Raw genomic sequence first — 60948 nt, 5'->3', positions numbered from 1 at the left:
CACAAAGAAAACAGAGCGATGCACTCCATTGTGTTAAGAGAGAGCCGCTCTTCCTGTTTATCCCGAAACCATCGCACCATAATGACATAAGCGTGCTCCGGCACGAATGCTGAAACCCTATATGTGAGTGCAGGGCAGAGGGGGAGTGGGGAGGGGGGACAATCGTACTCGGGCCTGGTTCATAGCAACCGTGCCTAGTGTGAGTACACCCTAAGTAACCTGATTGGATCCCCATATAGGAATCTACATCCAATCCCCTTGAGGCATATTGCAGGGTCATATCTGATTGGTTGGGGATTCATTTTTTGTGTCTTACAAGAATTATTCATGGTAGCTCCGTCGAGGCCGAGCGTTTTTAATTCACTGTTTCCACTGTGTTGTTCTATACTGTCCCCAAGGCATTAACGCCATGTCGAGAGACTGTTCTCGAGAGGGAACATCTCCGGTTACTGTCGTAACCTCAGTTCCCTGAGAGACGGGAACGAGACATGGCGTAGGCTGCCGTGTTCACAGCTCTGATCTGTTGTACTGTCAGTTCATTCGAAAGATTCTGAGTTTATGCCGCCAATATGGCACATTATATAACTTCACTGGCATTGTCCAATAAGATTTCAGGTAGGTTAGGAAGGAAGGGAGTCCCCAAGGTGTTAACGCCATGTCTCGTTCCTGTCTCTCAGGGAACCGAGATTACGATAGTAACCGGAGACATTTAAAGAGACTAGAGAGGTGTAGAAATGAATTAATATTTGGTATGCTATTGATTTTAATAATTATTTTTATGTTTCATCAATTTTTTTTTTTTTCAGATAAATGTCAGTTCCTTCCCAGTTAACCACATGCATCCCAAGCACAACCCGTTGGAAATAAAGTAGAAATTAAGGTAGTTGAGTGAAAGCATCGTCATTTGTTTAATTTATGCTTTGAGAAAGGTTATTGAGGTATTGGCAAGAAGATAATATATCCATCATCCAGTTGACCACATAAACATGCTTTATTTCAACATCCAAAATAATTAAAAACATCTCGAAATACTATACATGTACAAAATAAGTACAGATCCTTTGTTGGAACCATTGGAGGGTCTATTTCTTCTGTGGTTTTTCTTTTTTGCAACCTCAATTTAAGTTTTTGTAAGAAACCTTCCACTGAAAACAAATCAAACAAACGAAAACAAAAATAAAAAAGAGATGTGCATTGCATTTTGAAAGTGGAAATAAAATCTGGAAACGGGGGGAGCGGCATGTACAGACAAAAATAAGACTTCTCTAGAAACTTAGGTTGGGGAAATGGAAATGAGAAGAACTGGCAATCAGTCCACCCACTTAACCCTTATCAGATTAAGTGCATATGTACAGTAACCAACCTATCCAGCTGTTTTATTCTACTTATCTGCTGACACTTTGATAAGAGCAATTGCATCACATTGACATCAAGACATTCTGTTGACATTTAGCACCAAAACGGCCCTGCAAGTGTTTTCTGGCAAATACAAACATACCACAGACAGGACCAGGAGAGGAAGTAGCACCTTTTCATACCTGTTACTAATAGTTTACTTTGCTTGAATAAAAAAACTGCCCGCGTTTCCCCCCCAAAAATCTTTTTTGTCCTGAGGTAGCCTTTATATCAAGATGACGTTGTACCATTGAGCTAACACTGTTCCCTGTGTGATTTTTTTTCTCACTTTTGCTTAGAAGGAACAAGACACTTGGCTGTCATTTGTCATATTTATTCAACACCAGAGAATGGTACATAAGCATTTGCTTGTTTTTCATTGTCCTTTTGAAGTGGTCAAAAAACGGCACAAAAAGTCACCAGGTGGTAGTATTTCTTTGGACTCCAGGGGGCGGGGCGTTTTACAAGTATATATTATTTTCTTGTTGTCAGCTGACGCAAAGGATTCTCACTAAGTGTCCATGATAGTGTTGCTGGCTGGTCCTCAATTTTGGTTTACGAACGTTTCACAAGATGGGAATCGCAACATGCACCATCCTCAAGGATTCAGGTTTAAGCACATGGACCGATTGCAGCCAAATAAGACTTCGGGCTTTTTTTTATAACCAGGAAAAGATTTGATGACTGCTAGAAAAAAAACAGCAAAGTCATGTCCAGATTTTTCTTTTTACAAGAAGCAGACTGGGCCGATTTCTACGCCGAATTCCTGATCGGGAGCACCAATGTCCATAGGAGCGATATCAATGATTGGCAGACGAGATGTTTTCGTTGTCTTGTAGTCGATGACTGTCTTGCCCCATGTGCCAGTGTGTGACTGCGGAGAAAAACAAACAAAAGAGAAATTAATCATGATGAGATTGTAATAGAGGAGTGCTGCTGTATATTCGTTGGCCAAAACCAGGGAATTAGCACATTAGCACTTCCGGTTCCATCGTCCCAAAATCAATCATGTTCATTTAATAAACTGTGTACATTTGTGAAGATTATCAAGATGAGCAAAATTTGGAAGAATTTTATATATTGTGGGAACCAGGGTGATGCAAACTTCTGGACTAGCCTCCAGAAATGCATCACTCCTGCAGAGAGGAAAGAGATACAAATATGGGAGATGGTGATAAAGCAACTTTAGAGATGGTGTTGCTCACCGTGCAGCCATCCTCGCTGACTCTGTATGTGAAGCGGCTGTTGCCCTCCGCTCTGATCTCAATGTCGTTGGAGCCCTGCAGGAGCAGAGCCTTCTTCAGGTTGCCTGTGGCCTCTTCCATGTAGGCGATGCTGTTCTTGCAGTGGTAGGTGATATTCTGAGTAGCCTCATTAGACATCAGGCGCATGAAGGTCAGTTGGATGTTAACATCCTCTGGATCAGAGCCCTCGCTGCCATACTGGAACTATACAGAAGACACATGGAGCATTACTACCTGTGTTCATCAGCAACAAATCTGGACATATTTTTAATTCCTCAAATATATTTTGCATTATAAATCCTAAAAAATTTATTAATTCCTATAAGGTCTTGACATACCTGGAAGCCATTAGGCATGGACTCTCCGAACCAAACGTGCTTCTTCTCTCTGATGTTCTTGCTAGTGTACCAGTTCTTCATGGGAATGGTGTTCTGAGATGGGCTGACGCAGGTCTCACCAGTCTCCATGTTGCAGAAGACCTTGACGGCATCCAGAGGAGAGCCCTGGTTGGGATCCACCCAGTAGAAACCTTGCAGGAAACAGTTTCAAGTGAGCCTCTAAATGCACATTAAGTACAATATATCTACATTTGATCTACAGCAGGTTTCTGGAGCTAAGTTCAAGCCATGCTTACCGCTCTTCCAGTCAGAATGGCACATCCTGAGGTCACGGCACATGCGGGCAGGGTTGGCCTGGGTTCCTTCGGGGCTACGGATGTTCTCAATCTTCTGGCTCAGAGATTTCAGGGTGGTATCCACCTCAGCATCACGGTCACGAACGCTAGCGTCATCAGCTCTGTAGCCTCCACGCAGAGGATCTGGACCCTTCTCGGGCTGGGGCATGGCGAAGAAGGGCTCACCGATGCCTGCAGGTCCAGGAGGACCAGGAGGTCCAGGAAGACCAGGAGCACCCTTGTTAAGAGAAAAAAAATCACATGAGTACTTCCAATTGGATGTTATTGAAAACAGAGACCAATAAAAAGCTTGAAAACTATAATTTGGAAGTAAAATTGTAATTATTTCAGACTTACAGCAGGTCCCATTTCTCCAGAGCGACCACGGGGACCAGGAGGTCCAATGGGGCCAGGGATACCATTCATACCGTCTTTACCAGGAGAGCCATTGGAGCCAGAAGGTCCCTATCAGCAGAAGGAAACTGTTTAAAATGCATGCGTGCAGAATCTTGTCCTGTGGTTTCTCATTTGAGTTTCCAGAACAAAACACTGCAATTTAACATATGGCTTCAGAAGTATTACTTTAGAACTACTTTAATTGTGTTTTCGGAGCTTGACAATCACCATCTAGTATTGCTGTTTGTAAACGAGCAGCATGGACATTCTGCCAAACATCTACTTTAGTTTTTCACCATATTACGAAAAGTTCTATACATATAAATTAGACTTTATATAAAATCTATAATCCATGTGCTACTTACACGAGGTCCAGCAGGGCCAGAGGGTCCGGCGGGTCCTTGGTCACCAGGGGATCCCTAAAAACATTCAGAAAGCATCAAAAACAGGGGTCAATTTTCACCATAGCTTGAGGAACCCCCTTTTTGATTTTCAGATTAAGTGTGACATAACGCTCACTTACAGGAGGTCCAGGAACTCCAGCCATTCCAGTGAAGCCACGGTGTCCCTTCATGCCTCTCTCTCCAGCCTCACCAGCTTCACCCTTGTCTCCACGAGGACCGGCTGGACCCTGCATGCACAGAGATAACAATGATCAGCCTTGTGATCAACAGCTAAAGCAAAAGAAGTTGAAAAACTGATAAAAATGTGAAAGTCATACTTGGGCTCCACGAGCACCAGCAGGGCCAGAAGGACCAGCAGGACCAGCGGGACCCTTGTGAAGAAAAACAGGACAATATTAAACATCCACTGGGCCAAACTCATGGCATCAGATAATTCAGCATAATATATATATCCGTTTTGAACATTAGAGTGGGACATTTTTTAATTAACTAAATCTAAAACAATACAAAATGTCATTATTTGAAATCAAATAAAGCATTAAAAACATGCTTTTTTAGCTTGTTGATAATAATTCTCATTTTACTTTAGTTTCAGTACTAAAGTACATAAAAAGACAAAAACAAAGTTACCAAAACTTAGTATGACAGTATAGAAATTATACTTAAATATGGCTCATATGGCGCCCCCTGTTGGCAGGGATGTTTTACATTTATTGGTTTATTTATGTTTATTTAAAAATGCAAACCAAGACTTTTGATTTGAATCAATCTAGTCATTTTTTAGAAATATTTTGCATATAAAAACTTACAGCCTCTCCACGATCACCATTCTTGCCGGAAGGACCCATGGGGCCAGGGGCTCCAGGAGCACCAGGGGACCCTGGAGGACCAGAGTTGCCAGACTCACCACGGTCTCCCTATAGAAAACAGGGATTTCAGAGAAGTATTCTTTAACACTGGAAGCACTTTCACATATACCGTTGACATATTTAGAGGATATGCATTCATGCAGGTACGGTTAGGTTTAAGACTGGGTTAAGGGGAAATTATAAACTATTCACATGAAATTACATGCAGGTATTTTTCTGTAGAATGTGTGTAATTGCACTCACCTTTGGTCCAGGTGGACCATCACGGCCAGGAGCACCATCATGTCCAGGGTTACCCTGCAGAGATGAGTGACATATCAAAAAATGACTCCATCATACTGCACAGAATAAAGCCAGTTTGGTAGCCAATTTTGGTTTAACAAAACTCTTAAAACCAGTAAAGTTTGCTTACCTCACGTCCAGCCTCACCAGGAGCTCCACCCAGTCCAGGGGGTCCCATGGGTCCGGGAGGTCCACGTTCACCTAAAGGCCCAGTGGGTCCCTGCTTTCCTGGCTCTCCCTGAAGTGATGCACAGGTGAATGAGTATTGTGAAGAAGGGCAACTGAAGTCAAAATTAAAAGGCATTCAAAATTACATCTGATGCATTTTAGAGTAAAATAGTACATCCCATGTGTAGTCCTAACATTCCTGGCATTGCATATATCAATAGCATCACCTTGCATCATATTTGCTAAATGAAAGCCAAGATTTTTTTCCCACTAATTTTGAAATGTAAAGTTATTTGACATAAAATGTGTTCAGATTGTAAGATTGTGAATTAAATGAATACTTATTTTTCTGATTAAATCTGAAACTATTGACATTTGAGTGCTTTCATTTTGATATAAATGTAATTTGAAAAAAAACAAAACAACAATAACTCATTTTTATTGATATTTTTAAACTTGGCATAAAATTAGATTCAATTAGGCCTTATTTTTTAGATGTTTTTTCAAGATGCATGGCTGTGTTATTGTTGCCTCTTTGGTGATTGTAAATGCATAAATATAGTGAGCAATGTGTGAAAACTAAAGCGTAACGTCAAAAGGGTTTGGTGATGCTAGCCGAATATTTTAATGAACACCATGAAGACAAACGTGTTTCCTCCTAACACACTATCTGGAATGCACAATAAGAAAATAAACAGTTTCTGATTGTATGATGAATTCAACATAGATTTCAATGTTTTTAAACAACTGATATGATTAAACCACTTACAGAAGGTCCAGGGAGACCGCCGAAACCTCTCTCTCCTCTTTGTCCGGGAAGACCAACGATACCACGGGATCCAATAACACCAGGAGGACCCGGAAGACCAGCTGGACCCTACAGACCAGACAACAGAGCAAAGTGGATACTCATTTACAACTGAGAATCACAGACTTACACAAGTCATTTTTAAGCTGCATGAAAATATGTTTGTGGCATGATTACTTACAGCAGGACCGTCGGGACCGGTGCTACCCTTCTCTCCAGAGGGTCCTGGGGATCCGGCGGCACCAGCCTCTCCAGGGCGACCAGCGGGTCCTCTCTCACCACGAGCACCTCTTTGTCCTTCTTTACCAGTAGCACCAGCGGGGCCTGGGGGTCCAGCAGCACCCTGAGAGAAAACAGAAGATAGGCAACAAAATTATATGTGTTTAGACTCATGCAGTCCCTGAGTTTCAACTTAATATTTCAATATCATAACAATGCAGTTGCATGTTCAAGGTTTTCATGTGTTGGTTAATGGTCACATGACATGTAAACATGTCAAACATTCAATATTTTGTCGACCTGGTTTTGAATGTAGATTACTTACAGAAGGACCCGGGGGTCCGACTCTACCAGCAGCACCAGGGAAACCAGTAGCACCCTATTAACAAACAGAGACACTATGAAACACTGCAATATCATATTGGAGAACGTACATACTGTACATTGGCACCAAGAAGCATTACAAATACAAAATCTCAAATTACTAAAACATTTCATTTCATAGAAAAAGCATGCTAGGAATTAAATAATGAACTCCAGCTGTAATAAATAAATACCTTTTTCTATTTATTTATTTATTTATTTATTTAAGAGCTATTGCACAATTAATTTTCAGAGGTTTAATATTTTATGCAATAATTGTCCAAATATGTTTTAAAGTCTTTGAATAAAGTCCAGAATAGTAAACTAAAAATAAAACCATTAAAAAAAAAATTCTTTACTTAAAAAATAAAAAGTACATTAAACTTATTTTATTTCATCTACCTTCCAAAGCAGATTTTATTTAGCTTAACTCGCTGTGCTAAAATAACAAAAACTGAAATAGAAATGAATACAAAATAAACAGGCAAATAAAAAAAAGGCTTATAAAAATGACAAATCACATCAAAACTAAGATTTAAATGAAAATGGAAAATCATGGATTAAAACTAAAGACAAACATCTCAATGATACTAAAATAAGCCCGATTTTAAACAACTTGATAGTGAAAGTATGGATACCATGGTCATGGCCTTGCATTGTGTCTAATTTCTTTATTCATATATTTGTTGTAGGTTATTGATTGAGTATTGATTCTTACAGGAGGTCCAGCACCACCACGAGCACCCTTAGCTCCAGTAGCACCAGCAGGTCCCTGTCCAAGACAGCAATAGAAAATAAGTCTATGATATTCATATGTTCAAATTCAGCAGAGTTGAGGGTGTGTTGATGTTTGCACCTGTGGGCCAGCGGCTCCGACGGGGCCAGGAGCTCCAGGAGCTCCAGCATCACCCTTGGGTCCGTGGGCACCAGTCTCTCCTTTAGCACCAGGTTGTCCGTTGGCACCCTGCATTAGAAACAGAGAAACTTCAGCTCAGTGGTTTTAAACACCACATGATGGGAACTGATTGATTAATGTGGGATGAGTTTGTTATACTCACAGGAGGTCCGGCAAAACCAGCAGGTCCAGGTGGACCGACCTCACCACGCTCGCCCTGAGAAGACACGACACAGACACGGACTTGAATTAAATCACTCACTTTTAATTCAGATGCAATCTTCCAAATCAAACACAATAATGGCACACTGTAAAACAATGATACTAAAATACTATTTTAGTTTTTCTACTTCAAAGTTTTACTATGTGCCACTTATATTTAGTCATTTAACAGACACTTTTATCCAAAACGACTTACGAATGAAGACTTCTTTGTAATTATTTGTGAAACGTACTAGCAATTTTTGTGTGGAAACTGATTTTTTCAAAAACATACTGTGTTAAGTCCTCCTAATTCAAAATGTCATGTTTATTCAGTGTTATTTTGCTTTTTTTTGTAAGTACATGTGAAATTTACTAGTAATTTCGGTAACACTTTATTTCATGCATATTACTAGAATATCAGCCATTTATTAGAAGTAATTAATCACATATTAATGTCTTTTTCTACATCCATAATTACCACAATTTCTGATTGGAAATGAATTTAAGTTCAGTTTTTTAACTTCAGATAGTGTCACTTGCAATTACTAGTGTTACTAGCAATTTTGGACTGAAGATGTATTAAATGAGAAGTTTCTTGTGAAATCTACAAGTGATTTTTGGTTGAAAACTGACAAAAAAAGAACTATAGAATTTCATGTTTAATTCAGCATATTTGTGCTGATTTTTTGTAAATGTGTTTATAATTTTAGGCCTTTATGTCCATGTTTCATGAGGTTTTTCTGAATGATCCGGATAACTTACAGGGGAACCACGAGGACCAGTCAATCCTGGAGGTCCAACAAGACCAGCCTCTCCCTAAAACACAATCAAATACAAAGCTGATTTACTATCATTCTTTCAGTGACAACAGTAATTAATGTTATTAAATTCTACATAAAAGAGGGTTCACAAAGCATTTTTATTTCAGAACATGATGACTGAAAATGAGCTGAAAATATTTACAGTTTACTATATATTAAGCTTAACTATCTTTCACTTTTTACCTTCTCACCAGCAGCACCAGGAGGTCCAGCAAGTCCAATAGGGCCAGTCATTCCACGCAGACCATCCTTACCAGCAGCTCCATCAGGGCCCTTGGCTCCAGCATCACCCTAATAAAGACAGACGGCAACATACAGCAGGATATGACATCATCAGCACTACAGTTCCATTTGGTTTTATCTGTATTTTTAAAACTACTTGAAAACAATATAATTTGAATGAAATAAAAGCTCACTTTCACTTTTACAATCACTCTCATGATTGTTTCTTAACATACTCGTATATTTTTACTAAACAGAATCATTTTTTAACAATCATTTGTCATGCTTAATGAACATTTATTTAGATGTGTTGACTAACATCCTTAAAATACTTTAAAGTTGTCCAAATGAAGTTCTCAAAAATTAAGTTTTGATATATTTATGGTAGTAAATATACTAAATATCTTTATGCAACATGATCTTTACTTAATATCCTAATGAATTTTAGCATAAAATGTCACATTATTTCACATATTTCAAAGACAATAGAAGTAATTATGAAATGAGATATAAAGATGTCCTACTTAACTGTGTCAAAAAAGCAACTTACTGCATTTAATATACATTTAAACTGTAATGCATTTTACTTAATTGTAAATAATATGCAGTTAAGTGTCTGAAAACATTACATTCAGTTCACGCGTATATATTCTCCGTAACAAGTACTCTTTTGTTTAAGTCTTTTTAAAAGCATGCTGAAGTCTTTTTCACAAGGGCATGCTTGCATGGAAAATGAGGTTGTTAGGATATGACATTATTGACTCAAGATGCATTAAAAGCAAGTCTAATTGTGTGTTGTTCTGAGTCTCACTCTGTCTCCTCTGGCTCCAGGCATGCCGCCAGCACCGCGCTCTCCAGGCATACCCTGCATTCCTGCGGGACCAACACCACCAGGGGCTCCAGCCGCTCCAGGCTCTCCCTAAACACACACGGACACAGAGTTGGATTATTTCTCAAATCACACTATTCTGAGTCCTAATGATACAGAAGAAAGGATTCTTACCTTAGCACCATCATTACCAGCAGAACCAGGAGATCCACGAGGTCCAGTAGGGCCAGCGGGTCCAGGACCACCACGCTCACCGGGGAAACCTCTGTCACCCTGTGTGAGACATTTACAAACATCAACCCAACTGACTAACAGGAAGCAGGTTTAATTTAATTTAATTTAATTTAATTTAATTTAATTTAATTTAATTTAATTTAATTTAATTTAATTTAATTTAATTTAATTTGCCTGAATTGTGCATAATTTGCATTAAAAAAAAGACTTTAATAAATAAACCAACCCCTCCCTTTTTGATGTCTTGAATTAGTCGGAGAACAAATAATAAGTAGTTTTAAACTTTAAAAAAAAATACAGATTTTTAAATGTATTTCATCAGTACATGCATAACAAAAATGTAAAAAAATAAAATAAAATAAAGGGTTTTGGTTCTTTTTTTTGTGCTAATTATACAAATCATCCAATCATTTCATTGCTTAATATAATCTTGTAATTTTCCTACAAAATGTACACATGCAAAGTTTTTATTTTTTAAACAAGGTTTGCAAGAATTTTATCTTGATATTGATTAAACCATAACTATGTGTGGAACGTGAAAAAAGTATATTAAAATTAATATATCATTCATAAATGTATTTTTTTTTTTTTTAAAGAAATTAACATTTTACGTTTTACGTTTTAACTATAAAACTACACAATGATACTGATGGATTTTTTTTTTTTTTTTTTTTTTTGCAGTATGAGCATTTTTAGAATAAAAACTAATAAGATTATTCTTAATGGGTGCATTATAACTTGGGGAGCTTTTAAAGATTGTTTGAGATGTGGCACATCTGTGGGCTTTCTTTATTAAGCAGGAGATACTCACTCTTGGGCCAGATGGACCGTGAGGACCAGCTTCACCAGGAGCACCCTGTGGACCGCCGAACATAATAAATAACACTGAACGAAAAACTGCTCTGTTATTTTGATAAAAGAAATAAAGTATTAAGGGCAATTTTGCATAACATACTGTACATCATATTGTGCTTACAATATGTTTGTTTACTTTAATTAATGTAGACAGAATACATAATAGAAAAGCTAACACAGTTATGACCACACGTACCTGGTCACCAGGTTTGCCAGCCTCACCAGTGGCACCCTGTGATCCTGGCAGACCCTGTGAGAGAATAACCAATGATAATCAGCCACTAATCTTAAATACACTCAAATCTGGAGGATGTGGATATAGATCATTAAAAACCTACCTGGAATCCAGGAGAACCGGCAGGTCCCTGTTCTCCCTTCTCTCCAGATGGGCCCTAAGAGACGACAGACCCGGAAAAATCAGAGCAGAAACAGCAACAGCTCACACTGACACGGCAGAATCATATCATATCAAACTTTCAGACGTTTAAGCAGACGTACAGCAGGTCCAGGAGCACCAGGAGCACCAACATCACCATCCTTGCCAGGAGCGCCCTATAGAAATACACAGAAACCAATGCATCTGCTCAGATGTGCAATTGTCTGGAGGCTACACTGTTTTTAAAGAGTTTAAATGAGAGACCAAGTGTTTAAAGAAATGCTCAAGGTTGCATAAATCTCAGAAATCACTTTAAATTTGTGTAAATCAGTACGTACCAAAGCACCAGGAGGTCCAGCAACACCCCTCTCACCAGCTTTACCAGCCTCACCCTAAGAGGAACACATCTGTGTTAGAAATTATATTAAATAGCATGCAAACTGATATTCATAAAGCAATTTTTCAAGAGAACTATACATTGGAAACTCATAAAGCCTGACATATGAAATAAGAGTCCGAAAAATCATTTTGAAAATGTAACAGTTTATTGGACTTTTATCTGAAAAAGTCTGCAAAAAGTTTTTTTTAATAATTTTTTTTGAGTATCATATTTGATGCATTAGGCATTTAGTATGATACAGTGATAATACAGAAGAAAAGAAACACAGATTTTTATTCAGAAGCCCAAACTGAATAAAAATATGCATTTTGGTGCAGATGCTGATATTTATATTTATATGACCAAAAATATGAAATTATGACTCCTTGTATTGTAAATCAACGAGATCTTTAAAACAGTATAACTGACTACTTACATAAAATGATATAAATATCAACTGTTACTCTATAGCTGCCAATAATATGTCTTAGTAAGATGATGTTAAATGCTTAGTTTTATCCTCAAAACATATAAAGAAATGCAGTGCAATGATGATTGAGAGATAAAAACAAAAACTTTCCTCAAAAGCCTGGTGATCATATTTGATACTCACATTTAACATGATTTTTCTTAAAAATGATGCATTGATTATTAAGGGAACTGCAGTCTTTTAAATCTTAAATATTACCAACAACATAAAAGTTATTCTTATGTTCACTTTATAAAAATCAGTACAATGAAATGTGTATCACAATTATACTAAAATGCATTTAACTTGTGATGAAAGGCATTTAAATATACGACTGGGAGTAACTTACATCAGCTCCCTTTGGACCAGGGAATCCCATCACACCAGGTGCACCACGGGATCCAGCAGGTCCAGGGGGTCCGGGACGCCCATCTTGTCCAGGTGCACCCTATGGGTTAAAGACATTCATGCACACATTACTTTAATATGAGATTTTATATCTTCTATGAGTCTTATATTGAATACAAACAAAAAACAAAGCAGTGAATAAAGAAATAAAAAAAGCTTACAGAAGGTCCAGCTTTGCCATCAGGTCCAGGGCTTCCAGGGGCACCAGTCATACCCTACAACAGGCATCAAGAAGGTAAAAACACAGCCTCTTTACACTACTAACATGATTCTACTAACCATTAATCAATGTCTCACCTTAGATCCAGGCAATCCTGCCTCTCCTGGGCGACCGGCCTCTCCAGTGGCTCCTTGAGCTCCCATTGGTCCGTTAGCTCCGCGTTCACCAGGAGCACCCTGAAATGTGATTTAAATGACCATCTTTAGTTATTCAGCAACAGAAATCCTCTGCAGGACCCTGGACAGCTCCTTCTCAGTGTAGTAAATGGCATTACTGTGAGCCGTCAGGACTAGATTAAGATTCATACTCTAGAAAACTCTTTGAAATCATGCAGATTAGTCTGTGGTTTAATATTAAAAGATATATATGGGTTAAACTACACTATAAGAAGAACATTTGTATCCAGTTGTATACAGCTGTATCCTTTGGAACTATGTAAACCAGGTCCATTAAAAATATAACATCTCACGTAATAATTTTTTATTTATTTTTTTACCTTTAATCAGTTAGTTGCCACATATAATACTGGTCAAATGTTTGAAATCATTAAGATTTATTATTATGGTTTTAAAAGGGCTGCATTAAAAAAAACAAAAAAAAAACAAACAAACAAAAAAAAATTTAATATTGTGAAATATTATCACTGATTTCTATTTAAATATATTTTGGCTTATACATGCATATATATTTTTGATTAATATTTTGATGCTTAATGTTCTTTTTTTCAGGATATCCACATTAATCGCTGAATAAAAGAGGTTTTATTTAAAATAGAAAGACTATAAATGTCTTTAATCACTTTAATGCATATTTGCTCAATAAAAGTATTTATTTATTTGGTAATGTTTCATGCTTTCCACAAAAAAAGCAGCACAACTGTTTTCAAAATGGATTAAAATAAGGAAATCAGCAAAATTAGAGTGATGTTTGACGGCTCAAGACTGGAGTAATAGCAGCTCAAATTGCTGCATTGAAATCAAAGGAATACATTATATTTTAACATATAATAAAATAGAAAAAAGCTAAATAATATTTCACAGTATTACTGTTTTTACTGTGAAATGAATGCACTCTCAATGATTGCAAACTTATGACTGATTTTCAAGTTACCAGACAGAACATGCACTAGACTGTTGAGAGACTGAGTACAGTTTGAGTAAATGTATGTCCTTGATTTGTCAGGTGCTGGATCAGTAATCTTACCCCAGGTCCGGGAGCTCCATCAGCACCAGGAAGACCACGGTTACCAGGGGCACCCTTTTGAAAGAAAAAGACAAGATATGAGAGACAAACAAACAAAAAAAGCATGCCTGAATTGAAATGAAGAGGTACGTTGCACCTACACGGCCTCCGGGGGGTCCGACAGGTCCAGCACCACCGGGCTCACCACGAGCTCCTCTCTTTCCTTCCTCACCAGCAGGTCCGGCGAGACCTTGAGGTCCAACTGGGCCCTAGGACAGAGCACAGCAACTATTACTATTACAGGGGAGGTTTCTGTGAATATTAGGATAGTATCATTGCTTCAAAGAAACTTACAGGTTCTCCCTTAGGACCAGCATCTCCCTTAGGGCCTTGGGGACCTGGATCACCCTGGAAATAGAGCATAAAATATCTAAACTCAGCCCTTTATTTTTCAGTCTTTAGTCTCTTTTATATCTAATGCAACTTCAAGGGATAGGTTTACCCAAAAACTAAAATCTTGTCATTTTTATTAACCCTCATGTGGTTCCAAACCATTATGCATTTTTTTTCTTCTATGTAACAAAAAATAAAATTTCTGAATAATGTTGGAAAGCAAAAAGTTCCTTTTATTTATCACTTTCACTGTATTTTGTGTATTATTGTGTGTGTGTTTTACAAGACACACGACAGGGTGAGTGAATAATGAGTGGATTTTAATTTTGGGATGATCTACCCCTTTAAAGTACATTTGTAAAACAGGAAAGAGGCTTGCTTAAGTGCACAGAGAGGATTATTTCTGAATTACTGCATCATCAGACCTTTATCAGATCTAAGTCACACCTAATACAAATCTCAATTTCAATTAAACTAAAGGTTGCTAAAATTTCATTCTTATAGCTTTGATATAAAGCTACACTTTTCATGCATGCATAATAAAATGCAGTGTACATACATTGTTTCCTTTGGGGCCAGGAGCACCAGAAGATCCAGCGGGTCCAGCAGGTCCACGCGAACCTGGGAAACCAGGAGCACCAGAAATACCAGCAGCACCCTACAACACATCATTGCAATCTAATTAAATCAGAGTCTGATGTGTGTGAAACAGAGGGAAACAGCATAAATAATTGCAAGATAACACATATATATATATATATATATATAAATACTCACAGGAGATCCTTTGCCACCAGGAGAACCATCAGAACCAGGAGCTCCCTGTGCAATGAGAAAAAGATGATATGTTATTCATCACAATTAATGTTAATGATATCTTCATGTCATGCGGTCTATTTTTAGTAGAGAATATAGTTAGGATCTACAGCTTCTCTAATTATAACGATACCTTAAATGCACCACTATTGTGTTTCTGCTCTGCATGCACAGGCACAAATGTAGCTCAGTTAAAATCATTCTAACAGCTGTGTAATCAGAGACGGTGTTTTGTGATGTGAGCACTCACAGCAGGACCGGCGGCACCAGCAGGTCCAGGGTTACCAGGCTCACCACGGGCTCCCTGAGGTCCCTCTGAACCACGGCCCCCAGCAGGGCCAGTCTCTCCCTACAGAAGACAAGAAGAAATCAGGGTCTGTCAGTTTATTTATAGAGGGCTGACACCAGCTGGTATTTATAGAATCAATCAATTAACCGTTGTCTGCATGTTTTTAGGAAAAAGTAGAGCTTTTCAGCTGTTGGTAGCTGCAACAATACATTTATAATTTATAATAAAGTGTTTGTACCTTAGCACCAGCACCACCAGGGAAACCAGGAGGACCAGCAGGACCAGTGGATCCCTAATATAAGAGAACGAAACACGTTATAATGGATGAAAACAGTGAATAAGACCCATCCTGCTCCGATCAAACACTGTAACATGTGTAGCAATAGTGTTCATTTTGTCAGCCATTCTTAGTCTTTTAAATTAGTCTTAGTCCTGGTTTTAAATGCACTTTTTAGTTATTATCGTATTTACGCAACGTTGTCCTATTTTGGCTTATTCAAGATTTAGTCGACTAAATGTCTGAGCATCTGAGTCTACTTTTAGTCAATTAAAAATTATGTTAATTATTTATTTTATTGTTTGCTTAAAATTATAACTGGACAGATCGTTGTCATTTGAGAAATGTATTTTTACTTTCCAGGTACTGCACAAATCAATAGAACGTGGACTCACACACATGGTTTATCTGACCTCATCTAGTTTACTGATTATAGACTATTTGATATATAAATTAATATCAGATAATTAGATATGCACTCTCTCTGTCTACATTACAAAAACAGGCAGAAACAAAAAAACAAAACAACGTTTTAACAGTAAAATTCCTAATAGTAATTCCAATAATCCCACACTGTAATATCGTTTCTCTATTAAAACAACAGTGGATGAGTAAATGCATTTATTAAGCATCCACTATCGCATCTCATAACAGAACACAGACTCACTGAATGACTCTTTCATTTAAGATGAACATCTCACATGGAGATCACTAAACTTCAGCTAATGCTCCTGGTTGCCAGATTGCAAAATAACATGCAAAAAAACAGGCAGAAAATTTATCCTTTTGCGGATTTGAACTCTTGATATCTGGCAACCTCACACATGAACGCTTGTCTTGTAGTAAAGCAGTCCGCAATAATCTTTTGTCTCCTTTTTTTCAACGAAAATACATTTCTGTATAGTCTTTATCATTATTTTTTACATTTTCACTGATATTGCATGTTGATATTGTCAGTCTATTAATCTTATTGTCGCCTCGTCATTGTCTCGTCTAAAAAAAAAAGCTTGTTAATTTAGTTTTTCGTTAACCATGTAGCAATTTGTTGTAGTATAAGAAACTAAAGCATCATTAATGTCACAGTGTAGAAATAATCCTCACGATTAATAATAACTGAAACTGCGTTAGAAAAACTTCATGCATTCAACTTTCACTTAAAACAACTTCACATTTGACTAAACTCAAAAACGCAGCTCAAACACTTTAAAACAACTACTTTTTGAATCATCTCAACTTCTTGATTTCTGAATCTAAAATGAGCATCAAATAGTGTTGTGTGTCAAGATACATACTTGAAAAGAAAGTTTTGAATTTGTTATGATGGTTATAGTAAATGAGTGGTGTATTAGCAGAATATTGATCTAAGGAAACTTACGGGAGGTCCGGCAGCGCCAGGGTTGCCATCACTACCACGAGCACCCTGCAGAAAAACAAAAAAGATTGCTATCACCCAGCTATATAAACCAGTGATGACACTGAATGACCGTCTTAAAGCCTGCAGGAAGATTTGCCTTTGAACAAGCCAACAACTACAATATTTGAGCATTTTATCCTCATGCCTGCAGAACTTTGTCACTTATGATGTTTGCACATGCCATATTTCAATTAGGACTGTGATGCATTCTCATTTTCACATTTATAAATGTTTTCTCTTGGTGAATCAATAAGAGCTGGGTTGTGTTGTATAAGGTAAATGAGTCTTGAAAACGAGGGTTGAAAGCAAAATAGAGAAAGGTTTTCTAGTTTTCACAAGATGAAGCAGAGGAGAAGGTTAGAGACAACAAGGCATGGATGGATGTGACTCTTACAGCAGGGCCAGGAGGACCAGGGCGACCTCTCTCACCGGGCAAACCACGAGCACCCTAAAAAAGTAGATGGGGACAAATGAGAAGAATGACATCATTTTTGAAGAACTTCTTATGGATGCCATCCCGAATCACTCACCATGGCTCCAGGAGTACCACTCTCACCATGAACACCAGGCTCTCCCTGTGAACACAGAGATAATATGTGTGAAGTCATTCTGTTAATAATGATATCTGTACATATGAAAACAGACAAAATAAAGGGAAATGAAATCTCTCACCTTAGGCCCAGCAGGTCCAGTGTCTCCCTTAGCTCCATCCAGACCAGAGAAACCCTGAGAGAGGTAACAGGAAACAATAAAGAATAAAGAATAAATATCTCCAGATGTTGTTTCCAAGCAGTATTGCACACAGAATGAAACACATAGGTGGCCAAAATTAATGAATGAATAGATAAAAACATGTAATAAAATGCAAAATAAAATATGAAAATAATTGTAAATATATATTGCAAAAAAAAAAAAAAAAAAAATATATATATATATATATATATATATATATATATATATATATATATATATAAAAACAATTTACAATATTACAGTTTTTTTTAAATAACATTAATTAATAAATAGATTAAAAATGGTATATGGAATACAAATTTAAAATTTAAAATTAGAAACATCAAATTATTTAAAAAACCATATTAAAATTCAATTAAAAATCTATTAAATATATATATTCATAAAATATATTAACATAAATATGAATAATTTCATAATTTATAAATACAGTAAAAAGGATCAGTTATTTGCTGTCGTGCTTACTCTGTGTCCCTTGATGCCGGGGAGTCCAGGGGTTCCTGGGAATCCACGAGCACCCTGTGAAATACGCAAGAGAATATCATTATGATGATTGTTTTCATCTCTTTCCACCCATTTGGATTATTTGACTGATATGTAATAGTAAATAATGAGTGTTTCAAATCTTTTGGTTACAGTCAGTGCATCACATATTATTTTACTCTAGTTTATGACTTAATAAGTGGCCTACTATGTCTGCAATTTGGCAGCTATTTGTGTGTATCAATGAGAAATCCAAGCACCTGAGGGCCGGCGGGTCCGCGCTCACCAGGACGACCGGCTTTGCCAGCTTCACCCTGAAGAGAAGAGCAGCAGAAAGATAAGAAGGCTTGAAGAAGAAGACAATAAAAAAATGCATTACTCTGACAGTCTGAAAACTCACATCCTCTCCATTCTTTCCGGGAGGACCGGCAGGACCGCGAGAACCCATTGGACCCTGCAAGCAAAACAAAAAAAATCACAAACTGCTTTTTTTTGACATAGCATATTTAATAATTTCATTTGTTCCATACTGACACTATATTTTTAAACGAAAAGGAAGCAGAAGATACTCACAGGAGAACCAGGCTCACCAGGCTCGCCCGGGGGGCCAGTGAATCCCTGAGGACCCTGTGAAACAATACAGATGAACACAGTTATATATCACACACTGCATGCATAATAAGCCACGCTAGGTTTATAGTGCATGAAGAATAACTCTCTAGAAAGAAGACTGATTTATTTGTTCTAACAAATCTAACACATTTTGTGGTTTTAGGTAAAACACTAGAAATAGACGTACAGATGAACCTGCAGGTCCAGGGGGGCCACGGGGACCCATGGGGCCCTAAAAGTGAGATAAAATACAGACATTAAAAACCAGAATAAAACAAATATAGCACTCCATATATACTATATCATGCATGTTGTTGCAATTTAAAAATAGTGCAAACGGAGTTAAAAAAGCATGAAATCTATGAAAGCACGTTAAATATTTGAACTCGTTTTTGAAAGATAGATCCAGTGTGCTGTATCACAGATATAATGCAGGAAAAGGCATAATAAAAGTCAATTATGATGAATATCGAGACTGTGAACTGCTGAATAAAAGTGAGGGATCACTAATGCCAGATTACATGATTTATTATGTTTCACAAAATACATTTCTGTATATTCTGTGAGAGTTCATGACTGAAAAGAGAAGGAAGTAAGAGCAGGAAAAGAGCGGCTGTCTTACTGGTGGTCCGGGGACAGGAGGGCCGCTGGATTTCTCACTGCCATAAGCCATTTGGGAAAGGAAAGACTGTAAGGGATGACAAGAACGAAAGAGTGAGGATTTGAGGTTTGTTTTCCTGTGATGATCTCCATTGATTCATTTACTATTGAACAACTAAAGTATAGTTTTCTTTTTAATGCATAAATATGTGAATATGATCAACTCTTAGCTAACACACTTTGCACGTGCTGTGAAATCACCCAAGCGACATGTCACGTATATGTTAGTTTTGTGGAAACCTTAAAACACTTAAAAATGCTTTTATAGAGTGCACAGACTGCTTTCATTCCAGGAAACCCACAATCCTCAGTGACAGGAGCTGTTCACATAAACTGGTACTGAACTACCGAAAAACAGAAGCTTCATACAACTCCTTAAAATAAAATAAAATAAAATAAAATAAAATAAAATAAAATAAAATAAAATAAAAATTAAATTAAATTAAATTAAATTAAATTAAATTAAATTAAATTAAATTATTTATTTTTTTAGAATGCCAAAGAAAATAATCTATGTACATATCATAAAGACTATAAAAAGATTTGTTTTTTAATATGGGACAGCATGGCAAGATTCTCTCAAACTTAATCTTAGTGACACCACAAATTATAAATTATAAGATCAAAATTGTGTTGCTTACTCCACTACCGAAGTCAGGGGTTCCAGGAGGACCAGGGGGTCCAGGGAGTCCGTTCTCTCCGGGAGTACCATCTCTGCCGGGAGGCCCTGGAGGACCCTGCCAAAATAGTGGAGATCCATCAGAGGCATAACATCACATCAGCAGAGCTGCACTACTTTGCTAAATCTAGTTCAATGCACCTGTAGTGTGTAACACATGAAGATCCGTTTCAATGCAATCTGCTAAAATGCAATGTTTTGGTACATAATATATTACAAATGAAAGTCTAATATGTGTGATGCCATATTTTTCAAAAAAGCCTAAATCTGCAACTTCTCTAATGTTATGCATAAGGTCAAAGGGGTCAAAGGTCAGTGGGACAATTAGAGGTCAGCAGGTTAAAAGCCTCCAATGCCCCATAAATCACTCTAATTATTTCCATTTGCAACAGATTTTCATATCGACACACATTTATTGTCACCTACTGATTTTATAGTCTTGAAAACAAATGTGCAATTGGTCTTTTTTAGTTGTACTGAACAAACCCAGAAGATACAAAAGTAGATAAATATAAATACGTTACAATGAAACGATAAGCAGCTTGCTCCAAAACAAATATTGTACTCACTGGGTCTCCGACTGGACCAACAGGACCCTAAAAATGGAAAAATGATAAATATTAGGACACTTTACATTGGTGTACGTTGTGAATATATTAATTATGTGTGTAATCTATATTTAGATATGGTGTGACAAAAGTATTCAAAAAAGTAAATGAAATAACTAATAAATAACTCAAGTTTTATATATATATATATGGATATATAATATATATGCACACATTAATGTGCATGTGTATAAACACATATAAACACACACACCCACACAAATTCTAAATTTATAAAATTTAATTATAAAAAAAGCCAAATTAATTCCCACTAACGTCAGTAACTGGAGGCACAGGAGGATATGGAGCTTCAGTCACAACATCTGTGGAATAAAAGGTCAGAGGACTGATTCAGAACCATGAAAATATAAAAATATTATAAGATTAACAAACATTTTTACTTCCATTGGTGCTCAAAAGATCAGCAGTTAATGTGCGTTCAGAAAGTTTCATTATTCATATTTGAATGCACATCAAATTTATAATCAGAAAGTGCAATTAAGTGTAAAAGAGAAAAAACTATTTTAGTAAAACAAAAAGTGTAATTAGCCAAAAAGCAATAAAACACATCAAGCAAAAACATCCTTCATGTCCCATGTAAAAGCCTCAGTGGTGACACAGGATCCACATGTCTGTGACGTGATGGCAGGCCAATGAAAGATACTTCCCAGAGCATGTGCTTAAGGGTTCGCACACTTGAGGGCGACAGAGCTAGTGTGACCAGGAGGTGTACAGTATGACTGAAGCAAAGGTGGAGGAGAGCGTACCGTCGGGGCAGATGGGGCAGCATTCTCCCTCGGGAATCTCTGGATTGGCACACTCTGTTATATCTTCGCAGATCACCTCGTCGCACATAACCGTTCCGCTGTCGCAGACGCAGATTTGGCAGGGCTCAGGTTTCCATACATCCCTGTCGTTGTAATTCTGACCTTCCAATGTACAGCTACCGAATGAGACTGTAAGAACAACACAGACATGAATTAGCACAGTAAAGTCAATCACATCTGTCAGTGAACTAGGTGGTGAGGCCCACAGTGATTTTGACAATTCACCTTAAAAGTTTAAACACACAGAAATCCTAAACATGAACTAAATAGTCAAATATGTAGCTAACTAAACTTAATTCATTTAAAATAGGCTGCTAACTAAATACAGGCTTAACTCTAAGGCAAGGTGCTCTATTACTAAAAAAAAAAAGAACAAAAAAGTACATTTAAATCTAAAAACATACACATCTGTGTAACTTTCACAGAGCAATGATGCAGAAAGCCTCTGAACTAAACAGCAAAGATGATTGTCATCCAATATAATCATGCATACTGACGTATTAATTATGTACTTAGTTTAATAAAAAATTTAGAAATAGGATGTAAATGAAGCTGAAATGGCCTAATGGGGCATGGTGCACAGTGATGATGAGTATGAAGGAAAGGCCTGCATCCATGTTTCAAACCCACGCAGTATAACATCCACCGCTTGGTGGCGCCAAAAGCTTGCAAAAAAAATCACGCCCCGACCATTCGCAAAGTAAACGAGTTTTGTAATTCTAAACCGCTAATTTGTAATTCTGTTGTTACATTTAAGCAGCCATGCGGGATAAAACTCTGTTTACGGATGCTAGTCTATTGATATAATCCAAAAATAAGCGTTGATATCCAGTCTTCGTACGATTAAAAAGTATGGCAGAACATGAATACACATGAAAATGCTAGGATATTTGATATTAAAAGCTCTCTCGTTCTCTCTCTCTCTCTCTCTCTCTCTCTCTCTCTCTTTCATCCGCGCCGCATCCTTCGCTTCAGGACGTCAAAAAGCGCGCGGGAGCGAGAGCGAGAGCGCGCGCTGAGCATGTAACAGCAAGCGCGCGCGTCAAACACAATTCCGCGTGCATCAAGATGGAAAAAATACAATTTCTGGAAGACAAACAATGCTGGTGAGAATCAAAAGGTAGTTTTTCCTCCTCAATACATTCCCAGAAAGTGTTAAAGCGCAGGTCACTTGTAAGCAAGACAGCTGAAAGCTCCCCTCTTTGTGTTCTCCATCAAGTTCTTCAAGCATCTGTGCAAAAGCAGGAGTAAAAATCATATACTCACTATCATCCTCTCCTTGTCCTCTCACCACAAGGACCGCCGCGGCGAGCAGCAGCCCTAACCGAATATCCACAAAGCTGAACATGTCTAAATATTAGACATGTAGACTCTTTGAGGCAAGTGGAATCCTGTTTTGTCCTCAGTCATACACGTAGGGTCCGGTCTGTGTGACTCCAATCCAGACCCTTGAAGAAACTCCCTACTGCCTAAACAAATGTTTGACCCTGGCTTTTATATGGCAAGGTTTTGGGGAGGTGCTGAGTGCACAAGATATCTGCTACATGTTCAAGTCAAAGCGAGTCCCTCCTTCAGCCAAGACGAAGGGCCGCCTTAAAACATGTCAAACTATTTGGAGTCCTCATTACAACGTGGACATTTTACAACATGGAGAAGTGTGTCAGGGGTTCTGGAGATTGTGATTGTATTTTCTGAATCTCTGGATGTCTAGATTCAGCGTGTTGAACTTCCACTCGGATAAGTTGGACCCTCTTGGTGGATGTGAACATTTCATTGCTTTTTACTGTTTTAGTTGCCAAATGATGCTCATATTCTGCCGTTTCTTTGAACTGAGTTAATGCAATCAGCATTCATGCTATGTCTGAACAGAGTTATGTTTTAAGGGAGATTTATGGATGGAAAATGGAATGAAGCATTGGTTTCATTCTTTCTCTAAAAGTTCAAACATGAACGTTCATGCATCATTTACTCTTTACCCTCATGTCATTCCAAACCTTTCTGTGGAAACACAAAAGAAATAGATGTTTTGACCCTGCTGTCCTTTAAAATGTCTTTATTTGCATTGCACAAATAAGATAAGTGAGCCAATGATGAGAGAAATGAATAATCTCTTAAACATGACTATTTCTTCTGTGAAAAATGCACACAAAACACAATGAAAATCAACTCGTTTTAGACTCGAACATCCTCCAAAGTTTCGTATTTTGCATTTAACAGATAAGAAGCAAGTCACTGGGAGAGAAAATATTGACAAAACTTAAATTTCGGGGGGTGAGATATCCCTTAAACATGACCGTATAGGCCCAGCTGGACCTTTCTGGTTTTAATATTATTAGCCACATCATTTAAAGTGGAAAATATATTTTCATATTAATCCATTAGAGAACTTGCTCCTGCAATGATCTCAGAAAGATGATAACTAAAAGCTTAATATTTTATTCATTTAAAGAATACCCATATTATAAATGAACTATATATATATATATTTTTTTTAAATAACAAACAGAAATACTAAAACTAAAATGAAAATGAAAACAAAGGCATCCCTTAACAGCAGTACACAAACACTGCAGCTAGTGCCACACTTGTGGTATAAAGTGATAAATGTGAAATGTTTCAGCCATAGACAGAACAACAACATAACATTAATATTTGTGCAAATGCCTGAACATATGATCAAAGCCAAATCAGAGAAACTGAGAGAAAGAGAGAAAGAGAGACAGAAGAACATCTGGCTTCATATCAAACCATACTCACTGCGCTGTGGACACGTTGCAGCTTCAAGCGCCATGGCCCTGTCTGACCTCCTTTCTCTTTATGTTTTAACATTTATTGCATGCTCACTATCACATTTTTAAATTGCAATATGAATGATAAGTGCAACGTGTAAAGATTTTGCTAATAATAACAAAAGATGAACATAAAAAAAAAAAGTGATTCTATGTGGATTGATTTGAAATCAGTTCAACGGATTTAGTAGATGCTTGGGTTAAACAAAACAGCAGGTCTGTTTAATTATAGCTTTTAACTATATTTATACACGCCTGAGGATTGTCTTCAAATGCCCCAGGATGTGCAACTGCTCACACGTTAGCAGAGACTTCTATCATCTTTTATTATGTGGCTGGATATAGCAGAGTAGATGGATCCCATCCCAGGAAAACCATGTGGTGATGCTGGTTTTATACGGCCAGAAAGAATCTGAAATCTTGCCTTATCAAAGCTTAGTGTAAAAAACTCTTTGATATTACCACCAGTCTAAAACAGAAATAAGCTAAAAAAAAAAAAATCAGTATGGAATTGCTATTTTAGCTACTAATGTCATCACCGAGTGTCTGTATGAGTGTTAAAGTCTCTTGTGGATGTGAGGAGGCTGTTATCGATGAAGAGCATCTCAAATCAGACACTTATTGTCCAAATGACCTACTATATCCAAGACAAAGGAACTGTTTACATATAAACAAATCAACATTTTGAATGATCACTATCAAATATTATTGCTATTAATTTAAAATACATGTGCCATGATGATCATCATTATTATTTAATTCTAATCATTCCCCAGTCATTCCATCCCTATACAGCAACACACAATCACTTTTCCCCTTCAAACGTTATTAACGGACATTCGCAGTGGAAAGGGTTTTTTCTCATTGAGAGATGGGAAGACGGTGCAGATTGGGCAGGGCGAGGTTTAAATAGAAGTGGTAATTTTCAGTGTTTTTGTTTTAGAGGAGTTGCAGTAATATGCGCCTCTGTGGCAAGTGTCTGGCAGAAATCAGATCGGCGGTCGGGATGGAGTTATACGAGGCCAGCACAGCCTTCTCTGAACCAGGTGTCCGAACCATTCCTCTCCAATGCGTTTTGCAAATTTCACAGTTCCCCTTCATTTACCAGAGACCAAACAAGATGCCACAGCACTGCTTAAAAGCCATTCAAACGCTGATCACATCCAGCCATAACACACTTTTAGATCGAATTTAAAGTACAAGCACATAAAACAAGCAAACAGCTTGCAGTAACACTATACAGACAGCCAGGGCCATAGCTGTTTGAAATGCTTTAATTTGTATGTTTGTTCTATTTATTTATTTGTGCTATTTACACAATGTTTAAGTTTTTTTTCAAGTTTGTAGGTGTCCAGGTACAGAAACCGAATAATTAAACATAAAATAGCACTGTCTTCACTGTAAAAAATTAAATATACAGTCAAACCAAAATGTATTCAGACACCTTCAACATTTCTCATAGTATCACAGTTCATTTGCTATTGTTTAGAAAACTGTAATATGACAAGAACTCAAGTGTTAAAGTGTCAGAACAAACTCATCTTGATAATGTCAGATAACTTTGATAGAAAGTAATGGATTAAAATCAACCAAAACTTCAGACAACCGTTAGTGTGACAATATTTACACAACTATCAATACTTTGTTGACCAATCACTAAGCTGTGATTAATTGTGTTCAGTCTGTGGTGTGAAAAGGTTGCATTAGCAATTCAGGAAAAACACGTAAGCAAAACATGGTGAGGTCAAATGTCTGAATCATTTTTGGTCCCAATTTTTATTTATTTTTTCAACAGGGACACTGTAAAATATACATAAACCTTAAAAAGGAGAGATGCATTATACCAGGTTGTAGCACTTCTGCTAATTTCCACCTGTAGTCCCTGGGCAGGCTGATGAAAAATAGATGTGTTAATGTTAATAATACATTTACCCCAAAACAGCATTAAAATTACCACACCCTTCATTCATTCCTCAGCATTCATTTACAAATACACTCTCACACACATCAATTGCAATACATTATGTGAACATATTTGTTTTTAGAAAAATACATTTTTTGGCCCGATGTGAAAAAGTGTTAAAATGTACACATGTGGTCAACTCTGTTGGCAAAGTATTCCACTGTCTGATGGCCACACTTGAGAAAGCTGAGTTGCCAAATGCTATTTACACTGAGGAATTTATGTAGTGAGTATGTTTGTTAATCAATTTCACTAGTAGTCCACTGTGTGAATTTTTTGGGGGTCATTATATGTCACAGTTAGCTTTATTTTGCTATACTCACTACATCAATGAATTATAGTGTCCTGCACCTACTAGTAAAAAATGAAATAAACAATGCATGCACTTGTGTGCACTTTGAATGGGTTAAACGCAGAGCACGAGTTCTGAGAAAGGGTCACCATACTTGGCTGGATGTCATGTCACTTTCACCCATGGGCTCCTATAATCATCACCACCTTTCCCCGTATTAGCATCTGCAAAAAACTACACCAGCCAATAGACAGTGAAATCTGCAACACGTTTATTTGTCTCAGATTGAACTAGGCTCACACATGGTTGAAATCATCAAGGCTTTCTCCAGTTTGCTACTGACTGCCTCCTATTAAATTGTGGAAGAAAAAAAACATTGTGTAGCAGTCTTCCAGCTTCACATTCTAACACATTTTTATAAATTACTGAGAAATAAATATCTACTGATAATAAAATACTAAAAGTGAAAATGTTTCTGCTGTATATCTGCAATACTGTCATCATATAACATCACATTGTCATCACATGCAATATCACATGAAGCATGTGATCACAGAAGCACTGACATCCAAAACAACAGCATAATTGGAAGTGTAACTTAATTTTACACACAATATTGCCAGTTTTTAATGTCAGTAATGAATTTTAAACCAATCACTATAAATAGGGTACCAGGCTGAGGGTGCATTTACACAACATTTTCAACTACAATAAAAAAAACTATTATTATGTATTCTAGCCATTAATTTGCACAACAATTACTTTTTTCAAACAATGACAGGTTTTAAAGTGCAACTTTTTGAACATGATCCCATTATCATCTCGGTGTAATATATTAAAACTTAAATTTGTGAAAACGCTGATGTCATATGCATGCATATTATGTGTTCAGCATGTACACAGGCGTGTAGCGTATCTTTACAAAGTTACAAAGGTACTAAATAATGGCCTGACATGCATGATACAGCATTTTTATTCGTTTTCATGGATCCATGAGAAAGGTACTGTACTGACAAATTTGTCGTCTGTACACAAAACTGTGCAAAATAATAATAATAATAATAATAATAATACACTTGTCATGGAAATGTATTCTAAATTTTAAGAAATAAATGACCAATGAATGATTTTCAAACAGGTTTCCTAGACACTTTCCCTTTTCCGCCATTGGTCAGACAAATAGTCAAGCTCCGCCCCCAAACCTACACCATTAGCTTCTGTGTGTACCTGATAAGAACAGTCAATTAATAGAGTAAATGTTTTAGTAAAATGACGTCCTGGACGTGACATATGTTCTGATTGGAAGAGGTATTTCTGGATAGTGTTTAGTAAACTGTGAGATAGTGGGGATACCTCAGCCGTTCTCTTTTACAAGCACAGTCATGAAACGCATGAAACACATGTTTCTACTTGCTGCAGTCGAATCGCTGTGAGAGACCATCCACTCCTAACCCTGAATCCTTTCTTCAAGCTGTCCATCAGTCTTTGTTTCATCTTTACTTTCCCTCACTTTGCTGTTGCTAATGTCCAGTCAATCACACTGTAAGGGTCTCTGATAGATCTAAACATTTGAGTGCACTGCAAGAGCATAGTTTAACAGTTGCACAGTTGTTTAGAAAATTTCTGCTGGATTTATTTGGATAATTAAGAATACCTTGAGTTCTAAATCAACTTGGATTTTTTTAGGCATTGAATGAACATTTAAGTTGAACTCAGGATTCACAATATGAGATTCAACACCGCATAGCTTAAAATTTGAGTTAAAAACGTGGACTCCATAATCAGACGTCTCCGTTGGTGATGCTAGAGCGTTAGTTTGAGTCTGACTAATGCTTTCCTGATACGTGTCCAACTTTTGTATGAAAATTTTTTACCCCAGACTGAAGCATTCCAGAAGCTCTGCACATTATTCTCACATGCTGCATACTTACGAAAAACTTGGCGTGGCCTCTGCTACAAAATTAATTGACTGTTTTGCTAGAGAAACTCATTTTACAAGCTTGTGAAAAGAAGCACACTTAGCATACTTTCTGAGTACACTTAAAAGAATATACTTAAAAGAATATAGACTACTTGTGTGAACTGGTGTTGTACAACTAACTGCATGTTATAAACAATTAAATCTAAATATAGTTTACATTTATATTAAATCCCATTATTTGAACTTAAGAGTGTTTTTGACTCACTTACATAGGACATTGTAAAAAGTTATGTCATGTTATGCTGAGTTATGTTTTTCACTGTGCATCTTTATATGTACTATAATTTCACAATTACTTCTATTGAAATAGGGTTAAAGTGTGCTGCTGAATGTAATAACACATTCATGGTAAACTAAAACATACTTTACTATAATTTATTAAATTGTGCATGTCATTAAATATATGCAATTGCATAATTGTAATGATAAAGTTGCAATTTAGTGCATTTAATAAAAATTAAAAACACCCTACAGTTCAAATTCTTATCAAGTATCTACAATCTACATGTACTTACTATAATAATAATATTTAATTATGCATAATTACATGCAAGTGTCACGGTAGGAAATCCAGTGTTTCCTCCGTGTCATGTTTTGTTATTGTTTTTGTACTTACGTTGTCTCCATGTGCTCGTTTAGTTGATTGTCATCACCTGGGTGTTGATTGTCTCGCTCCAGCTGATCGTCATCATACCTCTGCTACTTATACTCACCTCGCTCTCTCTCTGTTGTCAGATCCTCTCTTATGTCTCCATGCACTAGCTGGATTATCGTCTTCCGTGTTTGTGTGCTGGTTTGGATTCGTGTTGTCGTCCGCGTGTCAGTGTTCCGGTCTGTTCCTGGTTCCAACCATTGACCACCTTCACCTGCACCGCTGACTTCACCATCCCGCTCTTCTCACGCCACCGTAGACCTTCCTTGCCATTGCCAACACTCTGGACACTCTTTATCAATAAACTACATCTGATTGCCTGCAATTGCTTCCTCCCCTTTTATCTGTCGTTACAGTAGGATCTGACCATCATGGAAGCAGCAGGCGATCGCTCCCCATCTCATCTCGAAGAATTTCTGCAACGAGCTGTGGGTCGTATGGATCGCCAAGACAAGGCGATAGATGAGATGGGTCGAGCCTTCCAAGCAATGGTGACGAAGGTGTCCGAGCTCGTTCTCCAGACGCAACAACAACAACAATCGTCACCCGCTGCGCCTCCCACGCCACCCACACCGCCGATCGTCTCCGGGGGGATTTCCCAGCCCGAACCACGCCTCCCCATCCCGGAGAAATATGCGGGTGAGCCAGAGTTCTGTCGATCTTTTCTGTCTCATTGTTCTCTGCACTTCGCCCTGCAGCCCCGCACGTTCTACACCGAGGAAATGAAGGTGGCATTCGTCTTATCTCTACTTACGGGAAGGGCTGCCCTCTGGGGGACGGCGGTGTGGGAGAACCAAGACAGCTGCTGTGCCTCGTTCCACGCACTTTCGGAAGAGATGAGACGGGTCTTCGACCGCTCCGCCGCCGGGAGGGAAGCGGCTTGGCTTCTCACGGACCTACGTCAGGGGGAAAGGTCCGTTTCCGATTATTCTATTGAGTTCCGCACCCTGGCGGCGGAGTGTAAGTGGAACGAGGAGGCGCAGTGGGATCACTTCCTGCATGGGTTGGCTGACCGCATCCAACAGGAGATCCGCGCCGTCGAGCTCCCCACTTCTCTCAACAGTCTGATTGACCTAACCATCAGAGTGGAGAATCGACTCGATCAAGCCACCAGACGGAGGGGGAGAGCAGTTCTCGCGAACAGACCGGAGGCTCAGTATCAGCGCTCAGATGTTGCGGTCAGCCCACCGGGAGATCTTGAACCCATGCAGGTGGGGCGAGCTCGGCTCTCCCGGGAGGAGAGGATCAGGCGGAGATCCCTGGGACTATGTTTATACTGCGGCAGTCAAGAACATCACATCCAGCGTTGTCCGGTAAAAGACCAAGCCCGATAGTAAGACGGAGGCTACTATCGGGTGGGATCTCTGCCAGAAAGACCTCTTCTACATCGACACTCCTTCCGGTGAGTCTACGGTGGTCCACCCACGCACTCGAGCATCACGCCTTGTTGGATTCTGGGGCAGAGGGTAATTTCATGGACTTCCAGTTCGCTAGTAAGCTTAACATTCCTCTCACCTCCCTCAAACACCCCATTGCACCCTTTGCTCTCAATGGACACAGACTACCAGTCATCACTCAGACCACCTTACCTGTTTCCCTCACCACATCTGGCAATCATACTGAGGAGATATCATTCTACATTACGGACTCACCTTCATCCCCCATCGTTCTCGGTCACACCTGGCTTCAGAAACACAACCCCAGCATCAATTGGCGCCTTGGATCTGTGGTTAGCTGGAGCGAGGAATGTCATTTGTCTTGTCTTTTGTCTGCTGGTGTTAATGTTTCTGAGTCTGTGTTTCAGGGGGAAGCAGTGGATTTGGCTAGCGTGCCCGCGGAGTACCACGACCTGAAGGAGGTGTTCAGTAAGTCTCGTGCTGATTCTCTTCCTCCTCATCGTCCCTATGACTGTGCGATAGAGTTATTGCCAGGTACTTCTCCGCCTAAGGGCAAGTTATATTCTTTGTCTGTTCCAGAGACGGCGGCCATGGAGAAATATATATCCAGTTCTCTAGCAACGGGGTTTATCCGCCCTTCCTCTTCTCCAGCGGGGGCGGGGTTCTTTTTTGTGGGAAAGAAGGACGGATCCTTGCGACCTTGCATTGACTACCGAGGGCTGAACAACATAACGGTAAAGAATACCTATCCTTTGCCGCTTATGTCTTCAGCTTTTGAGAGGTTGCAGGGAGCGTCCGTTTTCACTAAATTGGACTTACGTAATGCTTATCATTTGGTCCGCATCAGGGAGGGGGATGAGTGGAAGACTGCCTTTAACACCCCTAGAGGCCATTTTGAGTACTGCGTTATGCCGTTCGGGCTAACCAACTCGCCGGCAGTCTTTCAAGCACTCGTTAATGACGTGTTGCGAGACATGGTCGATCTGTTCATATATGTTTACCTGGATGACATATTGATCTTTTCTTCGTCTCTCCAGGAACACGTGCAACACGTACGACGAGTGCTTCTGCGGTTGCTAGAGAATGGATTGTTTGTCAAGGCGGAGAAATGCGTTTTTCATGCACAGTCTGTTTCTTTTCTAGGACACATCATTTCGACTGAGGGTGTTCGCATGGATCCTGAGAAGGTTAAGGCTGTGGTAAATTGGCCATCCCCAGAGTCTCGCAAGGCCCTGCAGAGATTTCTGGGGTTCGCCAATTTTTACCGGCGTTTCATTCGCAATTTCAGCCAACTAGCCGCTCCTCTGACCGCCTTGACCTCCCCTAGTTTGACGTTCAGGTGGTCAGACGCAGCTGAGGCTGCGTTTGCCAAACTGAAAAGCTGCTTTGTTTCAGCTCCCATTCTCGTCACCCCTGATCGCTCACGTCAATTCATAGTGGAGGTCGACGTGTCAGAGGTGGGGGTAGGAGCAGTGTTATCCCAACGCGCATCCTCAGACGGAAAGGTGCATCCGTGCGCGTATTATTCTCACCGTTTATCTCCTGCAGAAGTTAATTATGACATTGGCAATCGAGAGTTGTTGGCAGTCAAACTTGCACTGGAAGAATGGCGTCACTGGCTTGAAGGGTCGGGTGTACCTTTCATTGTATGGACGGACCATAAGAATCTCGAATACATTAGAACCGCCAAAAGACTTAACTCCAGGCAGGCTCGGTGGGCATTGTTTTTCGGTCGTTTCGATTTTACACTTTCTTACCGGCCGGGTTCCAAAAACATCAAACCCGATGCTTTATCCCGTCTTTTTGAGCGTTCCGATCGTACTGCTACTCCCGAGCCCATTTTACCGGGGACCATCATTATCTCCGCGCTCAGGTGGGAGGTCGAATCGAAGGTGTTGACCGCCTTAGAAGGGGTAACGCCCCCGGCTCGTTGCCCACCGAACCGATTGTTTGTGCCGGAGAGGTTACGGTCAGACGTTCTCCAGTGGGGTCATTGTTCCAGTGTTGCTTGTCACCCAGGGGTTAGTAGAACTAGATTTCTGGTCAAGCAACGATTTTGGTGGCCTGGTATGGCTCGTGACGTCCACGATTTCGTCTTGGCTTGTTCAGTTTGCGCTATTGGTAAGACTTCCAATCGACCTCCAGATGGGTTACTCTTACCGCTGTCTGTCCCTTCAAGACCCTGGTCCCACATTTCGCTAGATTTTATCACCGCCCTCCCGCCCTCTAAAGGCAATACGGTGATTTTAACCGTAGTGGACCGGTTCTCGAAGGCGACTCATTTTATTCCCTTGCCCAAATTACCTTCAGCCAAGGAAACAGCGGTAGCTGTCATTGACCACGTCTTCCGCATACATGGCCTCCCGACAGACGTGGTTTCTGACAGGGGTCCCCAATTTGTGTCCAAATTTTGGCGAGAGTTTTGTAAATTGTTAGGAGCGACTGTTAGTCTTTCTTCCGGGTTCCATCCCCAGAGCAATGGTCAAACCGAACGAGCCAATCAGGATGTCGAGAGGGTTTTGCGATGTTTGGTTTCCAATAATCCTTCGTCCTGGTGTCAGCAACTCTCAGTTGTGGAGTACGCACACAATTCTTTGCCAGTGTCATCTACGGGCATGTCTCCATTTAAGTGTAGTTTAGGGTACCAACCACCTAATTTTGTCAGTACGGAATCCGAGGTTTCGGTCCCCTCCGCACACGCATTAGTCCAGAGGTGTCACCGCACCTGGACCAGAGCTCGCAGAGCTCTGCTCCAGGCTAGGTCGCGCACCAAGGCTAAGGCCGATCGCCACCGGTCGAAGCCTCCCCGTTACGTCGTCGGTCAAAGAGTGTGGCTTTCTACCCAGAATATTCCTATGCGGTCCGTTTCTAACAAACTTGCTCCCAAATTTATTGGCCCGTTTTCTATTACCAAGATTATTAATCCGGTTACCGTGCGTCTTAGCCTTCCTCCGGCGTACAGGAGGATTCATCCCGTGTTCCACGTCTCCAAAATTAAATCGGTGATTTCTTCCCGTCTTAATCCGCCTGCTCCGGTTCCCCCCCCCGCCTCGTCTCGTTAATGGGGAAACCACCTATTTGGTTAATCGTATTCTGGACTCTAGACGGAGGGGACGCGGTTTTCAGTACTTGGTGGATTGGGAAGGTTACGGTCCGGAGGAGAGGAGCTGGGTTCCTGCTCGGGACATATTGGATCACCACCTTATAGATGATTACAATCTACAGGTAAAGCAGGCTGGGAACGTCAGGTGACGTCCTAGGGGAGAGGGTACTGTCACGGTAGGAAATCCAGTGTTTCCTCCGTGTCATGTTTTGTTATTGTTTTTGTACTTACGTTGTCTCCATGTGCTCGTTTAGTTGATTGTCATCACCTGGGTGTTGATTGTCTCGCTCCAGCTGATCGTCATCATACCTCTGCTACTTATACTCACCTCGCTCTCTCTCTGTTGTCAGATCCTCTCTTATGTCTCCATGCACTAGCTGGATTATCGTCTTCCGTGTTTGTGTGCTGGTTTGGATTCGTGTTGTCGTCCGCGTGTCAGTGTTCCGGTCTGTTCCTGGTTCCAACCATTGACCACCTTCACCTGCACCGCTGACTTCACCATCCCGCTCTTCTCACGCCACCGTAGACCTTCCTTGCCATTGCCAACACTCTGGACACTCTTTATCAATAAACTACATCTGATTGCCTGCAATTGCTTCCTCCCCTTTTATCTGTCGTTACAGCAAGTAACCCTAATCCTAACCCTATAGTAAGTTCATGTACGGTACTTAAATGTAAAATTACATCGTAAAAAAGACACCTTAAAATAAAGTGTAACCAAAACAACTTTTAAGATTTTAAGTACACTACAAGTGTACATTCAAGTGCACTTCATTCTCACAAGAGTAACTCTGTTGAAACACGAAAAGCTCTCAATGAGCAACTATTTTTACACTTTAAAACACTTCTTACACAATCTTAATCAGTATTTTTGCCTCATTTTTTTTCAGTCGTTCACTAATGTCAACAAGACCATGTACCCTGATCCGCCCCCTCTGTTTTCTCCTCCTGTTCTCCACCCCTTCACTCCCCAAGAAGTGATTTGTATCCTCAGGCCATCATTGTGAGGTAGACAGGCTAAAGAGATCAGATTCCAACAGGTCGGATGTACATTGATTGCTTTAGCCTTAGATTCTCCAGCTTAAACTGTTTGGACAGTCTTAGTACTAATAGTTGGTGGTTTTATGGAAATCTAGTGCCAAATTTGAAATGCATTCAGACTCTGAAGACTTGGACTGATAAAAAGAAGTTAATCTTAGACAATCACCTGAAGGCAAACTCTACATGCTGCAAATAGCTCCTTCAACAAGTGTCTTCATGCTGCGTCCTTGAGTTCATTGCACTGTTGCTTTAAAGTATTCCTTTCAATATGCAATAAGCTATGCATTGAATAAAAAAAAAAAAAAAAAAAAAAAAAAAGGTGATTACAGGGTGGAAGGCCTTTTTCTGATTGCTTGGCAGTCTTGCACTTTGGAAAGCTGGAATCATTGTGATATGTAGTCATTTTGTAATCATACGGCTTTCACTCCCTCTGTCTTTAAACAGACTGGAAGCCCAACGCAGCCCCTTCATTTCAACTCACAGGCCGGTATTTTACTGTCTCTGATTTAGCGGTGGAATTTCAATGAAGCAGTTAAACACAAAAGCACCTCTTGCATTGCGTAAATGTTATTCTTTCTGCATTTGAGAGTCTTATCCATTGTTAAAGCTGGCAGGAAGCTTATAGTTAATGAAAGGCTGTGTGAAATTAATTCAAAACTGGCCCACGAAAACCCATTGACCTCATTACCAGGTCACTGTGCTCTTTTCTCAAACCACGTCACCAGCAGAAGAATTGTGAAAAAAAGTGCAAGGAGGAGGAGGAGAAAACAGACCTCATGGATCGTGTCCCATGGACCTCCTCCGACCCAACCCAAACTTGGAGCACCAAACTACAGATCATGAAGATGTTTACTCATTTTGTTGAGACGTCTAGCATTGCATTATAAATGCACAAAAATCTATATTGTAAAGTATTGAGTAAATAATTTCATGACAACTTTTGTCAGAAGACTTACAAACATTTTACTTTGCCAATTCTGACTTTTCTTGCAATTGTGAGTTTGCATTTTGCAATTCTGTTTTTTTTTTTTCTCTCAGAATTCCGAGATATAAACTTAAGTCATATCGCCTGTCAATCAAAAAAAGTCAGAATTGTGAGATCATATCACACAAACCAGACAGGAGAGTATTAGAGGAATAGTTCACCCAAAAATTTAAATTTAATGTTTATCTGGTGACCCCCAGGGAATCCAAGATGTAGGTGAATTTGTTTCTTCAGTAGAACACAAACTAAAATTTAAAAGTGAATGGGAATCACGGATTTGACAAAAACAAAAACAAATTAAACCATGAAGCTTGTGACGATACATTGATCGGTCTGTGAAAGAAACAGTATTTTACTTCTGATTTTTATAGCAATGTCCTAACTGTCCTGAGCACATTTTCAATAGCTTGTACCTGAAGTGTCTTCTTCTTCTTCTTGCTTTACAGTGGATCACAGACTTATCTCTATAAGTGAATTATCACCACCTATCTCTCAAATAGACCATTTGAAGACATGTCACACGCTGGCTGAAGAAGATGAGGCAAATGTGCTCAGGACAGTTCAGGCACTGTAGTGTATCAAAGGTAAAAAACAATATAAATACTGTTCAGTTTCTTGCACAGACTGATCGTTTTGTGTCTTTAAAACATTGATGTATCAACACGAGCTGCAGGGTTTAATTTGGTTTTGTTTGTGTATGTTTTTTGGACTCTCTGAGCCATGATTCCCATTCACTTACATTATACGACTGACAGACTGCAACAGTTTGAGCTAAAAAATCTTGGTTTGTGTTCTACTGAAGAAACAAAGTCACCTACATCTTGGATGCCCTGGGGTTAAGCAGATAAACATCAAACTTTCATTTTTGGACGAACTATCCCTTTAATATTGGTGGACTTAAACTTTAAAATGGTGCGTTGAAACAAAGTTGCATCTTTGCGAAGAATCAATTCTGACTTCTTTTCTCTGAATTGTGAGATATAAACTTGCATTTGTGAGAAAACAAAAACTCAGGGTAACATTTCATTTAAGGGATCACTTCTCACTATTAACTAGCATGCATATTACTAGCATACTGGCTGTTTATTAGTGTTTATAAAGCACATATTAATGTCTTATTCAGCATATTTTAGATCCCTTAATCCACCCCATATCTAAACTTAACAACTACCTCAAAATTAATCAGCAGCAAATAATGAGTTTACTGAGCAGAAAAGTCATAGTTAATAGTTAGAATTGGAGCTCTGTTTACAGCGACTTTATACATCTCTTTATTGTAAACTTTGATTTAATTGAATGCATCCTGACTGAACTGAAATATGAATTTCTTGTACTGACCCGAAAGTTTTGAACGTTAGCGCATGACACAGTTTTTCTCTCACAGTCCATCGTATTCTCATTAATGGCTGGGTTTAGTCTCTGTAGACACACATATTAAGTCTTGTTCTCCTCCTCCAAGTTCAATTCCTCCTACATCCCTAGTCAGAGAGAGAAAAGACAAGAAAGAAACAGAATGGAAAATATGACTGAATTTTTCCCAGACTACAGATAATGTGCAAACGGCAGCTGGAACTCATGACACAACCTTCTGAAGGGAAAAGACACAGAGAGTCTGAGACTTCGGAAATAAAAACAGTTCAAACAGACCCAAAATACAAAGAAAACAGAATGCCGAAAAGCTTGCAGTTACTAAATGTGGTGATTATTAGATGTGCTGGATGTCCTAACACATAATGTTTGGAAAATGCTTCAGCCAGTATTATACACTACATCAGGCTGAACACAGATGTGTTTTTTCAACACTGTGGAGCTCAGGGTTATTCTTCAGTCTCTTCCAGACACCAGTTCCAGCCTCTTTGGCAGACATTTTCAACTCTGAAAAATAGCTTTTCCACTTCTTCTCTTGTTCCTCACTCCCTGGCTTTGCTGTCGTGTTTGGTTCTGTATCTTTTAGCATTAACTTCTTTTAAGCATGAAACAATTGGAGGCTACACACTGTTTTCTGTGTGCATTGTAACTCAACTGGTAAAGCTTGGTGATAAATGAAAGTCCTATCAGAGGAGAAGGTATATGAAGACACATTACACTTCCATGTCTTTCTTTTTTAAATTGGGCCACGTGTGTAAACATCCGCTGCGAGTCAGGGATATAGGAGAAATAAACATTTCATGTACGTTGAGGAGATTTGGCTGTAGATTTTCCCAGTTCAAATCCCTCCCTGTTAAAAAAGGGGATGAGCAATTCAAGCTTGAGTACGTCAGCAAGAACTGCTCCAACACATCGCAATATCAGACATCTCTTCCAAAAGAAGTTTTGACTTAAATAATAATAAATTTATTTATATATATATATATATATATATATATATATATATATATATATATATATATATATATATATATATATAAATGTATTTAAGGTAATTCCAACCACTGAAGGCAAAAAAGAAAAAGTTAAAAAAAACTTTCATTAAATATAATATAATATAATATAATATAATATAATATAATATAATATAATATAATATAATATAATATAATATAATATAATATAATATAATTAAAAAAACGTTCATTAAATATATACTATTGAAATATGTTGGAGACATGTTGAGATGTAACAGATATAAATATGATATATAATTAATCTATTATTAAAAGTTATTTATTTATTCATATTATTTTTAATTTTGTTGATAATTGCAATAATCCCTATAGACATTTCAATTTAATCCCATCCACTGAATGCAAAAATGCAGAAAAAAATATAATATATATAGAAATTTTAAATATAAATATATTAAATGTAAAATATGTAGTTGCACCAGATATAATATGATAAAATAAAAATTTGAATGTTTTCTATAATTTTGTTTCTAGACGTAAGGACTATTTTGGACTAATTACAAGATAAGTGGCAAGATAACACTTATGCATTTCATAAAAATTCAGCTTAAAGAGTATAGAGCCTTGCGCTAGCAACACGTGTCATGGGTTCAATTGCTATGCATGAATTGATCTAAGGTATTTAAATGCATCATTGCAATGTAAATTGTTTTGAGTAAAAGCATGTGTTGAATGCATAAGATATAATTGCAAACATTTAAATGGTATCATTCATGTTTTCATTTATATTTTTGTGTTGGACTCCAATTGATTCACTTTCTTAAAGGTTCTGATAATCTGTATAAAAGCATCAACTAAATGAATCAGAGGTAACTAATAATTGGCAGACAAATGTAAATGTCATCATCACACCAGCAGTGGCGTTCCTGAAATCTTCTCTGCCAAGAAGAATCCCCACCCCCCTCTTTTTTTGTTATTTCTGAGTTAAGAAGAGTTGAGAGAGAGCTGAGTTAGTCTCAAGCAGTGAGATGTGTGGGGAAAATGAGCTCAGCGCTGCGTCTGGAAAGCTCATCTTCCCTGACATTACAGCACAAGCGCTCTTAAACACTGCTGCAGGCTGGAGCACATGCAAAAAGAGTCACAGAGATGTGGGGGTGAAAACAAAGGACGAGAAAAGTCCCGTCAGAAATTGTGGCAAATTTCACAAACAATTACAAAGACAGCAAGTAACTAAGAACAGTAGTAAGTAGTAGTACAGCTTGGAAAAATCTGTTTTAATATGTATTTTGTATGTGCACAGAATAAAGAGACTTCGCTTGGCACACAGATGCAGGCGTCTCATGAATCATCTGGAAAATCCTGAACAGGAAGAGAAGCAGAAAATGTGTGTGAGTCAGACGTCGCAAAGCTCCACCACAGACAGACTGCAGCCCATCACCCACAAATCTCATAAGAAACAGGGTCACACAGCTCTGAATGCTGGAAGCCAACGTGTCGAACAGATGTGATGAAGTTTAGGTTAGTTTTACAGTTACTGTCTCCTGCACCAAACAGATGTCATTTAAAGAGAATTGAGACACTGTAGCTTTAAGACCTGTATAATTAAGTGATCTCTGAAGTGATTGGTTAAATCTCATGAATTGCAGCATCTAAAACTGTCCCTCAGGGCGGACCAAAACAGCTGAATGGGATTGAAGATGTGGTGACAATATCGTTAGGATTTTTACACGACCCGATTTTTGCATTTTATTTAAATGGCCTCAGTGTACTGAGAAATGAGCTTTGAATCATAAAAGGTGGATACTTTTTTTAATGAAGTGCATTATCATGCCCGTCCACTTTATCAGTGATCTTGGAGTCAGAGTTACTTTTCTCCATTCATTTTATTCCTTAGAGATTTTTTTAAGTCTTTGTTAGAGAGATATAAGCAATGAATTAAACCACTCAGCTACAGTGGGAATCAAAACATAATGAACTTTGATTTGAGGCAAAAAAGCATGTGAAAATCAGACAAATAACACTGTGAACTAAACAGCTTTAATGAAGAAAAGAACTACAATCCCACAAAGCATTGCGAATGACACAATCAAATTAAAAATGACAGACAAATATAAAAAGATGCAGATATTTAAGTAGTTTGAGTCTATAGGGAGACTGACTCATTCACAGTGTTTCACTGAAGTGGGCGGAGCTAAAGAGCTCTTCTTGGATTGGTGGAGATTTCTTAGCAGAATCATGGGTAATGTAGTTTCCACCAAGAATTTGGTTGTTAAACATAATACATAAAAAAAGTTAATAATTTGAAATGGCCACCAAAGATTAATAACCTTGTAGTTCACAGTAATTACGTTTTTAACAGAAGTTATTGTTTAGGAGAAAATAAATGTGATTTTAATTCAAATAAATATGTTCCCTTTAAAATAAAATAAGTTTTCTCTTTTTAGATCTGTTTCATATATTACTTGAGTAGGCCTATAGTGACGTATCGGGAAAACTAGCAGGCTAAATAATTAGCTTGATCTAACTGACAATAAATAAAACAGCAAATGATGAATTTGACTGCTCATATAGTTTCTGCTATGCAGTTAAAAAAAAGATTTTTCCAAATTGTAAATAAATACAAAGATGATTGGAGTATATATGTTTTACAAGAAAATACCATTTAAGTTTTTAATTTAATTCAATGTGTTGTTGTTTCTTTGTATTTTTTTCTATGTAAAAATGTCACGCTTAATTCAATGTTACTTGATTTTTTAAAATATATGTTTATATATATATATATATATATATATACATACAACGTGATATATGACAAATAATTTAAAAGACTTATTTGTCTACAATATTTTCCTTCACCTGGATGACCTTGAACAGGTGTCTCTAACACGAGTTGAAGACTCTTAAGGGATGATTTGATTTGGCAGCTGTTTTGTGTAACTTTGTAAGTAATACCTTACAAGAGAGAAATCTCTGAACACAGCCAAGTCCTGTTGCTGTGTTGATTCGAGCCAGCGCCTCTCCATTCCTCAAACACACAAGCTGCCAGATAGCTGCACTAAAAGTAATCTACGTTTCCTCCTCCCTATCCCCGTTCCCAGTTGCTGTCTGTGTTCATGACAGATCTGTTCTGTTCACTTGAGCACATCAGGTAGATCCATCTGTCCCTCTGGCTCCAGCCACTGATGCTCTCCATATCAGCCACTACACCGCACCGAAGAACCGGCCAATCAAAACACACACAGCAGCTGTGTCCCGCCCTCACCCAGTCACACAGCTATTCTGACAATATGAAGAAGAACAACATCACTTAATGTTTTTTTTTTTTTTTTATGATACTCAACAAGAAAATATATTATAATATTGTAGTTGGCTCATTTTTTTGTGTGCATCTGGATTTATCAGTGTTTAACTGTTATTCAAATTAAGATTTTTCATTTTAAAGGGGTCATATGATGCAATTTAAGTTTTTCTTTCTCTTTGGAGTGTTACAAGCTCTTGGTGCATGAAGAAGATCTGTAAAGTTGCAAAGACTAAAGTCTCAAATCTGAAAAGATATTCTTTATCAAAGTTAAGACTCAGCCACGCCCCCTAAAACGCCTTGTTAAAACACGCCCCCACATATCTACATCACTATGTTGCAATATTTGCATAATGCCGCCCAATTGCTCATGCAAATAAAGAAAGCATAGTGTCAGTAACACGTGACACATGTAGGAGAAAGTAAAAGCACTTTATTTGGCCTCCTAAAAGTAGATGCATTTAGGAATCTTTAAGATTACTTGCAACAGAACAGCAATGCATTTTATGGATGACTGTTTCGTGAACCTAAGAGAGGAGGTCATTCTGACTTTGCTATGACAATCTGGAGCCTCTGAATCAGCTACTGTAAGTATGTTATTAGTTTAAGTATTTGCTATTGACTGTTCAAATGCGGAGTTTTGCGTGTCACGTGTGTGTGTGCACATGTGTGTGTGTGTGTGCATGTGTATGTGTGTGTGGTGAGAGAGACAGAGAGAGAGAGAGAGAGAGAGAGGGTCACATCACAGTTAACCGTCCGTGGCTTGTGTACTGCAAACACACATGAGCTTCATCACTGTGTTTGTCACACGATTCTGTTCCTCTTTCGGGCTTGAACTGATGGTAAAACTAAGGACATTATTTACTGTCTTTACATTTATTTTGAAAGAAGAAGCTCGCGATTTTGGAAAGGGGCGTTACATTTCCGAATAGTGCTTGCAGTGTTCAGCCAATCACAATGCACTGGGTCAGTCATCCAATCAGAGCGCGCTTGTGGGTAGGAGGGCCTATGTAGAAAACGACACGTTTGAGAGAGGCGTGGTATTTTTATGTTGTATTTTTATTGATTGATTTAAGACCTACAGTGCTTTTAATGACTATTATTTTAAAACAATAACATTTCAGTCTTTACTTCAATATGTGTTCACTTGTTTCTACACTTACCTTTTAATTCAATGTTTTAAAAAACTGTTTTAAATGAAAAGCTGAATCGGCTAAAAACAACAGGCTTAATATTTTTATTATAGTCATGCAGCATAATGAACACACTGTCTATTCCTGTCTTCTAGAGACAGAGCTCATGCTTAATAGCAAAAAAGAAAGAGGAGGAGACTGACCGGCCCATAATGCTGTCAAAGGAAAACGACAAAACTGATTCATGAGGCACTAAAGGCATGATGGGTAGCTCTGTTATTCTTCTTCATATGTATTCAGAAGCTTATGCACAAACAGATTTGTCTCAATTTCAGATTCAGTTTCAATTGTTTCAATCCTCTCATGGTAGTCTATTTCACAAGATCTAACTCTAAGTTTTAGAGGTGCTGCATCGATGTCTGCTGAAGGCAGTCTCTGACATTTTCCTGCATCTGCTTTGGCCTCCCTGAGCACTTGAGGATAGAGCAGAAACAGTGACTTCAGTGGAAAAGAATGTACAGTGCTCTCTGCTCCCTCCTCAAACTCAGGCAGTATGTTCTCTTTCTCTCTCTCACTTTTGCAAACCCATAGTTTGTGGTGAATAGGAAGGACTGTAATGTGCAGTGATGACCACAGCCTTCCCTTAACTTTTCCTTTCGCTCACTCATTTTTTTTAGTGTTGCCACGTCTGATGCGCTGTAAGTAACGGGTCGCATTCATTGACCCAAAGAAAAGCCAGTGATGAGTGTTCACGTTTCCCATTTGTGAAATTTGACACAGCTGCATCAGTTTTATGGAGTGTTCACATTTTTAGTAGCTCTCCATCATATATTGTAATGTGCAATCATTAAAAATGAAATGCATTCTTTTTAGACACATTATTAATTAACTGGCTATTTCTGCTTTGTTTTCATCTTGAGAGAGAGAGAGAGAGAGAGAGAGAGAGAGAGAGAGACTGATGTGTGCCTAGAAAAATAATTTATTGAACTGCAATGACAAATGTCAATAAAAGCCTATTTTTGTTATTTATTTATTTTTTAATTATGGGCAAAATAATATATTTTGACAATTCCTTAGTGTCCATAAAGACTTCTTGTGTGTCTTGGAAATCTGCTATTAATTAAGTTTTGAACTATCATTTACTCAAATTATTTATTTTGCAGCAAAAGAGAGAGATCAGATTTAAAAAAGTATAATTGGTAACCTTTCTGAACGTGTATGAAGGAACATATGTCAAATCATTCGAACCCTTCGCTCTTCTGTAACTGAAACCCAAGCACATACACATTAATGAGATTCTATTACAGTATAGCTTTTATTCATATTTCAAAATGTTTTTATTTTTCTATTTTCATTTTAGCAATTTCTTTTTGTGCTTTTGTGCATTTTTTCTAGTCATTTTTGTTTGTTTTTTGATATGTCTTTATAGTTTTCATTAATTTTATTTTTAATTATATAGTTTTAATTTTAGATATTTCAAGTTAAACTAAATGTATATGAGCAATGTAGTTGAAACTAATTTAAAACAAAGTTTAAACTTTTTTTTTTGTCCAAGTAAGTATTTCATTATTATTTTTTCATTATTATTATTCTTATTTTTTTATGTTTTTAGTTATAGTTGCTTTGTTAATAGTTTTAGCTTGACTTACTTAGACCATGTTCATACAGTCACTTTTTGCTATGGCAAATAATATATTTACTTTAAATAAAGTTTAATTTATTTGTATTTTCTTTCTCCATGGCCAAGTTTACCAATCCACACAATATTGCTATTTTCTTCTGTTTTTCGTAACATGGATTGACAGCCCACCTTTAGTTACTGACACCAAAGAATAACATGTCCCTAATGACATATGTATGGCAGTGGCATTGTCACGGTGTGTGGGATCAGGCAGGTTGACTAAAATGAAGAATTACAATAAGACTTTGGACAGGTTATGTCCAAACAGGTCAGGACCACACACATGAAGAAACATTGACAATACTTGACAAAACAGAACTGAACAGGCTTGACTTTAAGTAGGGGAGAAGATGAGGGACAGGTGAGAAGGATGAACTAATGAGGACACAGATGAAAAGGGTTAACTAATAATTAGACAATAACCTCAAACAAGATAAACTAACCAGAACAGGAACATAACCAAATATGGGCATAGGACAACAAACAGTCCACTGAGGTGTGACCTAGAGCCATGGAGAAAAAGAGAGGTTTGGACATAGACTTAGGAGGAGGACGAAGGAGTGGATGTGGGATGGTAATAGGGGATTGCAGAGGGCTGGCAGGAAAACCATACAGGTGGATGTTTGGGCAAAGGACGGAGGAGTAGGAAGACCCACTGAGTCCAGGGAGTTGACGATGGAGGAAGGAGCCAGGAAGACGACAGGAAGGAACTGGAACAGGAGGAGCCAGGTGGGACAGCAGGTGGAGGAGGAGCCAGAGGCAGCGACAGAGAGGCGAAAAGCCAGGGTAAAGCTGGGGATGTGTAGGGCCAAGCTGGAGGCTTCGGTGACAGAGGTGTAGGCAGAGATCCAGAATGCTGCAGTGGAGCCGGAGTGACAGAGGACAGAGGTGGAGCCGGAGGGAAGGAGGAGCCCAACAGAGCCAGAGCCTGGAGGAGTGCAGTCCTGAGGTGGAGGTAGGGGGATGACTGACCAAGGCGGAGCCAGAGGGATGATGGAGCCCGGTGGAGTTGATGGACTGATGGGCTCAAGTGGAGACAAGGGAGCCTCTGGGTCACAGGAGTAAGGTGTAGTCTGGGCCTCAGAGGCTGAAGGCGGAGTCGAGGGATCCTCCAGACTCGAGACAATTGGAACTGGAGAGAGATGGGCAGAGCAGCAGCAAGCACAGACCATGTGGGTGAGCTGAGGGTGAGCAAAGCGGTGGGCTGGCTCTCTGCGGTGGGCTTAGCCAGCTCTGCACTGCTGGGTGGTCCTTGATTGGGCTCTGGGTCCCGAGTGGGGCTGGTGTCATCTGCTGCAATATCCACAGTCAGATGAGACTTGCAGCGCCCACTCGATGAAGGTGGCGAAGCTCTCTCGGGAACCATCTCCAGACAACTGCATTCATGTGGTGTCATTAAGTCCAGCTAGATAGAACGATCAGAAGCAGTTGTCCAGATAGTGTGTGAGTGTCACCGCTGCCAAATATATGGTTCAAATTGAAAATAAAGTCACAATCTCAAGAACAAAAGTCACTATTCCAAAATCAAAAGTTGTAATTGCAAAATATACAGTCGCAATTACGAGAACCAAACTCACAACTGTAAAATATACAGTCGCAATTGTGAGAACCAATGTTGCAATGACAATATATAAAGTAAAGTCACATTAACATGAACCAAAGTCACAACTGCATAATATAAAGTTGCAAGTGCAAAGAGCAAAGTTGCAACTGAAAAATATGGGGCTGAAATTAAAAATATACTATTTTTACTAAGTTACTATTATGAAAACCAACTTTGCAACTGCAAAATATGAATTTGCAAGTGCAAACAGTAAAGGTACAATTGCAGAATACAATCGTAATTATTAGAACCTAAGTCACATATGCAAAATATGAAGTTGTAATTGCAAAGAATAAAGATGCAGTTTAAAAATATAGTTACAATTACGAGAAACAAAGCTGCAAATACAAAATCTAAAGATATAATTATGACAAATAAAGGCACAGCTGCAAAATATAAAGTTATAATTTCCTCTTCAATAGCCTTTTATTTTTAATTTACTCTGATGCGGAAACGGGTTTCCATAAATGACACTTTTGAAGCGCTCATGGATTTGATCTTAAAATTTAAACTGTCATTGTAGCTGTCTTACAAATCACATGCAGCCACATAAACACATAAGAACTGACTGTCTTTTTCATGGGAGAGTGAACCTGTGAATAGGAGAACGCATGAACACACTATAATACAATGAAGCCACAAGGGTTTAAATTATAGGTCAGTCGTGGTCAGCACAGGTCATAGACACATACACTGCCACATAGAAAGTGACGGGGCACAGAAAATATCACTGTGGACTGTCTGGGCACTTGGTTAAGGCTCAGTAAGCTCTGCTTAAAATATGAAACCAAAATGAGAGGCTGTTAAACCAAACAAGGAAAAAAGTGGCAAAGCAGCTCTTTAAAATTGTTTTTGAGGGATGTGTCTGTCCCACACACCCACGGAGAGGAAAAACTCGCAGAGGTTTCGATTCTGGAGGTTATCCAATCAATCCAGTGAGTGAGAAGTCAGTTTATCCTCCGTTTATCTGTCTCTGGACCTGTTTTTGTCCAGAACTTCAATAATATTTTGTACCTTGATTATTTTTATTTCTACCCAGCCTGTCAGACTTCATCTTCTTTAGCTGTGGAACTGAAACCAAGGACTAATTCAGGGACGAAGTAAAGAAAAAGAGAAAACTGAAGACTATGGGAGGAGTCTTTGGAAGGAGTGAAACAGAGAAAGAGAGTGAGATCTGGTTGACATAAATCACACATGAACCTTTGAACCTTCAAAGAAACTAAAGGAAAACACATTTCAGTGACACAAAATCTTGACGGAGAAATGGTTTTATTTCAAACAAGCAAAAAATAGGGAAAGTTTGAGACTATGTTTCTGATCTTCAGCGACATCTGCCAGATTAAATGCTTTTCACAGGCCATCTTCTTACAAGAGACGTTCAACCCTCAGAGATCTTTTAAAACCCAGCGATAATTCCAGATGTTTTCAGGCTGCGCTGTTATAACAAGCGTGAACATTGCTGGTGGAAAAACATCCTACTTTCTTTTAGAAACGCACCTGAGTGAACCACCAAAAATAGCAGAACAGACTAACTTTTTCTTTGCCACTTTTACCCTTTAGTCAAATTCTACCATATTGTTTTAATTCATAGGCATTCAATGTTATTAAAAAGTCGTATTGCATTAAAAAAATGGGGTAGAATTTATGTTTTCACTCAGAAATTGCAAGTAAATAGCACAAATAGTTAGAAAGAGACCCAGTGCGGGATAAATAAATACATAAAGCTAGTGACTTTGATTTCACACTTTATATCTTATTCTGAATTTATTCCTTTTTTCTTGCAGGATTTTGAGATAAAATGTGCAATTATCTTTATTTTTTATCCCAAGCATCCATAAGTTACATATCGATTTTAAACATGAACTTGTGAATGTAGAAGTAGAACGACTGAAATGTTTCTTGTAAAAATCCTCCAATAATCTTTGTTTTAATCACTGCCTAGATAACATACAGGGACTCTTTCACTGTAAAACAATATTTTCTGATCAGCTTTTGCCGTCATCCTAATATAAAATTCATTTATGTTAACAAATTCACTTTATGGTGATTAGATGCATGTTAAAACTAGCAGACGGTTAAATAAAAAGGGTCCAAACAAATGATTTTTTTAATAAACTATAGGTGATATAAAGTCTCTCCCAGCAGGTTACTGTAGTTCCCCGTGGACCAGTAGTCTATAAAGATGCATGTAGAGCGAGAAAATAATTAGGACCACACATCTTAGCATATATTGACAATATAAGAAGCATTTTCCTAATTCTTATAGTAATGGAATATTTTCTTATTTGAATTTTATGTTCAAATTGTCCCTGTGCTCTTTACAAAGCCTCCTCTGATGCTGTGATGGACAGCTGTGTTTGGGATCATCAGCACAGATGCCGCTCCAGACTAAAACACTGTGAGGAAACATTTGGAAACACAAAATAAACGTGAGCATCGGGTGGTAAAATGAGTCTGGCTTTCTACCAAAGACTTGTGAGGGCTGCTTACCACAAGTGAAGGATCCCCATCACTGCGAGACGCCTTCTGTTGGTCAGAGGAAGAACCACAGCTTTGAGAAGTGTCATGAGAGACATGACTGAGAAAACAAATGTGAGGAAGAGAGGGATGCTTTTTGCATCATTTATTTCAGCTCAAACACATTGTTATTATATAAAGATAAGCATTAAAAAACAAATAGCCACACATAAATTTATAAATATTATCAAAACACTGACCCAAAAATGCATACATTTAAATGAATCACTTTGCCTTGTTTTCCAATAAAATATAAAATATATATATTCTAATCATTGCATATTAGAAAAAAGTTTAATCAATTTAAAATATCAATATATTAATTACATAAACTATTCTTCAAAGGTTAGTAGGGGTTAAAAGTATGATTTAAAAAAAGAATTTTTTAATTTTATTAATCAAAGATGCATTAAATTAATCAAAATACAGATTTATTTCAAATAAATACTTTTTAAAACGTTCTATTTATGAAAGAATCTTGATAAAATGCATCAAGGTGTCCACAATAATATGAATTGTTATCAAAATTGATAATAATAATAATAAAATCTGTATATTATATGATTTATGAAGGTTCATGTGACACTGAATACTGGAGTAATGATTCTGGAAATTCAGCTCTGATCACAGGAATAAATGATATTTTAAAATATATTCAAATAGAATTGTAAATTGTATTAATATTTCACACTATTACTGTTTTCGAGAAGCATAAAATACACATTTGATCATTTAAAAAAATCTGTCTAACCCAAACTTTAGAATGGTATTGTTTTCAGATAATTTATCTTGAGTTTTAAACAAAAATATCATGTTTTGCCAGATTTATACTTTAAACAAGTCAAAACAATCAAAACAACACAATCTGCCAAAGGAGTAAGAAAACACAATTCACTAGAAGTCAATTCTTAATATTTGATGTACATTTTCTTGAGTTATGTTTGCTATAGAAAACAACCAATATTTATAAGATGTATCTTCAGGCTACGTTTAAGTGTTTTTAAACAGACGTATTAAAACTCCTGCATTTTCACTAAACAGGAGACAACAGGTTAGGAGTGCAAACCCTCAGATTTAGCCAGCAGGTCGAAACGCTTCACTGACAGGCCTCCGGTGATTTATGGCAGAAATCTGTGTCGTCAAATATCTCAGGAAATACCAGGAAGGAAAGACAGAAGGGTCTGGATGGAAACTGGAAGAAGCAGAGACACTTGTGTAAAACTGAACAAGCTAACGTGAGAGAATATGCTTTCTGTGAAGAGCCATTATCAAAACAAGACAGAGGTTAAACACATTATATTTACATGGATGTTTTGTGACACGTTTCTATTTATATGCACCAGACCTCAGCGATTACTGAAGGTCACATGATCTCAGTAACGATGTGCTTGGCTTCTGCTTCATCTCTGTACTTAATTTTCTCTACATCTTCTATGGAGATTGTTTGATAACTCCAAATAAATAGATTATGACCCACAAATACAAGCAAAGGGTTTTCAACAATTACAAATATTGACAAATAAATAGAATGAGATCCACAAATACATCTGAAAATGAAAAATTGTAAAGCAAATGTGATTGGTTATAGCAAGAACGTGCTACGATTGGTCAGCAAAGTGTGGCTGTTATCTGATTGGCTGATTGTTAGACAGTGGGTGGAGTCATTCACAAATGTACAATCATAATCTATTTATTTGGAATTATGCAACAATACTATCATCATAATCGTCACACTACAGCCAGAAAAATAAGACAAAGACAAGGAGGAAAAATACATGTGCTAATATGGGGTGGGTGGAGCTTCTGCAAAAGCCCTCTGATTGGCTAAGTGCAGATGGCCATATTTAGTTGAGACATTTCTCAGACCACAGCAGGTTGTGTGTTTGGTCTATTTCTCTCCTTTTCACATCATGGAAAGTCTGGCCAAGTACTCAGTCCCCTCCTTCGATGCTGTTTCTGTAGAGTGGAGTTTTTTACTGTTTCACACAACCTGAGAGTCTAAAATCAGATGAAGTAAATCTCACACAAAAGCAGTTAAAAAAATATACAGTAGTTCACCACTGTTATTTGCATTATTTGCAGAAAATGTGGCCATCCAAGATGCAGAGTTTGTTTCTTCATGGGAACAGGTTTGGAGAAATGTTGCATTGCATCACTCACTTAGCAATGGATGCTCTGCAGTGAATGGGTGCCTAGAAAATGAGAGTCCAAACAGCTAATAAAAACATCACAATTGTGGCACAGTCCATGATAACACTTAATCCAGTGAAAAAGTCCACACTTTTTTGTCCTCTCACATTAAATCCACCCACAAATTATTCTGGACGGTTTTTGTGATATCAGTTATACATTCGGGGTTTATATCACATCTTCTGTTGATCATGTCATGCATGTTACCATGAACATGTTTTGTATTTATGATACTGTGCACCTTCTTTATATTGCCACTGGACATTAAACTGGATTACATCCGATTACTACGATCAAATCAGAGTACCGTAAGAGACTGTTGTGTTTTTGAGTTCACGGACACATGGGTTATCAATAGGGATGCACGATAATATCGGCACAACATCGGTATCGATATGAATATTTCTGCCGATGAGCCAAACCGATATTCTCCAAGTGAAATAATTGACCTGTTTTTCAGATGTGAATGTCTGTCTACATTTGTAAAATAATAAATTGATGGTAGAATCAGTACAGAAGAGATACATGGATTTCTCTTCAGTAAAATTAAAGTTTAAATATATCAGTATATATTTGTATATATATCGATATCGGTATCGGCATCGGCCAAAATTATTTAGAAAATATCGGCATATCGAATATCGGCCAAAATCCAATATCGTGCATCCCTAGTTATCAACAGTGTTCCAGACTGCGCTATACCAAGTCCTCATCACGGGAGGTAAATCACGCGGCGGTGGGCTTTGTGTTTACATCAATGATTCGTGGTACTGTGATGCTGTCGTGGTTTGCAAATACTGCTCATCCCTGGTGGAGTTTATGACTATTAAGTGCCAGGTGTTCTATCTGCCTCGGGAATATTCACCCATACTGCTTGTTGCTGTTTACATTCCTCCCTGCTCCAACAACAACAACAGGAATGATGCACTAAATGATCTGTACCAGCACATCAGTGAGCACCAGACATCCCACCCTGATGCTTTTCTCATCATAGCTGGGATTTCAACCACCATGTAGAATTACAGAGTGTGTTCCCAAAAATACACCAACACATTAAATTTCCAACACGAGGTAAAAACATTTAGGATTTTGTTTACACCATCCAGAAAGGAGCATACAAAGCGCTTCCCCTTCCCCACCTTGGTGCCTCAGACCACATCACTGTCATGCTAATGCCTGCATGCAGACAACTTGTTAAAGTCACCAAACCAGTTCACAAACTGATACAAATGTGGCAGGAAGGGTCATCAGAGGTTCTTCAAGACCACTGACTAGAACATGTTTAAAGCGGGGGTGAAATGCTCGTTTTCACTCAATCTCCTGTTAATCTTGAGTACATATAGAGTAGTACTGCATCCTTCATAAATCCAAAAAGTCTTTAGTTTTATTATATTCATAAGAGAAATATAGTCTGTACCGATTTTTCCCGTAAAAACACGACCGACTGGAGGCGTGACGTGTGGGCGGAGCTAAAGAATCACGAGCGCGAATAGGCTTTTGTGTTGAGAGCATGTGGAAGCTGTGACATTACCGTGAGGGAAAACCCATCCTCCAAAACAAACCATGGCTTACAGTCAGATTCAGCGTATGTTTATGATCCAGAATCAGATCCAGAGGCTGAAACTGAACGAGAGCAGCAGCAGCAACGACTCGCTCCGAGCGGGGCTCGAACCCGGGTCTCCGGCATGGGAGGGGACGCACTAACAAGGAGGCAGAGATATTTGAAGCAGTTTTACTCACCGCCTGCGGTTCCAACACACGATCGTGACCCTTTTTCCTTGGGATTGCATCATCCTTAAGAAATAAACGATACGCAAATCCGTCGTCAAACTGGGCCTTGTGAACAAGCATCTTCGAAATCCAGGGAACAAATACAAACACTTGCACAACTCCGTTGATGCTCTGTAAAAATAAACTCCATCCACTGGTCCCTTAATGCTGTTTCTCTTTTGGTAATCTGTGCAGGGTTGTCTTGCCCTGGCAACCAAAAACACACTTCTTTTGTGACTTTTGGCGACGCTCTCGCTCTGATCAGTGAAGTCTGTTGTGCTCTCAGTGCTCTGCTATACGGGAGCGCGCGCTCTTCCGGCAGAAGTGCCTCAGGACCCATATAAGGAAATTCCGCTCCATCTAACGTCACACAGAGCCATACTCGAAAAAAACTTTCCGAAACTTGTGACAAACCGGAAGGAGTATTTTGGGAACAAAAATACTCCTTCAAATGTACAACTTAATTTTTGAAACTTTGTCCATGTTTAGCATGGGAATCCAACTCTTTAACAGTGTAAAAAACACCGTCACACAACTCCAACCTCTTTATTAAGTTTGCGGATGATACGACTGTGGTGGGTCTCATTAACAACAGAGATGAGACAAACTATAGGAGCGAGGTGAGCCACCTGGCCGAGTGGTGCAGTGACAACAATCTCTCTCTGAACGTGGAGAAGACGAAGGAGATTGTTGTTGACTTCAGGAGAGCACACACTCAGCACGTTCCTCTGACCATCAACAGTGCGACTGTGGACAGAGTGAGCAGCACCAAGTTCCTGGGTGTGCACATCACAGAGGACCTCTCCTGGACCGACAACACAGCAGTACTGGCCAAGAAAGCACAGCAGCATCCTCTGCAAACTGAGAAGAGCCAGAGCCCCGTCCCCCATCATGTGCACCTTCTACAGAGGCACCATCGAGAGCATCCTGACTAGCTGCATCACTGTGTGGTATGGCGCTTGCAACGCGTCCTGCCAGAGAATCTTCAATGCATACTGAGAGCAGCTGAGAAGATCGTTGGTGTCTCTCTCTTCTCCCTCCAGTACATTTATAGAACCTGTCTCACCTGTAAAGCCATCTGCATCTCCATCCCGACCTTGAACCCCCACCCCCCCCCGCCATTTTCCCCATGCTCCACTGCACTCTAAACCTCAGCTCCCACAAACACTCTGGTACCTGCACCAGACACTTTGTACAGCACTGGTCTGCTCACTACCTCATCCAGCATTGACACTTTAACAAGACTAAATAAGCTCACTACAGTAATTATATCTGCACTGTTTACTTCACTGGTTTGCACTCTATCTGCCATGTGCCTTGTGCTGCTTTACTTATCTTACATTACTTATTTGAATATTTGAATAGTTGTAGTTTTTAATGGTCTGAATAACACAATTTCATTTCTCTGTATGTACTGTATATGTGGAAGAATTGACAATAAAGCAGACTTGACTTGATTTGACTTAAGTATTTACCTCAGCTTGTGGTAAAGTTCATTGTAATGAACTTAATTTATCACCTGTATTATTTCAGTGGGTATCAGTATGTGATAATGCATATTAAAATTAACACTATATAGGCTAATAGAATATTACTTTTTTACTGCAAAGTACTGTTTACAATTTCATATTATTTAATAAAGACTCTGAATATGAGCTGAAAAGTACAGAAGACTCTTTCTGAGGCATCCAACTTAAGCTTTCAGAATCTGCTACTCATTAGTTTCTCACATTTTCCCATTTCTCTCTCAGGCCAAACTCATCTCTACCGTGCATGAATACAAGTTCAGTTCTACCCACACCTCAGCAGTTCATCTAGGTTTAGAAGTGGGATCTGGATCATGCAAAGCTGATGGTGTCTTTGTTTGACGTGTGCAGCTCACTGTATGGCACTTTATCATGTAGGTAAAAAAGAAATGTCGAGGAAGAGAGGAAAGGGCTGGATTGTGATGTCCTCTGAAGTCTGCAAACACAACTACTGTGTAACATCACTTGTCAAGCCTGCCACATCATCATCGTTGGGAGGGGGAATCGGCCAGCAACACACAATGGTTCTGTTCCCAAACTTACACGAGCAGCTCGCTGTCATACACAGACAGCATCTGAAATGTAAGAGAACCTCATAAATGACTGATTAGGAACATTTTCCATAGTCAGCAAGGAGAAGAGCTTATATACAAAAATATTAGAAAATACTTAAAAAAAAAAAAAATAATAATAATAATAATTTATTATATATAATACATATTAATTCCTTTAACCCAAAACTAACTATATATAGTTAGGGTTAAAAAAATATATTTTTTTATTCAGCAAGTACACATTTAATTGATTAGATATAAAAGTAAATTCACAATGTTACAAAAATACTTAGAAATTTGTGGTTTCCACAAAAATATTAAGATTACACAATATTATATTATATTATATTATATTATATTATATTATATTATATTATATTATATTATATTATTTTTAATATCAATAATTAAATATTGTAGGCATTTTTAACATAATTTTTGACAGTGTTTCTAATCAAATAAATCCAGACTTGGTGACCATAAGATACTTTTTTCATAGCAACAACAAAAACAAACTGACTTAAATATAACTTTATATAAACACTTCATAGAAATCCCTCTTTTTTAATATGGTCAATTATGAAAAATAATCAAAAATGCATATTAAAATTTATGGTAACACCTTAGTTTAGGGACCAATTCTCCAATGTATTATTAGCATATTCGTTGTTTATTAGTACTTAAAAAAAAAATATTTTAATATTAAATATTTTAGATCCCTTAATTAGGAGTTTATTGAGGCAAAAGTTGTAGTTAACAGTGAGAAATGATCCCCAAACTAAAGTGTAACCAATTGTATTTAGTGTTTCAGAGCTTAATTTCACAGCGTCAGTACTAAGCGTTTCGTTTTTCAGAAAGAAATGAGAATTTGTTGGTGGTCTGAATTGTTTGCAAAAGACTGTAGCATAAGAGAGCATTACAGTGTACTAATAAAGGGTTATAAAATCACAAATGCCAAGAAGAAACCCTTAAATTAGGATGAAAGACAGGCTTGTGAGGAAAGCATAATCATCATGCCCACCTCTTAAATGTCAACAAAAGCTAAATGGTGCTACACACAAATCTCCCTGCCTCAGAACTCTCAATCTATTTTAAGGCTGACATCATAACTGTTTACATCACGAGCAGTCTTGACCCGTGCGATGGGTAGACATTGAGGTAAGCTATCCGACACCAGGCGTTTCTCCCCCGGCTCACAGCCGAACATGTCGAGACAATGAGCAGGCAGCATTCCTACATCACCGTATTCATCCGTCCTTTAACATCAACACTCATAGGAATCCTGATGTGAATAAATGTAGGACACTAAGTGAAAGCCAATGATGCTCTGAGCATTTGGTTTTTTCTCCACAAGACTGTGATTGTTATACAGTAGTGTGTATACATGCATATATTTATCTCGAAGTTTGACTGTCGTTGTGATGTTAAAGCTGAGTGCGTGGCTCCACACTGCCACATCCTCAAGAACTCAACTTGGAAAGGTAAACTGAAAGAAGCCAGTCCATCCATCTCTCTCTAAACCAACACAGTCAATGTGTTTTTTGCCTGTCTCCACCTGCCCGAATCCTCTATCGTGGCTGGTTTAGATCTGCTTCCATTTAAATCCCTAAATAACTTCATTTGAACCCCTGTTCACCAAAAAAAAAAAAAAAGAAGAAGCTTGAATTCGTGGAGAAGCCCCGCCTCCACCTCCTGTCCAGACACACCCAGAGCTCTTCCACAGCAGAACTCACTCACATCTGATGGTTTTATCTTTAAGAGATAAATATGCAAATAAATATGCATTTACAGATGCTACCATGATCTGAATTGACCTGAATGCTCTTAAAAGCGATAGTTCACCCAAAAAAGAAAATTCTGTCATCATTTATCTAAGTCATATCATAGACCTGTGAGAAAAATCCATCACAGAATCCAGACATTAAAGTGCCCCCATAATGCCGTTTCGAAAATGCAGTGCGTAATGTATCAGTATGTGATTGCAAACGATCTGCAAAGTTGTAAAGCTGACAAAATGCATGACAAAGTTATTCTCTCTCATAATAAAGAATTGACTGAAGAGTCATCAGTAATTCAAGCTACACGTCATTGGATAACACATTTGCATAATGCCAGCTAATGTTCTATATTGGCCGGCCACGAACAACCAAGGGATATGATTGGACAAACATTTTATCACCCCAAACTTTCCACAGATACTATAAATGCATATTAATATATTTAGACCACTTAATTTTGTGATTGCTATCGGGTTGTCAAGAGACGTTCAACCAGCAAAAAAAATAAATAAATAAATTCAAACCGAATCATCTACCTTGACTTTAATCCAGAAAAATGTAAATGGTAAATGCAGACTTTTGGGGGGGAAGTAAGAATTTGGAGAGCAAAACCAGATTTCATAGGACCTTAGGACAACTTTTATGGTACTTTTATGATGGTCCTGACACTTTTTGAGCTCAACAGATTCCCTACTCAGATTTATTGCTTGGAAAAGAGAAATATGGATATTCTGCCAAACTGACATTTTCATTTTCGGCTGAAGTTATCAACAATAAAAGCATTAACCAAAACATGTTCTTTTTTAAAATAAAAGGGAACTAACATTTAAAACATCTTGTGTTGGTGTGGGAAAAGGTTAGAAATTCACTGTGAGTAAAACAGCAGGTGTAATTAACAATGATTTAAACAGCAGACCCTCATTCCTCCCCTTAAACAAATCAATCAATCAATCAAAAGCCTGCATATTTTCTCATTGGCTGATTATGAGAAAGGAATATCAAACAGTCATAATTTCTCTGCAAATGAAAGTGTTTAGTTTTTATGTTTCCTATCCATACTATCCAAAAGTGAAGTCTTACTTTTTCCATGCACTCATGTGAAATCCGACCCCTCTCTTTTCAGTCCTTCTCCTGCAAAGAGGTCGCCTCATTTGAAAATGCTGGTGTGAGACCTGGTCTATTCTTGAACTCTTTCTTCCCAGACACAAAGACGGTGCAGAAAAACAATGCATTTTTAAAAATTAATCACCTTTGTTAATAATCATTCAGAGTTTTCAAACAAAGCTAAAGCCTGGGCAACTGGGATGGGGAACATCTATTCCTCACACAAGCGTTTAAGGTTTAGAAACATCTTGAAGTGTTTAAGCAGATGGAGACTTCAGGCGCTGATCTGCGGCGTGAAACAGTTTTGATAACAAACCATTTACAGCAGGACACTGTGAATAAAAACTGAGGCAAAATGGCTGCTTTACAACATATACAAATCTGCTTTTTAAAACACATTATTTGGGCACATGAGCAAAACAAGGCAACAAGACGCCTCACTGAACATCTCACTGCTTTTGCTGTGCTTGTTAAAATGCAAGAGCACATTATCATCGTATAATGATAAAGCTATTTTATGCCAGCCTTGCTTTGAGAGGTAATTGTCTGGTTCAAAATTGCAGAACCGCAACTTGCGAGCGTGGACAGGACACCACGTCTCTGTTTCTCTCCCCGCCCTGCTTTCTCCTCACACACAAAGACATTTTACTCTAGAGATCTGTCCATGTGGTCTCTTGTGAAGATTAAACAAACAGCGTGACTTAGCCTATCATTTCACACAGGAAATGTTGTATTGCCAATTAGAGGCAACCAGTTAGATTACAGCAACATCAAATTAATGTCAAATCATTTGCTCAAACTGGAATATATTATAAAAGTGTTTGAAATTAGCAGATTTTGGTATCTTGGCAAATCGTGGAGCCTGTAAACTCTTATTGCGAATTGATGGTTCCAAGAAGAACTTTTAACATTAATGGAAACTTTTCATTGCACAAAAAATTATAGTGTAAAAGGGTTCCTCAGATTAATAAAAAGTTCTTCACATTAAGACAAAACGGTTCTTATTGGAACTTTTCAATGAAAGGTTATTTTTGAGAACTGAAGGTTGTTGTTCTGTTGCATTGCTGCAAAAATCAGACTTCATTTTTTTAGCAGTGTAGATGATTGCATTGCTCAGAAAGAAACTTTGAGAGAGATTTTGAGAGCAATAAATGTAAAATTTGACTGCAAACCAACCGAACACATGTCGGTTCTTCATCATCCAGATCCATGTCACTGAAGTTCTTACCGTTCCATGATGGATATGCTCTAGAAAAAGGGATGTGGTGAAGATGTGCAGGTGAACTACTGAAACTAAAGAACAGCTGGAAACAAGAATAGGTGGTTTTACACCTGATTTGCATCTCAAACACAAGGCTTTCTCAATCACGGCTAATGCTGGGATTCACTACGCTTGAACATGTTTTCAATATGTGCACACCTAAAATTTTCCATCTGCAGAGAAGAGCTGCAAATGACTGCTCCAGATGGTTTCACTAGCAGAAGCAGACAGAGCAAAAGCTCCCTCTTTATCGCCATCTGTAGTCTAGAAAAGACCCAGAATCAGAGCAAGCACTCCTTCTCATAAAACCACATTAGGTCAATGTGTGTGATCTTTCTCATGTGCTATAACAGTGAAATGTTATTTCAAGCTATGTCTGTACAGAAATTGATTTCACTATTTGGCATCTAATCCTTGAAAGTACAGACAGGTAAGGCCATTTAAAGCATCTGTATTCTTAAAATAGCACAAGCACAGACACGTATTGTTGCCAGGTTAAACAAACTTTGATTCTGTGCAACAATTATTATCATCTTAGTAATTAGAAGACAACTTCCCTATGCACTGATTTAGAGCTGTGCATCATGATGATGTCCATGTTAGTTTGAATGATTATCTCTGGATAGATTTTCAACAAAAATATTTAGTCACATTAATCACATTTATAATTTTCAGACAGCAACGAAAGATTTTCATACGGATCCGTACGAGACTGTTTTGGTCGACGGTTGATTTACCGGCTTTATGGAAATTCAACATTGTGTTCAGTTATTTATGAGAGAGCGTTGTGTGATTTACGGTGGTCTGGCGTTGGTCATCTCTTCAGATGTGAACTGCAGACAGAGCCGATTTAGAAGTGAACTACTTTCAAATCTTTTCTACTCTTGAAACCTATATGAATTATTGCTAATAGCATTTCACACGCAATAATACATTACTATGTTGCATTTAAAAAAAAAAATGTTTTATTAAAAAATCAAAATCAAAATACATAATAGATTTAACAGGACTTACACTACCATTTAAACATTTGAGTCTGGAAAGATTTTTTCTCTATGGCTCACCAAGGCTACAATTATTTGATCAAAAATTCAGTAAAAATAGTAATAATGTGAAATATTATAACAATTTTAAATACCCGTTTTATATTTTACAATATTTTAAAATATAATTTATTTCTGTGATGCGCAGCTGTATTTTCAGCATCATTCCTCCAGTCTTCAGTGTCACATGATCTTCAGAAATCATGAAAATATGATGATTTACTGCTCCAGAAACATTTTTGAATGTTATCAATGTGGAAACTGTTTTAATTGATTCTCTGATGAAAGTTCAAAAGAATAGTATTTAACTGAAATAGAAAAAAATGGTCATATAAATTTATAAAAAATGCAACTTTTGATCAGTTCAGTGCACCAATAAACAACAATCACACTAGTTCTGTTTAATATTTTACAAGGAATATTCCTCTGAAAAAGACCAAGATCGACAATACTTGACCATTGTGAAGGACACAGGCTACAGAAACAGACCCATGAGCGACTGAACAACTGCAAAGGGAAAGAGTGAATCATGATCAAAAAATAAACAGAGGTTAAATGCAGCTCAACCTCAATCCTCTCTGCCTTTAAACCGTCTCTTTTGCAAGCCATAAAAAAATCCCAGTAAACTCTGGTGTAAGTGTTATTATGCGCAGACAGATGTACAGCACTTTGCTGAAGTGTTATTGTCTCTACGATAATATACTGTACTTATTTCTAGTAGATTAGCTCTGTTGCTAACAGCTACATTGGGTGTCAAGAATTTTTCTAAAGAACACAAATGTGGAACGGGAATTTTATCCCTCACACTGATTTTGGACTTTGCTTCAATATAAACATTTTTAGCCAAGCCTCCCGTCTGGGTGCAAGCTGTAACGCCTCCTCCATTATGGCTCAAGGCACTGAAGTGTGTCCAGAGAAAACACTTCACACACCACACACACACACACTAACATCCCTTTCCTACTGGGACAACACACTGTGCACTAGTCGACAGAGACCGGATACAGAGACACACTCACACATACAACCCCTGACAAAACAAACCTGACATGATACGCTAACAAAAAATAGATTTGCCTGTGAAATATATAAATATCCTAATGCTAGTTGAATTATTTTGTCATTATTCTAAAATGAGCGCATAAGCATAGACAGTTTCCTTCCACATCTTACGAAACTACAGAAACATGGCATTTTCCTCTTTGAAAGAAAAGTT

At 38.2% G+C, this 60948-nt stretch overlaps 1 protein-coding gene across 2 annotated transcripts; it reads right to left on the bottom strand.

Annotated features, from left to right (window-relative positions):
• Positions 1–967: 967 nt before the first annotated feature.
• On the bottom strand, positions 968–23208 carry col1a1b (collagen, type I, alpha 1b). 2 transcript variants are annotated; one of them, XM_026223219.1, is made up of 51 exons: positions 22993–23208; positions 21667–21855; positions 21176–21222; positions 20861–20887; positions 20254–20349; positions 19575–19640; positions 19140–19184; positions 18914–18967; positions 18741–18794; positions 18601–18654; positions 18323–18376; positions 17777–17830; positions 17635–17679; positions 17499–17552; positions 17066–17110; positions 15652–15705; positions 15375–15473; positions 15086–15130; positions 14868–14966; positions 14270–14323; positions 14077–14184; positions 13937–13990; positions 12811–12909; positions 12675–12728; positions 12455–12553; positions 11596–11649; positions 11380–11433; positions 11220–11273; positions 11078–11131; positions 10838–10882; positions 9967–10065; positions 9775–9882; positions 8925–9032; positions 8683–8736; positions 7880–7933; positions 7678–7785; positions 7540–7593; positions 6784–6837; positions 6421–6582; positions 6201–6308; positions 5394–5501; positions 5225–5278; positions 4922–5029; positions 4430–4483; positions 4232–4339; positions 4074–4127; positions 3670–3777; positions 3274–3550; positions 2978–3168; positions 2601–2843; positions 968–2269 (listed from the first exon to the last, which is right to left on the bottom strand). In XM_026223219.1, exons 1-51 carry the CDS (start codon positions 23072–23074, stop codon positions 2123–2125), a joined length of 4353 nt encoding a protein of 1450 aa, XP_026079004.1. In that variant the 5' UTR covers positions 23075–23208; the 3' UTR covers positions 968–2122. The 2 variants fall into 2 exon arrangements, with proteins under 2 accessions (XP_026079004.1, XP_026079005.1); XM_026223220.1 differs by lacking the exons at positions 4232–4339; positions 4430–4483; positions 4922–5029; ... (3 more) ...; positions 6421–6582; positions 6784–6837.
• Positions 23209–60948: the final 37740 nt, after the last annotated feature.

Source organism: Carassius auratus, chromosome 37 (genome assembly GCF_003368295.1).
Source record: "Carassius auratus strain Wakin chromosome 37, ASM336829v1, whole genome shotgun sequence".
Lineage (NCBI taxonomy): Eukaryota > Metazoa > Chordata > Actinopteri > Cypriniformes > Cyprinidae > Carassius > Carassius auratus.
This window is presented reverse-complemented; position numbering and strand designations above follow the sequence as displayed.

Excerpts from the sequence above, each read along its gene's own strand:
- col1a1b (XM_026223219.1), bottom strand. The coding sequence starts at position 23,074 with ATGTTCAGCTTTGTGGATATTCGGTTAGGGCTGCTGCTCGCCGCGGCG. Across the intron at positions 19,185-19,574 it reads CTCCTGTCCCCGGACCACCA|GGCCCCATGGGTCCCCGTGG; the intron begins GTAAGACAGCCG and ends TCTCACTTTTAG. Across the intron at positions 6,309-6,420 it reads CCGGTCCCGACGGTCCTGCT|GGTCCAGCTGGTCTTCCGGG; the intron begins GTAAGTAATCAT and ends TCTGGTCTGTAG.